At 43.9% G+C, this 71,827-nt stretch overlaps 1 protein-coding gene across 2 annotated transcripts; it reads right to left on the reverse strand.

Moving 5' to 3' along the window:
* Positions 1–12,731: 12,731 nt before the first annotated feature.
* APOB (apolipoprotein B) lies at positions 12,732–50,724 on the reverse strand. 2 transcript variants are annotated; one of them, XM_073897036.1, is made up of 30 exons: positions 50,555–50,724; positions 50,257–50,295; positions 49,127–49,242; positions 47,963–48,108; positions 45,770–45,923; positions 44,778–44,933; positions 43,135–43,259; positions 42,362–42,447; positions 40,756–40,975; positions 39,703–39,930; positions 39,366–39,483; positions 39,113–39,259; positions 38,210–38,421; positions 37,680–37,917; positions 36,935–37,111; positions 35,391–35,582; positions 34,138–34,305; positions 33,461–33,672; positions 30,436–30,618; positions 29,470–29,591; positions 27,865–27,960; positions 27,513–27,723; positions 26,581–26,756; positions 26,270–26,457; positions 25,647–25,792; positions 24,307–24,680; positions 16,610–23,779; positions 15,882–15,996; positions 15,595–15,778; positions 12,732–14,657 (listed from the first exon to the last, which is right to left on the reverse strand). In XM_073897036.1, exons 1-30 carry the CDS (start codon positions 50,622–50,624, stop codon positions 13,026–13,028), a joined length of 13,401 nt encoding a protein of 4,466 aa, XP_073753137.1. In that variant the 5' UTR covers positions 50,625–50,724; the 3' UTR covers positions 12,732–13,025. The 2 variants fall into 2 exon arrangements, with proteins under 2 accessions (XP_073753137.1, XP_025723366.1); XM_025867581.2 differs by lacking the exon at positions 27,865–27,960.
* Between the last annotated feature and the right edge of the window lie 21,103 nt (positions 50,725–71,827).

Genomic DNA, 71,827 nt, shown 5'->3' on the forward strand with positions numbered 1-71,827 from the left:
TGCCTTTAAGTTAGTGGCAGAGGAAGAAACCCAGGCAACACAAGGCCTCCCTGTACCCTGGCTATTAAACATTATAGAAATTTATTGCCACTTTCCAGGGTTGACGAGGGAGGTAGAGGCTGATGGCCCATGAGGTGTTGAGTTGGTTCTCAAGGAAGAGCAAGTTTCTGAAATCAGATTATCAGATAATACAAGTAGCAAGTCCATATATAACACTTCATTGTGTCAGACACTACTCTGAGCCATTGACACATATGAATGTCTACCGTTTTCACCAGAGCTCTGTGAGGTAGGTCCTATTATCATCCCCATTTTACGTATGAGGAATGGAGATACAGTGCCCTCAAAAGGCCAGGAGGGAGCTGGAATGAGATCCAGGTGGCCGGGCCCTGGAGTTTGTTTTCTCCGTGTCGTCTGTTGGAAGATGGGACTGAAGATGGGACAAAGCCTCTTCTTTCCCCTGGGGGAGATCTGGGCTGAATGCTGGGAAACTGTAAGCATGGACATTTCTCTCAGCAAAGTGGGAAGGCCTGAGCTGCGTGGCGTGGTTGGGCCGCTCTGAAAGGCACTTGCTCTGCATTCCACGGTGGCCCCATGCAGTTGCTGGGAGAGCCTCTGGGGAAGATCATTAATCATGGTGTGGCCCCTTGTGGGGACTGGCTGCACCTCGCCCAGCCTCTCCCCTCTCACTTGCTAGGTCCTCACCGAGAAAGGTACCATGGCTTTCCTTTGGTGGGTAGGCTTCTGGCCTTGAAGGTGTGTAGTTGGGACCAATTCTGCCCCAAAGTTGATCTACAGTGTCTTGTCCACCCCTTCCCCTCCCCCACCCACCAAGATCCTGGGCCCCAGCAGTGGGCTACAGAGGGGACCAGGTGTGTGAAACTCAGGCCAAACCACGCAGTCAGGAGAAGAGAGGGTTGATGCCTCAGAGGACAGGTAGGGCCCTACAGGTTGAGGGACTGGGGTCAGAGATGACTTCCCAGAGGAAGGGGATAGACAAGCTGTGGCATGTCCCTGGGAAGGGGGAGGGGAGGGGTGGTGCTGGCAAAGCCCTGGGGGCCACATTTGCTGAGCCCTTTTCCTCATGTGTCAGGAGGTCTGAACCCCACCCCCCGGCACAGGCTTGTGTCATCAGCTCCTGTGCTTGGTTCACCCTGGCCTCTCTGTGTACCCCTTGGGGCAGGGCTCCAAAGCACATGGTAGGCACTTGAAGGAACAAGAAAACTAAAGACAGGTGGCTCCCTACCCTGACCTCAGTGCCCCAGCAGAGCACCTGGAGCAGAAGGCTGGCCAGGCCTGGAGGACTTCAGGTGGCCTTCACTTTGCCTTAGGTATGTACCGCCTTAGCTCGCACAACCTCTGGATTGGTGTCTGGGGGTAAGCTGGCCTGCTCTGGTGATGCTGAATCCTCCAGGACCCCCCACCTGCAGCCTGGGGGCCTGGTCTGAGGCCCTGAGGGGCTCTCAGCCCCCTTCCTTCCCACAGTCTACCACCACCAGGCAGGGTGTGGGAGACGCTGGGAAGTGTCAGTGGGAGGTCTCAGCCCTGAGCTGCACTGACCTCAGAGCAAACACATGGCATTTCCTGGGAGCCAGGCCATGGAAGTAAGAAAGTCTCTCTCTTTTCCCAAAGGAAAGACCAGAGAAAATTCAGGGTGCTATCTGTCCCCTTCCTCTTCGGAACCTGGGAGTCTCTGGGGGAGGGGCGCCATCAGGATTTGCATCTCCTGAGAAATTTTCAGTTTGATTTTCTGTCTGTGGGCTTCTGAGAAAGACTCAGAGGCGTTCCCGTGCCTGTGCGCAAGGGGCTCCTTCCTCCCCGGCCCTGGAGGGAGCAGGCCTGGGTCCAACCTCACCGGCCTGCCCCAGCCAGGCTGGCGGCAGGTGGAGGGAGTGGCTAGGTTCTCAGGGGTCCCCAGGCTTGAATTGTAACCTCTCCTGGGGCTGTTTTATATTCTCACCTCCAGGTTTTTATTTTGTTTAGAACGGCTCACATTATACTTTAGCACTTAATTCAATAGCCATAGAAAATATGCTCTTTTTACTTTTTTCATCTTTTTGACCTAAGATCATGTTGGTGCCAATTTCCTTTAAAATAATTCATTACCTGCAGGCCATTGGCGTGAAATCCCAGCGGTAGCCCCCACCGATCCTCTCTCTGTAATTCCAAGGCCTCCCCTCGCTCACCCTCCCCTCGGGGAGCCTTGGCCTCTATGTTTATACACTAATGTTTTTTCTCACACATTCATTGTGCGGCTTTCCTTAATTTGGTGTCCCACCGGGCGCCGGCAGGAGGCCACTCAAACATTATGTCAGTGATCTCAAAATTGAACCCCAGGGCTTTCTTCTGCCAGTGGCCTGAGCAGATGTGTGGCACACTTTATTAACTCAAGTACCCACGAGTTGAAAATTTCATTAGTTTGAGGGGAGGGCTAAGTCCCATCCAGAGACCTGGTCTGGACAGATTCTTTGTGTCAACCTGACCCCTAGCAAAACGGATTATTGTTCTAAGTGAGACAAGTGACCTAATGTTCTGCCTGTTATGCACACATGGTCTGTAACCTTTTAAAATATGAGTGTGGGAAAACAGCACATTCTGCCACATCCCTGACCGCAAATTCCTGACAGGTGTCAGCCAGGCTCTTAGCAACCCACAAGGAGCCTGGAATGATCCAGGGGCCACGGTGGTTCCCTTAGGCCAGGTATGGGCCAGGTCAGGAGGCTGCCGGCTGGGGGAAAGGAGGCCTCAGAGGCAGAGCCTTGGCCACCAGTGCCACCCTGCGACAGGCCAGGGCACAGCCTTAGCCCAGTGGTGAGCTGGGAAGGGCGTAGAAACAGCCCACCTCCCAGGCCCCCATGGCATGGGTCCTAGGCTTTCCAGCAGCACTGGGGCAGTGAGGGCGGGGTTGGGGGAGGCTTTGCCATGGAATCCTGGAGACTAATGCAGAAATGTTGGTTTGTTTGTTATAAAAAGAGAGTTTGCCAAGGCTCCATGATGAGCGTTGGGTGCAGCCACATCCCTGCTGAGAACACTCTGCACAAATCCACCTGCTCACATGGGCCCCCTCCTCTCCCGCTGTTCTAAGTAACCTCATGTTCTGCCTGTCAGGCACACGTGCTCTGTAGCCTTTCAAAACATGGGTGAAGGAGAACAGCACCTTCTGCCACATCCCTGACCACAAATTCCTGTCCTGTACCAGCTGGGCTCTGTGGAGAGAAGGAAGGACATGCTCAGCTGGGTTCAGTGACCTCCTGTGGCCTCCCCAGCAAGGCCCTAAGCTGGGGCCTGGGGAGGGGAGAGAGGTGCTCTGACTATGGCCTGGGTGTGTGCAACGGTAGGGACGAGAGGGTGGATGAATCACCGGGTTGGCCTGGGAGGGACCATCTCCATGCAGTGTGTGGCTGGAAGAGAAAAGCAGTTATAACCAAGGGACTTGGGTAGGACCCACAGGGAGAAGGACCCGAGTAAGGCTTTAACAGACCAGAAGAATGGGCTGAGGAGGGTCCTGAGTAAGAAGGGGACACGGCGTGGGTCTTGACTGGAGTTTTGAGGGTGCTAAGAGGTGGCTAAGTGGGGCCTGTCACAGAGATGCACCCTTTGAGGATCCCAGCTCCTGTAGCTGCATAGGAATGCCTGGAGACCTAGGGACATGGCCCCCAGGCCTGGCCTCGGCTCTCCCCAAAGTCTCTGTGACCTGGCCTCCCAGGGAGCCGAGGAGAGCGCTGCCCTGGCCCCTACCTTCTGACAGACACAAAGCAGAGCTGGTTGTAAAAACTTAATTAAATGAAATATTTTAACAAGAAATTCCAAGAACAGAGTGCCCTGCTTGTAAGCGAGCCCTCACAGAAATAAAAGCTGACAGGAAGCGTGTGTTCTGTCTGACAAGAGAAAGTTTCTGCAAGAATCAAGATGGTGCAGAGAGCTGGCCTGAGCTGGACCAACAAGTGAGCCAGGCTGGTTCCTGAAGTCAGAGCCCAGAAGGGGAAGGGTCACTGCTCTGGGACAGTATGGACTCCTGATCATCCTTCATCCAGTCAGCGCACGTTCATTGAGCATCTGTCCCATGGCCGGCGGTGGGCGAGCCTGAGCGCAATGCTGTCAGCCTTCGCCAGATGTTTCTGTGCTCCTGTGAGAGGGATATTACAAGATGAAGAACAGGAGTCTCAGGGAGGTGAGGTGACTTCCTAGCCTTAGGTCAGAGCTCGGACTAGAATCTGGTCCTCTTGATTCCCACATCAGGCTTTTCTTGACCCGACTTGCCCTTTCCACCACAATGGAATTGCGGGCTGGCCGGAAGCAAGGCCACCTCTAGGGCTGGGGGGTGATGCCACTCTTGGTGGAGCACAGCCAAATTCTGTCCTCAAAGTGGGATGAGGGGGTGCAGGAAACTTCATCCCCACTCCGAGGAGAGGGCCTGCAGACCAGAGTGACGCAGGCAGGTGCTGCTGAGGTGCCGTAGCATGCCCAGGCTGGGTCAGGCACAGAGCTAACGTCAGGCCTGACAGGGAACGGTGGACTTCCACTGTGAGCAGACAGATGATCAAGGCAAGGGCTGTCTGGTCTTGGAAGACTTCCTGGAGGAAGTGGGACTTGAGAAGACCTCGACTCTTTCCACAGAGGGTCAGGGAGGGTGTTCTAGGCACAGGGAAGGGAGTGAAAAAAGCCTGGAGGTGGGTGGCAAGGCATGCTGTGTAGCCAAGGGGGCAGGAGGAAACCTTGCTCTCATGTATGTGTCAGGGATGATGAGGTCACAGGAAGCATCTCCTGTTCCTCTGTCAGTCTAGGGCCTCTGTAAGGACAATGCACAAGTAACTTGCTTGATTTTTCTTGACTGATTATTCCCTGGACTAGAAGAATTTCTGTAACAATAGAACAAAATCCTTCTTTCTACGAAGGTGGGTTTACTGCATACAGTCTTCCAGTGGCCTCAGTAGGACATGGCTTGGTACCAAGCTGACTGAAGCATACTCCATAAAAAACCTGAAGTCTGCAACGAAGATTCATTTTAGGTAGAATGGTTCACAGGATAAGAGGAAACTGCTTTATAAGAATATTCCCCACCAGGTTCTCGTACATTGTAAATTTCAAATATTCTTTGATTTATCAAAGGGAATACCCAAATTTTATTAAACCTAGTAAGTGTGTATGGAAGCTGAGACAGAGCTGTGATTGGCTCAGCAATCAGCTTACAACCTCAGTGACTCTTAGATAGAAAATTGCCTGCATAACTGAACATAATAATAATAATAATAATAATAATAATAATAAAAAGAAATTCTGCAAATACTCCAAATTCTCCAAATTCTATCCCCTACCCTCTCTCATCTATCTCCTTCCTTTAGGCCCAGAAAGGGCACAGGCAAAGAATGTGCTATCAGAAACTTGAATCCATAGGACCTGTCTCTTAGAACAAAACCATAGACTTTACTAATTTCCCCTGAGCAAGGTTCCCATCTCAACCTCTTAGGAGAAGGCAAGTGCATGTGGGCCTCTCTTTACCAATCTACCGTGTCCCAGGAAAACTGTATGCAGAGTTTTAGATCAATAGATTCTTTTAAAAACATGGTAGGATGAGTCATTGCCCTGTTTTATTTTGTGAAAGATGAAAAAAAGTGTTTTAAAGCTGGCTGCATGCAGCTGGAGCCTGGGTCCTGAAAGGAAGGCAAAATGTTTCCTAGTAAGAAGACTGCTTGCTTTTTCTTAAAGGAAAATAGGTCAATGGGCCTGTTGGTTATAAAACATGAGATCCCACCCCCTCCCTAGATATAACCATGGAAGAGTCAAATTGCTCTTCACTCTGTGGTGACAAGAGTCTTCCTCTGTTCGGTGGAGCAGACAGGGTTTGGGGACCTGGGGAAAGTTAAATGGGGGACGCACAGGGAGACAGACCTAGACAGACAGGAGCAGACAGCTCACAGGACAGTCATGTGTTAGGGAGCCTCAGGAAAGCCACATCCTCCTTGGAGGACCTGGATAGTCTCCCTTTGAAGGACCAAAGTCAGCCTCATGGATCCTCAGCTTCTTCCTCCTACCGTCCAAATGCTTTTGTGAGAGGAAAGCCTTGAAGTACCACTTCGATGAAATGGTTAGTCAGTTAACAAACAGCACATGCCAGTGTTGAGTGAGTTGTTTGACAGGACTTCATAGAAGGGAATGATTGTTTCAGCAAACTCAGTGAACCCCCAAGAAGGGATGGGTCCCTCATCTCCCCAGCCATAAGGTAAAACTTAGAAGAAAACTGACAAGGCCCTAGCTGAAGCCCGTTGCACATGGCCTGGTTGACTTCAGGGTTTGGTCTGGGGCAGCAACATGAATCAGCAAGGTATAAGAGACCAATGCAAGCACATGGCCTGGGTGTGCTCCGGAGATGATCGGAGAAGACTTGGAAGACTAAGAGACATTGTTTGCTGGGCCTTGAAGGATTTCCCTAGTGAGGATAGAAGAGCCGGTTGTGGAGATAAGAAAGTACAGATATTGCAGGAGTACCCAGGCTAATTCAGTGCATCTGGAGTGCATTACTGTGGAGTTCTCATTTTGCAGATGAAGAAAATGATGGTCAGAGAGGTAAAGTGACTGTCCCAGGCCCCTCTAGCTAGTCTCACTTTCTCCCTGCCTGTCCCCATGGTCACCCCAGGGTCCCAGGGTCCCTGTTAGTCCTCTTCATTTGGGTCCCTCCCACACTGAGGGCCTCCCCTAGCTTCCCCCAGCAGTGCCCCGAATGCCTAGGAGAGTACCTGGCCCAGAGAAGGGGCTTAATAAACAGCTACTGAAGATATGAGATGATTTTCTCTCTCTTTTTTTTTTTGGTTTTGATTTGATTTGATTATTTATTTATTTATTTATATTTTTAAGATGTTTAACATGGAGTTCTTTGAGATGATTTTCTCTTGAAAAGAGGGTTTGTCCATCCAAAAATCCTAGGTTGATACCCTGAAGGGGAAAGGGAAACACAAGATAAATTAAGTGCTTAATATGTGCCAGGCACTTAAAGGTTTGTCTTTTCTGTCTTTTGTTTTACATAAATAATCAACAACATAGTTAAAGTACTTCATAACATAATAAACACCCAAAAACTTATGAGCCAGCACAAGAATAAGAACATGGCATAATTCATAATGTCCTCTCCCATTGGGATGGCTAATTGTAGGTGTCACCTTGACGGGGCCAAGGGATGCCCAGATATCTGGTTAAGCATTGTTTCGGGTTGTGTCTGTGAGGGTGTTTCCAGAAGGGATTAGCATTGGAAGCAGCAGACTGAGTAAAGTTGATGGTTCTCTCCAGTAAGAATTGGCACCATCCAATCTGTTGAGGTCTGAATAAAACAAGGAAGGGTGAATTGGCTCCCTTTGCTTGAGCTGGGACCTCTGTATTCTCCTTCCTGCCCCCTTGGACATCAGTGCCCCTGGTTCTCAGGCCTTTGGACTCAGACCAGGACTTACACCAACAACCCCTGGGTTCTCAGGCCTTCCGACTTGGACATCATCAGCTGAACAAAACCAGCTTTCCTGGTTTTCCAGCTTGCAGAGGGCAGATTCTGCACCTTCTTATCCTCCATTTCTTAACCAATTCCTGTAATAAATCTCTCATATTTTACTGGTTCCATTTTCCTGGAATACTCTAATATACCAATCCTTTCCCCTGCCTGTCTCCACCAGATATAACCTGTCCTGAGTCTTGAGTTTATCATTCCCTGTCTTTAAAACTATAATTCTAGAAAACAAATTGTTTGGTTTTAGTTGATTTTAACTTTATCAGAAGGGTGTTGTGCTGCGTTTAATCTTACCTTTTCACTCAATATTATATTTGTGAGGTCCCTTTACATAGTTGTGTATAATTGTAACTATTATCATTCATTTTTACTTCTGTCAATATGACACTATTAATTTATCCACTGTTCATGTGCCAGGCAGTTGATATACATTCCCTCATTTAACTTAATTATTTAATTTATTTACGAGAGACCGAGCATGGGGAGGAGGGGCAGAGGTAGAGGGAGAAGCAGACTCCCCACTGAGCAGGGAGCCTAATGTGGGGCTTGATCCCAGGACCCTGAGATCACGACCTGAATATTCATAACCGAATGAGCCACCCAGGCACCTCTACATTCTCCCATTTAATCTTCATTACAACCCTATCTAAGTATAAAAGGAAACCACTTTCTACTACTGCTCAGAGCGGCTCAACCTATTCTTTCATGATTTCCATTTTAAAGATGAAACTAGAAAAACCATGTAACTTTCCTGAGGTTACAAAACCACCCACAGTGAAGCTTGAATTTGGCCCCAATGCTTAGGCGTTCTTGTGAAAAGAGACGAGTACAGGCTGCACCAGGATTCCCTCCTTCAGCGAAGTGGAGCTACAGACAGCACCCAGTCCTATTCCTACTGTGAGTTGTTTTCTTACTGTGAGTGAGTTTCTATGATCTTCTAGTACCTCCTGCAATTCCAGAAGTGCTCTAATGACCACAGGTCCCATCAAGCTAGCCCAGGCCTGCTATAAGGCTCCTGGAGCTGTCCTGGCACCCGCCCTGCACTATAGGGACCAACATGCCAGCTGAGAGGGGGTGTTGTGCACTTGGGGAACCAGGGGGAGTTGGTGGAGCTGGGTTGTTCACCGATTACCCTTCCCTCAGGCTACTCTCTAGAGTCTCAACTCTCAACTCCTCCGCTCGGTGTAGCTTAGAGCTCATGCAGCACAGCCACGGTCCTACCCATAGCTTAAAAACAAGGGTGGGGACACAGATCTACCGCTCATGGACCAGACCACCTCCCGGGCCTGAGTTATCCCTCTCACCTGAAACTGGGCCTCAGTGGTGCCAGTCGACGGTGTAAAATTGACACAGAGGTCAGAGCTTAGCGCCTGGTGTCCCAGGCGTCACTGACCTGCAGCACCGCTCAGACTTGAAGAGGGCATGAGCCAGTTTGTGTAGGAGGAGAAGGCAGGGCCCTTTCCTCACAGAAACATGTGCACCTACCCCACTAACTTTTATGAGGAACTGGAATGTTATTTGTTGGTGACCACCCAAATAACTCGGAAGAGAGTTGTAGCTGACCTCTTAATGTGAAACAGCAAGACAAAGAGATGAGCTAAGAGGTAGTGGTCTGTTTCTGCACATTTATCTCTGGTTATTAGACACTTTTAGAGGGAACATCTGTTTCGCCACTCCAGCTCCCATACTGCAGGCCCTATTCGAGGGCTTAGGTTGGCCCCTTTTCTGACTGAATGGGGACTAAGTCATAAATTAGAGCCAGAAGGGGGACCTAGAATAAGAAGTTGGGCCAGGGGGCTTTGTTCATCTCACCAGTAAAGGGCCATTGGGCTCCTCAACTAACCAGACTTCAAGTGAAAAGCAAAGAAAATGGAGTTTGTTCTAAATGCACCTGGTGGTGCCCACTCCCAGTGAACTCATTTATTGCAAGGTTTATTCTGGGGACAGCACCCCTACTCCAGGCAGGAACTGGAAGTAAAACTAAAGCACACAGCCTGATCATGCTTCCAAAGTTCCAGGGACCTGGGCTGGGCTCCATTATTTCACTTCTCCTTTGGTTTGAAACATTGGCCATTTGTTTTACAGAAAGAATATCTGTGTTTATAGTAGGATTTTCCATGTCACCTCATAGTATGTTTTTAAAAGATGTATTTGTTGACTCACTCTCAAGATAATACCTAATTAATTGTACAAGAAAAAAAACCCTCTTTGTTTTCTTGTTAAGTTTCTAAAGATATTTAAAAGTTCATAAAATTAATGCAGTGTTAAAATTCTCCTTTGTCAGCACTGGGTGTTATGCACAAACAATGAATCATGGAACACTACATCAAGAACTAATGATGTAATGTATGGTGATTAACATAACAATAAAAAATAAAATAAAATAAATTCTCCTTTGTCTCTGTTCCTTTGAATATTGTCTCTCTAGCCCCTCTGTCCAGCTTAATAGCCTGCTAGTAATTTCTGCCTAGACACACTACTTCAACTTGAAACTTACCATAGTCCCTTTCCAGCTGTGATTGTCTATGAGTCCATGCCTTACACTAATAATCTGCCCCCAACACATTCCTCCTGTTTCTATGGATGCCCCATAGCTCTTCAGGTTATGCAGATTCAAAATTTTGTAACTCTCAAGTCTGCTTCATTCATTCTTCTTCCTTGCTCTTCTGGTGTCTCCTGTACCCTCTTCAATTCTTGATTCCAGTGATTTACTAAGGCAGCTCTCTTTCTGATAGCTTTTGCCCCTATCACTTCTGTTCTAAGCAATCAGCTTCTTGGTTCTGTCAAATATGCCCTCATGATGCTCTTCCTCACCATTCCTAGCAACTATGGCTTGGCTAAGGCACTTAGCATCTTTTATTTGGATGCTGGCACAGCTTTGTATCCATACTTATCCCATTACAATTTATCCTACATGAGTTGCCATAGCAGTTTTCTTAAGTTACAACTTCTATCACTCCTCCTGTTCCAAAACTTTCTCCAGCAAAGAAGGTACCACCTTTCACTCTGGTTTTTGAGATCTCTGCAGTCCTGCCAAACCCACCTTTCCAATCCTGTCTCCCTTTACTTTTCCTATGTTCTGGCTACTAGATGATCCAGTGTCTCTCTCTCACACACAGCCATCTTCCTTTCCACATGTTTTTCTTCATCTAGAATGCCCTATCTCCCTTATCACTTATCAATGCATCTTCAAGATTCACTCCAATTTCTCCATTCTTTCCTGTTATAAGCCCTCATAGTACTTAATACCCATCACAAGACAACACATTCCACCTTTGATGGACAAATGGACAGGTACCTATGAACTTCATCTTACTGACCTTGGTTTCCTCTATAGAGTCTTTGTGCTTAGCATACAGAAGCATTTAATGACTGTTCATTGAACTGGATAGGTCTCCCTGCTTCTATTTCCTCTCCTTGCCATAAACTCATTTAAATTATCATCTGAAAATCATGGCACTTTTTTTTTTTTAATACAACATTAAAGGTTGCAAAGCTCTTTCACATGTATTACTTCAACTGATTTTTTTTTTTTTTTTGTGAACAACCCTTCAAAGGCAGGCAGGATAGATATTAGCCTCACTTCATAGTTAAGAAAACAGGCTCACTGAGGGGAAATAAGTAGTCCAAAGCTACAAGCAAGTAAGGAATGTAGCCAGTAATTGAACCCAGGGAAGTATCTTGATTTATGGCAGAAGACCAAAGAAGAAATCAAGCAAAATTGAAGGCCTCCCAAGTATCCCTTATTCCAACTCTATCGAGCATAATGAAGGTATTCTAGGCCATCCAGGAGCACCTCGTAAAGGGATACCAGTGAGGGAACTGGACAGGTGGGCACTGTGTGATTACGTGAGCATTTCAAATTTGTGTCTATTTTTCTTCCTCTTATGCCCTAGAGGCAGATATCATTATATGAACACCAGAAACCTTGGACTCCTCCTTTCCCTCCAAATTAAGCCACAATTCCAGGCCTCCTTTCAGTTTGAGCACTTAGTACATTCTTGCTACTCAGAGCTCATCAGGGAAACTCTTCTAGGGCTGTGCCTAGAACCGCTCATGTGATGCCCTGGGACCTGGGCCTAATTTTCCTCCTATCACATTTGGAATTGACCCTTCATTTACCCACTCATTCACTCAACTATCTGTCCATTCATCCATCCATCTATCCATCCGTCTGTCCATCCATCTATTGATTCATTATCCAACAGACTTTCCTTCAGTACCAGATCCATATACTACCAAGTATTCCACTTCCCTAGGACTATTTCTGGCTCCTCAGTTCCAAAGAATCCAAGGGAATATGAAGGCTTTAGGAAATAATGAAGGTTGAAGGTATTTTTGGATAAAAAGAGTCATTTCCAAACAGACCTCATATAGGACTCAGAGGGGGTGCTAATCTCCAATTTCCTATTCCCCAGAGGTATAACTTTTTTTTGTTGTTCAATGCCACTGAAAGGAAACGTAGAGCTCACCTTCTAAGCCCCAAGATATTAGTGATGGTTGTGCTGCACAGGTTCTTTGCAGGCTTCCCTTACTAGAGCTCAGCTTGGATGCTCTGACCGGAGGTTGCCAAGGTTTAAAAGTAAGAGTTTGAGGTGAGCGGATGTGGCAGGAGGCATCCTTAGGTTTTGATTATACTTGGACTTGTTAGATATTAAATTTGGAGGAATAAGGGAACTCAAGAACATAAATGTACACTTGGTCTCAGAAATGTTAGGAATATATGTCCCCATGTTCCCTTTTCCACCCTTACTTTCTGTGCCTTGAATGGATCTTGGCCAAGCTGCAGGGAGACATCTGAGGTCCCTATTATCATGAAGCCCTCAGGGCCAGGACTTCCTAGCCATCCTTTCTCCATTCCTGGCAGGCTGAGTGAAATCTCAGAATTAGATTATCTCAGAACCCCATACAGCACCTTGCCGGGAGAGGGCAGACTGGTGGATGAGGAAGACTGTGTGGCACATGAAGATGAATAAGTTGCTCCTTGGGATCAAATTACATGAAGGCCTTTGCAAATAGTTCTTCCTTTTCACTTGGCAAATACAATCCCTGATATCAGTTACCCTTTTTAACTTTTAGGTGGCAAAATATTTCCCTCCTCAAATTCTCCCTTTCCTCTTTTATTCTATTACTCTAAACTCCATGTGTATTCTTCTAGAAGTTTTGAAATGCCAGACATTTGAATCAATACCCTCATTTTGCTATTTTTCAATACGAATGAGTCAAATTGAGTGCTACAATATGCAATAAAGAATTCATTTATTTGTTCTCTCTCCCTCAAGTTTAGTAAAATAACTCAGATCCTGATTTTCTTTAACTTGCAAAAAAAATGTTATTTCCCAGAGTTGAGAGACCGTCAGAGATCTGATGCCAGCTTCAGTACAGATCCAGGTCATATGTGCTTCTGCCTAGAGTCAGCTGCTTGCCATAAGGCTGGCTCAGTGTGTGGTTATATCAGCACGTACAGTTTGAATTTTCCCCTACTATATGAAAGTTTAATTGGAACAGAATAATGAATGAGAATTGCTATAAACAATTAGAAAGTGATAGTAAATTCTCCCGGAGAAACCTTGATGTAGGGGATCATGTTATTGACTGTGGCCGATTGTAGCTCTTTCAGCAATTCAGTGATATACCTCAGAAACATGTGGTATTTTTGAATGGACAGGTCAATCAATCTTTTGGACTCAGTAATGAATTTTTCATAGTAATCAGAAAGTTGGTCTGAAAAATCCTGTAGTTTATATCTGAACTGCTGGCGGTAATCAGAAATGATTTCCTTCATTGCAATGGCCCAGCTTTTAATTATTTCCTGAGCACTGGTAGAAAGCTCTGCAATCTTCTCCTTCCCTTTTCCATCTGCATCGGTAAGGATGCTAAGGTATTCCTGGATATCTTTCTGCACAAACTGCTCAACTTGACTTGAGACCTTTGAAACAAACATAGTAGTACCGACAGTGTAATTGGAGTGCAAGTCCTTAAGGACATCCACTAGGTTCTTGAGCAAGCTGATGATCTTTTCTTCAAGTTCATAAAACCTTGCTGTCCAGCTGACCACACTTGTATCAACATAGTCTTTGTGAAGATCCTTTATGATTTGATGGTACTGCTGTAACTGTTGAGAAGCTTCCTGAAGTTGGCTTTCAACAAGTTCACTAAACTTGCCAATGTTAAGGTACAGGTATTGAAAAACATATGGAATATATTTGTTGAAGATTCTGTTGATCTTGTATTGAATATGATCAATGAGATAAGGAAATTTTATCTCCTTTAAGTATTGAATATCTTCTTCTAGCTCTTGGAAACTTCTTTGTAAATAGCTCTGAAGATCACTTAGCATTTCTGTAGTCTTGAGAGACTGAAGGTTGTTAAATATATCCTGTAGCTTTTGTGATAAAGGTATCAACAGTCTCCCAAACTCCGAGGTTAGATCTATTAGTTTAAAGGTCTGTGAATCAAAAGGAATTTTAATCTCTAGGTCCTTGATTAATTCAGATTTCTCTATCAGGTCTTGGAAATAGGAAAACATTATTTCTAACCCACTATGTATTTTTGAATATACCTGGGACAGCACCTGCCCTACTTCCCTCATGACCACAGTGCAGACTTCATCTTTAGTGTATGTCCTGGCTTTTCCTGGGACCTGGAATCTGGTTAACTTCAGGAAATCAGTCAACGAGTCAATCTGATGACTGACTATGACTTTGTATTCCTGAGTAACTCCTATTAATCTGTCAAACATCTCATTCTGGTGTCCCTGGAAATCAGCTTGGTCTCCCTTAGCCAATAACAGTTCCTGGTACAGACCCTGGGCCTTGTCCTTCCACTGCTGGTAGGTTTTAGTGGTGCTTCTGGCTACCTTCTGGAGCCCTATGTCTGCCTCATCAATCTGCCTCATGGCGCCTTGATAGGCCCACTCAGCGCTGTTCTGCAGACTTCTTCTCAGTTTTAAAGAAGCATCTCTCAGATCGAGTCCTGTGTGCTCCTGGTGGTACTTGTTAGCATAGTCATAAAGAGCCCTCGTGGCCTTGGGCACATTGTATTTGAGAGAGCTTAGTAGTTCAGATGCTGCCTCCTCTTCCCAGCTGACTTTGATCTGACGTTTCTCACCAGATTCCTGGTACCTCCACTCAGTTTTGAATATGTTGAGTTTTTTATCTAGAGAGGACTAAAACCAAAAAAAAAAAAAAAGGATGAAAAGAACATGTTTTCAATTATCCTGATTACATAATATACTACATTAAAACTTCATTAGCAGTTAAAAGTAAAGATCAGAGGATCTTTCATATTCTGAAGGGGATTTATCTTTCATATGTCAGTTCATGTGTTTGTCTTATGGTTAAACAAGTTCACTGTTGTTAATTCCTCTTTATCATATGTCCCAGGAAGTATAAAATTATGCATGGCATTTACACAGTAACACTTAACATTAAGGCCTTCTAAGGACTGAAGATTGGGAAAGGGAGAGGGAGAGGGGGAGGGAGAGGGGGAGGAGAAAGTGGAGAAAGAGACAGGAGAAGACTACTTCAGAGAAAGGAGAAGTAGCAAAAAGGCAAAAGTCCAGAGTCCATCTAGCAGAGACTTAGAATCCCAGTACCGGGAGCCATTCATTCTCTAAACCTGTGACAAACTTTAGCAGTAGAATTTGATTGCTTCTTCTTCTCTACTAATGGCATCTTTGATTTGGCCCTGGCAGAGCTTACAAAGTACATGAGAGAAATTTGGCATATCTCAGCTAACGCTTCTTTGTGGGGAAAAATTTTGAAGCCTCAGATACTCTGGAAACCCTTATCTGAAAAATGTACTCAGGGGAGTTTCCTCATGATTTAGGTGATGAGGCATAACCTCATCGTTCTAAATTTGCCACAAGGTAATAGAATAACAGTGGAAATAGGATGTCATGTGTGACTGTAATAATTAAAATCAATAAAATCATTGTAGTACATTCTGGAGAGTAGTTTCTCAGAGAAAAAGTTCAACCTGCTCATTTCTTGGTTTCCTCTACTTTGGGAAAGCCTTAAGAGAATACTTGGCATTAGATTGAATAGATTTTCCCAAATTCTCTACCCATTTTTGGGGTATGTAACCCATTAGATGGGACTCACCTGAGGGCGATAGTACAGGTTCCATTTTAAGGTACTGTTATTGTCTTCCAAGTCCAAGGCTACAGTGCCTATGGCTGGGGAGGCCACAGAGGAGGAGAGGCTATTCTTACTTAGTTGGTGGTGCAAATGGACATCAGTGAATGTTGGGCTGGTGATGTCAAGGCGAATCTCTTTTTTCCAGTCCCTGAAAGCAGAAAAGCAGACGAGCCATCATGAAGGGTATGGAGATGGAAAAAAAAAATCACAATGATTTGAAAAGAGATGAGATTTCCATAAAAGTTCCATACTGAAGTCCTTGATATTTGCTATCTTCTTTATATTCTGCACTGATGTCATGGTGTGCAAATGTTCCCTTCGTCCTACAGGCTAACATGCCATCTTCAATTTTGTGTGTTCCCACAACTGTAGAGGAGAAATGTTATATATTTCATTAGATTAATAACTGCAGGATGTAAATATTTTCATTGTGAAAACCAGGAGAATTCTATCTTAACTACATGCTTTACATGTTTGAAATGTGCAGTCCATGTTTAACAAAAATAAAGTTAGAAGGAGACATTATTAGTCCTAAGATCATCACACAAAAATAAATACTTTCTTTGAATCTATTCCTCTTGAATGTTGTAGCTTTCTTTTTTTTCTTTAAAGATTTTATTTATTTATTTGACAGAGAAAGACACAGTAAGAGCAGGATCACAAGCAGGGGGAGAGGGAGAGGGAGAAACAGGCTTCCCGCGGAGCAGGGAGCCCGACGTGGGGCTTGATCCCAGGACCCTGGGATCATGACCTGAGCTGAAGCAGACACTTAATGACTGAGCCACCCAGGTGCCCCTGTTATAGGTTTTCTACAGGGTGGTTTTTACATGTGGGGTATATATCCTTCTCTTTCTCTCTTTTTAAATTTTGCTACGGAGAGTAATTTTACTTCCCATCTTACAAAAATATGCAATTATTTATTCACAACTCTCATTGCAAATATAGAGCATATAGAAGAGGAGTCAGGACATTTTCTTACCATTTAGATCATATTCCAGGAATTGAATGGTTGAATTGCACGTGGATTTCAGGAATGTTTCAACGTATTCTACTTTGTTTTTCAAACCAGCACTCCAAGTAGCATTATACAGGGGAGAGGCCACCCCAAAATGTGCAGTCAGTCCTCCAAAGGATGGAATAAAAATTCCAGCAGGTACAGAGAACTTAAGGGAAGGAATCTCAATAGTCTGCTCAGGTATGGTAATGGCTGGCAACTCAAAGTCTGCAATCTTGCTGGCCACCTCATTTAGATACCCAGTAGCAATGCCAGCTGAAATACTTTTTGGAAGGGTGAATTGGGACACAGTTAACTGAGATGCAGGCACAGTTATCTCAAAAAAGGGAACCGAGGAGTCTTCTGGTTCAGAATATTTTGTTAACACATCAACTTCGGGGAATTTCACTTTGGGTAGTGTTGGTATATTGAGGGCAAATGGCAAAGTGCTTAGCTTCTTGTAGATTTTTATTTCACTGAAATCAAATGTGTAGGATGGAACCTGAAGATCTGTAAATGGGACTTGGAATGTAGGTATGACAAAACTTGAATTTAAATCACTTAGTTTCAGTCTGGGAATAATGAATTTATCAGCCAATTCTCGCACAGGGACAGAGAAATGATAGCCATTGGGGTTTTTGGTGTATACAAGGGCAGTTGAAGCATGAAGATGCTGTTTCCTATCAATGCTGGTGGTGACATCCAGCTTTAGGAGGTCCCATAAGCTCTTGTCATAAACTGGAAGGACAATATCTTTGAGGAACCATAGGGACAGTTTTAAGGAACTTGTAATGTCGAGGCGTGCCTCTTCTTGGTCATTGGAAAGCTGTATGTTGTTCTGGAAGAACTCAGAATGAACCTGGACCTCACTTTTCCAGCTGACCTTCTGGTTCTCAGTGTTAGCATTCAGGGACAACTCCTGGCCAAGGTAATTGATCTCAAGGAGGGAACTGGGCTGACTTGCATGGACCTGAACAAGGGCTGACATTTTCCATGGGGAGAGTTCCAGAGTGGCTTTGCTTGTATGCTCTCCAGATGATAAAAAGAAGCCCTCTAGCTGTAAATTGTTTTTTGTGTTGTGTTCCCAGATGGTATAGATGTGTTGCAGAGTGGCTTCTCCAGCAATATTTTCTCTTACTTCAAGGTTCCAGATACCATCAACTTTGGAAGCCCCTTGCAGCTTCACTGAAGACCGAGTACTCTTGGAATTCAAGTAAGTGCTAGCCTCACTGGCAATAGTTCCTGAATATTCCCTTGAAAGTACTGAACCCTTGATATCCCCTTTGGTAGATGACTCAATGGAAAAGTAAGAGGTGAGGCTCTCTAAGTTGAGTTTGTGTTTGACTGTCCCTGTGGCAGTAGAGTACAGTTCAGGGGAATTGAGATCATACGTTAATTCAATGGATGAAGAGACAGTAGGCTTCGACTTGGTATTTCCATTAAGTTCTTGCTTGAAATTCATTCTCAAAATGGGAATTTGGACTTTTGCAGATGTTGTCACTGATGCCTCCATGTTTTTCTTGGTCAAACTAATAGTATTGTCATGATTGCCTTCCACGAATTTATTAGTCAGAGACAAAGCTGTGGCTAGCTTCAAGCCTCTTTTCCTTGTCAGACTTGAGGTGCCCTCTAATTTGTACTGCAGTGCATCAGTAACAGAAGAAGAGGAACTTAGGAAATGAGCAACAATATCTGACTGGTTATACAGTCCAACATTGGTATTCAGCGTGATGACGCCTGATTTAAAAGAAAAGTCATAGGTAACATTGCCCATGGCTGGAATGAAAATATCATTTGGGGTACTCAATACCTGGAAATCTTTTGCATAAAAAGGAATTGGGATGATATGTTTGTCTTTATTTTTCTTATACTGGGCCTTTACACTTAAATCAAATGATTGCTTTGTTGTCTTCAAGAAATCCTTCAAGCCTGTTTTTTCCCACAAGGAGAAATCTTTCACCTGGGGAGTTGTGAGCATTGTGTAAGGTAGAGTCATTTCAGGAATTGTCAAAGGAATGTTGAGGAAATCCAGGTTGGCTTCTCCATTTATTCCTATGTGGGCCTCAGTGCTATTCTCATTGTTTCCAGCAGAGAAACTCTGATGGTACTTATACTGATTGAACCTGGCACTTGCTTGCCAACTTGCTTGCTGGGCACTAGGACTCAAAAACAATGCATAATTATTCAGGAAGTCTACCTTCCCTATCAATTTTAATGGAAAACTAACTTTCAAATTCCCTTCATTGTTCGTGGATACGGTAATCTCAAATGGCTGTGCTGTAAAGAAAAGAGAATTTTTCAAAGTTCCAATAACTTTTCCATTTAAATGAGCATCATGGTTGCCAGTTATCTCTGCCTTCCTTTCTCCAAGCAGTGTTGTGCCTTTAGCGGCTAGAACACTGCGCCCCACATGTTGGGATTCAACCTGTGACTGGATTTCAAATTTAGAAAAGTCGAGGAATCCAGATTCATAAATGAAGTTTTGGCTTAATCTTAGGTGTTTGCTGTTGATCTTATTAGACAATCCAAAGGAAGCGATGGGTCCTTCTATAGCAAAGCTAGCTTGTGATTCATGTGCTCCTTCATCTGAGAATGTGTGGCAGGCCCATTTCCATGACCCTATTCCAGAAGAATTCCATGCTATGCGTCCAGCTTCCAACAGGGTCTTGATTTCATTACGCAGCTCAGCCTGGCTGGAAAAGTCCAGTTTGGGGATGTTCAGTTTGTGGAAGTACTTTGTGTTGCTGTCCAAGGTAAGCTGATTGTTTATCCTGACGAGCACACCATGACTAAGCTCTAGTGTATTTTTTTCTGTGTGTAAACCTGCCACTGTGTTTGATTTTCCCTCAATAGTATTTCCAAAAAATAGCACTTCACTCTCGTGCTCTGTTTTCAGGTACTTGCTGGAGAACCTCATGGATTGTTTCATAACCAGTGGATTAATCTCAGGGACTGAAAGCTGCGCGTTGGCTTGAAAATCAAAATTGAGAACTTCTAATTTGGACTCTCCTTTGGCGGTGACGGAAGCTGCGATCTCTGCCCTGTTCCCTGAAGTAGTTACGTTCTGAATGTCAGTATTTGCATCTAATGTGAAAAGGGGAGACTGGATTTTCAAAATGCTATGAAGCTTGCCAAAAGTAGGGACTTCAACTGTGGGTGACATGCAGGGAAGCTGGAATTCTGGTATGTGAAGGTCAGGAACTTGATAATCTTTAAAATTGAGATTTGGGAGTATGAATTCTGGAATTGTGATTTCTGGCAAATGGAAGTCCGGCAGAGTGAGGCTAGCAAGAATGCTGTCTACCTCCATCAGGTTCCTCAGGTCCACTTCCAGAACTGGCCACTGCAGCTCACTGTGCAGCATTTGGTCAATGGTTCTGATGATCTTTGCTTTTATTTCTACCAAGTCAATTGTAAAGGAAGGCACGTGGAAGGTATTAAGGACAGTAAATTCTGGTGTGGCAAACTTGGATGGCATCTCTATATCTTTCAACCTTTTGAAATTGATCTGAACTGACGGAACCTTCAGATCTGTCAGGGGGACTATGAAGTCTGGAGTCTGAAATGTAGCTTCCTGAAGAGCACGGAGACTGACTTCAAACGCAGGCATGGTTCCAAAGGTGGTCTGGATTTCAGGAACAACGAACCCTTGTTCTACCAAGACTTTCAGGTTCTCAGCCCAGTCTTGGATAGAATGCTGTTCTGCAAAGTCAGTGAGGTTCTTAGCGGTGAGACTCCACCAGTCAGAAATATAAGTGACAAGCGTGCTGTAAACCTGACCGACCAGGGACAGGTACCGTTGAACTTCCCACTGAATGTCCATTTGATACACCCGGTCTCGTATATCTTCTAGGGTCTCTTGGAATTTTTCTCTCATGTAGATTAAAGGTGTTGAATTTAAAGCCTCCTGCAACCAATCGAAGAATAGGTTTATTTGCGTGCCCTTTAAGTGTTCCAGATGGATTAAGACCGTGGCCTTGATGTCCTCTACAAACAGTGTCAGCGCTTTAGCTTTCTGTGAAAGTTCCAGGGCCTGGATTTCACCATTGAGTCTCTGGGTCACCTCACGGACTTTGTTATTGATTTCATCTACAAACTGGTGGTAATCAAATGACCTTAATCTCTTTACCAACATGTCAAGGAATCTGTTTACTTGTCCAATGATTTTTTTAAAAGACAATGCTTTAAGTTGCTTGATAGCATTATCAATAAATGTAACCAATTTCTCAAAGTAATCTTTTATCTGAACTTGTTGTAGGACATTGCTTAGCTTTTGAACAGTCTCCTTCAACTTATATTGGTGGGCCAACTGTACTGATTTATCCATTAAAACCTGGATGTGTTGGTCTATTTCATACATCTTAATTAACTGATGGGACATGGCTCCAAGTGCATTGATTTTCTCATCTACTTCAAAATCTTCCATAAGATTTATAATATAGTATTTGACATGCTCAATTGTAATTCTCAACCAATGTAAAAGAACTCTGACATCCGTAGCCTCGACCTGTTGTTTTAACTGTTCAGCTAGGTGCTGGATGTCTATGTTCTGAATCTGTGTCTTGAGCTGTTGCAATTTCTCTTGTATCTGGATTTTGATTTTATACTTAGTGTCCACATTTTGAATCCAAAATGCAGTACTACTTCCAATTCTGTTAAAATCAGTCTTTTCAATAAACAAACACACATCATGGATTGTTTTTACTAAATTTACATGGATATGATAATGTTCATCAAGAATTTTCAGTTTTTCAATGATTTGATCAATAATTTTAGCAATAGCTGTTTTAAAATCATGTAAATCATAATTATCATTAATATACTGATCAAATTGTATCACATATGTTTTTAGTTGAGACAGTTTGTCATTAAGGGTGATTTTGGTATTGTCCAATGCGATTTGTAGATCATTTTCTGTAATTCTATAATTCTCTGTGAGAGCAGTTAGTTTCTCCTTGGCACTCAAAACTTGTCTCTCCCAATTGAGTGCATTCAGATAACCATCGACTTGCTGTGGGAGCTTGTCCAAGGCTGTTCTGTATTTCTTCACAAACTGATCAACATTGATGAGTTTCAGTTCTCTCTGTATGGTTTCCAGTGCTGTTATAATCACCATTCGTTTCTCCTCAAAATATTCTGGCAGGATTTCAAAGAATGGGAGGTTGATGGTGTGGACATTTTGATTCTTATCATATTTTACAGAAGCAACAACACTGAATTCTTGGGGCTGGGCAATAGCATCCCTCATCCCTAAAGTGTCAATTATGTTGGTGTGTTCACGGAGTAAAAATGGCACTTGAATCGAGAAGTCTAGCATGTTGAGGTCAGCCAGGGCTTGTCCTCTAAGCTCTACACCAACTTTGTCTTTATTATTGTAAGCATCGAAGTCCTGGCTGTATTCATTTTTGTTCAGCTGGGTCTTGAGTTTCCAGGTGCCTGTCTGTTCAGCCGGAGTAAGCAGGGCACTGACTTTGTGATCAAGAGCAGTACTGATACTGCTCTTCAATGGGAGATGGTGGCTTGTGGATCCTTTGTAATCATGAGAGAAGGTAAGGGCCAGAGGTTCTGCTTTCAACAGGAATTTGCTATACACCTGCCCAGTATGCTCTCCCCAGAGACTCAGTTTCCCATTGCCATTTGTATGTGCATCGATGGTCATTGTAAATGGGGCCATGGCCGAGTGAACAACGTTGCTGAAATGGAGTGAGTCTGAGTTGTAGTTTGTACTGATGTCAATGGCTGAAGCCAGACCCGCGATGTTTGTGTTAAGCCGATGGCTGAACTCTGTATCCTGAACTTTAGCTACAGTGTCTGCTTTATAACTTGCTGATAAGTCAGCGTAAGAAATGGTGTAGATGTGTTTTATTTCATTATTTTGGTAGACTCCTTTTATGTTCCCACCCACATTCAGCTTCAGGGGTTCTAGCCGTAATTTCCCACTGTTGGTCAGATCCAGAGCGTTGAATTTCAGGTCATTGTTTATAGTAGTTACAAGAGAATAGGGCTGTAGCTGTATATTAACATTTTGCTTATAAAACTTGTCAGAGCTGTAAATGTTGTCAAGTTTTGAAGAGAAGTCCAGTGATAACCCTGCAATATTCAGGTTGTTCGTGTAGTCAAGCTTCATCTCAGCATAAGATCCCATCATGTCATTTGAAAGCTTCAGGCCCTCCCGACTGATTTTGAAGTTGAAAACATTTTTGCTGTCGATGCCCAAAATCATGGCCTGATAAGCACTTCCCAATGATACTTCTGTGAGGGCAGCTTTTCCATCCAGACTGAATTTTGCATGGTGTTCCCTGAAGCGGCCATTCGCTGTTAATCTCAGAGATGCTCCCGAGAGGCCCAGCGCCACATTCAGCTCATTCTCCAGCACCAGAGGGCTATACTTCAAGTTGGTAGTTGCACTGGTAGACATTCCATCTTGGCCAATCCTTAGTGTTGCTTTGTGAGCACCGCTATTAATTTTGTCAGTGCCCAAAATATCAGCATTTAATTCAAGGCCATGGGAATTTAGTGATCCAGAAAGCAGGGTGAAGAATCTCAATGACTTGTAATCAGCCTGATACTCAGAACGCAGCAATGCATTTTGCTTAGAGAAGGTCATATCCAGTTTGTTAGAAGTGGCAAAATCCTCATGCTTCCCACTGGTGTCTGATTTCAGGGTCAGCTCATAGTTCTCATATCTCAGGAAAGCAGTATTTTTAATGATGCCATCTTGTAGATCCGAGGTGGAGGTTAAGGAGACAGTTCCATCCTCATATCTTCCTGTTATGTGATTGGTGCCCTGGAGGTAGGAGGAGTTAAACCTCAGGTTGGACTCTCCACTTAACTGGTCAGTGGTAGAATCCCTCTGGTAAGACAGGCCATATGTGCCTTTAGCATAGAATGAAGAGACTCTAAACTGCCCATCAATCTTGGCTTCCTTGACATACAAATGATGTTTCTTTTTTGAGTCCAAATGTACTGAAGCAGATATCTGAGGTCCCCAGGCACTAGAAGCATCAAATGTTAGCAAACTTTTTGAGGCTGGATTATTTCTAATTTTTTCCACATGACTGAATTTCATATTTGAATCCAGTAATTTGTGGCGTAGATACCCATCACATGATAATGTGAACGTATTCCTGTGGTCATAGGTTGTTTCTCCAGATCCTGACATAAAAATTAAAACACATTAGTTAAATAATAAATTCCCAAAGCAATTTCTATGTTGAAAGTCTTTCAGTAATAAAGTACCCCCCCAAATAAATAAAGTCCCCCTGATCTGGGTTAGTTGTGCAAGAGGAACTTCCTCCATCCATGACACAAGTATAAAATCTGTCAGCAAAAGGCTTCCCTGACCACCACAGATTTTGTGGGGTTTCCTTATCAGGTGCTTCTCTGTGCCTTATGCTTTTCCATTATACCCTATCATAGCACCTCCTATGCTGAATTTTCATTACCAGTTTAGCTGTCTGCTTTCTCTGTTGTTGCCCAAGTAGAATGCTTGGTACATATTATATGTTTAGTAAATATTTCTATTAGTTGAATGAATGAATGAATGAATGAATGAATAGGCTTCTAAATAGCAAGGAAAATATCTGTAAGAAAGCCCAAGTCTTTTCCTTCCCAGAGGAGGCTATCCCATCAGAGCCTGCAATGAATTAGCCCTGTGTACCCTCTGCCCGACCATGGCTCACCTTGTACACTGTAGGACAGCAAGTCAACCACAGAGTCAGCCTTCATGTGGTACCGAGCCTGAAGCCTTAAGTGGTTGGTACTGATGTTGCCGCCAGTGTAGGAGGCGGACCAGTTGTACAAATTGCTGTAGATATTTGTAGAGAGGTCTAGAACACCCAAGAGAGGCACTCGCAGTTGATACAACTTGGGAATGGTAAAGGTGGGGATTTGGAATTCCCGAGGCGGCAGGTGGAATCTCATGGACTTGAAGTTGAGGTCTGGTGTCCGAATAGTCTCTAACATCATTAGATCTTTGGAGGATTTTCCACCAAAAGGCAAAGGAATCTCAATTTTCACAATGTTCTTGTTCAACGTGTATTTGACCCGGCCATCACTAAAATGAAGAGCAAAGACAACATCCCCATAATCAGAAATCAGGAACCCAAAGTTCCCTGCTCTCTGACCTTCCAAACAGTGGGGCATGTCCCCCATTCCCAAACCCACACTCTACGCTTTTCCTCAGGCTGCCCCCTGTGTCCAGAATGGTGCTTTTTACCTCCATCCATCAGACACTCAAATCCATTCAAAACCCTTCCAAGAGCCAGTCCTTGTGTCTATCTCAAAGAACACGCTGCAATTCTGCTTACATAATTAGCTGGTTCACTTGTCAGTGCCTACATGCTCTTCCTGGGAGGAAGGATGACACCTTATCTGGTTTTTATATTCTCACTGCACCTAGTGCGGCATTTTATGCACATGTGACACTTGATACTTCCTATTTGCTAAGCTGAAATGAGACAACTGGGTATGTGAAAAGAGTGTGGTGTGGGGAGCAGTAATCTTGGGCTGTAGTTTTAGTTTCCACTGAGTGGTGATGCTCTGTGTCTATGCCTCTCTGAGTCTCAGTGATGTTATCTGTATAGTGAGGATAATGGTACCCTTTCTGCTGATCTTACAGAGCTGCCTCGGATACCTAAAAGCCCTTTGTAAATCTTTTCAATACTATGCACATACAGCGGACTATTGTGATAGTTCACTTATGATGGAGGAAAACTAGGTGGCTTTCAAATTCAGGTTGCAGTGCGTAAAACCTCTTTGTGTGAACGTACCAGAATCCTCCAATTACTTTCTCAGGTTCTTTCTGACTCGATTGCTGTTCACGTTCGACCCCATGTCCAATAATGCAAAAATGGCATTGCGTTTATGTGAGAGTTACCAATCTCCTTAAGATGCTTCAATTATTTCCCTTAAAAAGGTACATTTAAAAAGAGTCTAAATTATGCTAAGTAAAACTTGCCATTTACTTTTCATGGTTCAAGAAATTTTTCTGCATTTGTGTGTGTGTGTGTGTGTGTTTTACCTTTTCAAGAAGAGGTTTTGTGGCATGTGAAAGTCTGGCAATCCCATTTTCTGGAGGTACAATTCTTTTAGGCCACTGAGGTGATCTTGCAAATTCTGGGCAAAAGGAAGACTCTTAGATGCCTTCTGAAGCCATGTATTTGTTGCCTACAAAATAAAAAAAGCTTTTAGAACAATGGGTATGGAGGGGCCTCAAAGTACAATTAACATCAGGTGATAATCTATATTTGACAGATCAATCATTAAGTAGAATGATGCACTGAAAGTTAAAAAGAAATCACAGAAAATTATGAATTTTGGGTGCTAGTCATTGATTTCTTCCTGTGTTTTATAAAAAGAATACATAACATAGTCAAACTCCTAGCCAGGGTCTTGAAGCTTCCTTTGATATTATAGGCACAGTAAACTTTTCTGCTTAGTAGTATTTATTAGGTATTTATCACATAGGGCCTTGTGTAACTGGGTAACTAATCATGCATGAATGTTTATTTGCTCCCCAGGAATTCCCTGAGGTCGGAAGCATACCTTATCCATCTTTGGATACTCTCCTTCACCTAACTCAGGGTTGAGTATGTAATTAGTCCTTATAACCATGTATTTATTGACTGACTGATTTATACTTACAACTATTAATTTGGAACCCATGTGTCGGAAAGTCATGTCTGTTTGAGGAACTCTGTGATCCAAGAGACTATTGGCATACATATGCAAGCTTTTAGGATAATCAGAGAAGTCCACAGGGAAATTAGAAGCCGCTTTTTTGGTATCCACGTTGGTGCCTGTGTTCCATTCAAATTCAATCTTCTCTTCATCTGAAAGTGCACACGTGAAATAGTCATCCATAGTACCAGGTCAGCCCTTAACCCATGGCTCTCAACAATACACTCATGTCCAGAGTGCTTTTGGAAGCACTCATGGGGAGAGGAGGTACATACCATAAAGCCATACTAGCTTCTTGGAAACTGTTGAGCCATAAGCTGTAGCGGATGAGTCCATTAGGAGGAGTAGTTTTGTGGGAAACCTCTGGGTGAGGATTTCACTTCTGACTTCTGCTTGCAAACGGGGTATGGAAATAACACCTTTGATTTTGCCTTCTTCCCTTCCGTCATAGCTATTGAGAAGAAAGTCATTTGACCTCAATGACTATCCATTCCAAGGAGATACGTAGGATTAAACAGAAGTGTCATTGGTGGCGACAAAAATGAGATACATGAACAGTTCTGAAAATGAGCTCATTAACTTCTGAAGCCGACTTTGGCACAAATTCAGGACTTTCCAGGGTGATATGGGAGAAACAAATGATTTTCAAAAACTGTTTGAATCCCGCTGTACCATTTACTAGCTCTACTGCTTTGGCCAAGTTATTTAACCCCTCTGAGCTACGATTTTCTTATCTACAAAATAGGGAAACTCGTATCTATGTTGCAGTTTATTATGAGAACTGAGATAATTCCTTTAGAGCGCCCAGCACAGTACCTGATGAACATTAAGTGTCCAGAGAATGGTAGGAAGATCCAACTGGACATGTGCAGAGGGTCAGAATATTGAGGGCTCTATCTGCCTCTTGGACCATAGACTGGGGATGCCCCTGGTTTGCTCAGCTTTGTTCTCCCCCAATTTTTAAAAAAGACTTATTTATTTATTTGAGAGAGAGAGAGAGCATAAGCAGGGGGAGCGGCGGGCAGAGGTAGAGGGAGAAGCAGGCCTCCCCGCTGAGCAGGGAGCCAGATGTGAGGCTCGGTCCCAGGACCCTGAGATCATGATCTGAGCCAAAGGCAGATGCTTAACTGACCGAGCCACCCAGGCACCTTGGTTTGGTCAGTTTTGGGCCTGCAGTTCAGGTCAGATCACCCCAAGGCTTCCATACCTTATGTGGCCAGTGAGAGTGACCTCAGTGATTTTCTTGTTCTGAACGTCCAAGGTGAGCTTGTAAGACTTTTTTTCCATAGTAGATTCATCACTAACTCTGAGGATTGTCCCAACGTCAACGTCCAAATCTGGAATTTGGATTTCACTGGACAAAGTCCTACTCTGGTGGTTATATTTGAACATGATAGTAGCCTCAGTGTGCTTCGTACCTAAAAAGGCGTGTACAAGAGAATCAAGGAACAGAAGCTATGTTTAGGAAGGAAGCAGAGGAAAAGGCAGAGAAATCCTCAGCATTCAATGTGCTCAAATGAGGACACAGGTTAGGATTTTACCTTAAATTTCTAACTTACACATTTGTTCACTCTGCAAATATTTATTGATTGCCTGTCGCGTGTTTGGCACTGCTCTTGGCACTGGGGAGTCCTTGCCCTCGTGGAGCTTACATTCTAGTGGGGGAGTGTACAGACAATAAACAGGCACATTACTCATGTCAGATGATACTGGATTTCATGAAGAAAAGTAAAACTGAAGAAGACAATAAAGAGAGGGATAGAGAGGTGCTATTTCCTGCGTGGTGGTCAGAGTTCTCTCTGATAAGGCAGTGTGTGGGCAGAGACCGGAATGAAGAGAGGGTCTGAGCCATGCCATGTTCTGGGGGGAGAGCATTCCAGGCACTGGGACCTGGAATGCAAAGATCTGACATGGGAAACACTTGGCGTATTCAGGGAACAACAAAGTCTCGAGGTCCTTCTGTGCCAGGCAGACATGACATCTCTATGTGACTCTCTACCTGGGATACCCTTCCTGGTTCCTAGCCACCCCAGCCCTGGCTTCCCCTCTTCCAGACTTCTCTTTCCTTTGTCACGAGATTCCTAGGCTTTCTCCAATCCACAGGTGTGCCCATTTTACACCTTTGGAAAGTTGTTATGTAACCTTTCTTTTCAGCATGCACCCCCTTTCCTGTGGGTTTTGTTTTTTTTTCATTTAATTTTGTGACATACTATTCCTACATTAAAAGATCTTCCAAAGTGAATGTCTAAGTTTGCCCCATCCCCTAAAACCTGCTTCTCCACCAGCATTTTGTAACTGGGTAAATGGCAACTCCACTCTTCAGTTGCTCAGGCCAAAAAACTTAGAGCCATCCTGATTCCATTTTCTCTCTTACATTCAATACCCACCTTATCAGCAAATCCCAAGAAGCCTAAACTTCAAAATATGTCCAGAATCCAACTACTTCTTAGATCTCTTTTGCCACTGCTCTAATCCAAAGCGCCCATATCTTTGGTCTGGATCACTGTAATAGCCCATATACTAGTTTCTTTGTCCCTGTCCCCCTAAAGTCTTCAGCTCAGATCATGGAAACTCTCCAGTGACTTCCTAGTTCACTCACAGTAAAAGCCAATGTCTTTGCCACGGCCTACAAGCCCATCCTTCCCCTACTTCCCCTACCTCTGTGACCTCATCTTCTACCATATTCCTCCCTGATCTCTCCTCTTCAGTCATACCAGCTTCCTTCCTTTTCTTCCAACCTGGCAGCCATATACCTGCCTCAGGGCCTTTGTACCTACGAGCCCCTCAGCCTGTAACACTCTTCCTATATGGCTTTTGCCCTTATCTCCTTCAAGTCTCTTTTTAATGTTCTTTTACCAGTGACATTTTCCCTTATCATGTCAAATGGCACTGTCTTCCTCCACCCTTTCTCCTTTATGCTCTATTTTTCTCCGCAGCACCAATTTGGCATTCTGAATATTTACTTGTTTGGCTGTTGGCTGTAAACAGTATGTGGGCAGAGTTTATCACCACTGTTTATTGTTCTAGCCTCAGTTCTTAGAAGTGGCCTGACACCTTTCAGGCATTCAATAAATTTGTTAAATACGTTAAATTAATCAGTCCTCCTTGTGAGTCCTGGACCTGAGACTGAGGCAGAGATGGAGGAGCCCTTTCTAGATACTTGCCTTCTGTCTGAGTTACAAAGGTTAGTATGTCCACCGGGTCTCCAGCCTCTCTCTGCAGTTCGTGGGTTATACTGGCAGAATACTGGTCTACTTCTCCTGTGGGCTTCAGTTCCAGTTCAAATCTAAAGATATCACAGTGTAATGTGGTGCACAATGTTAGAGCTTTCAGTGATGATGTTAACCGCCCCCAAAACAACTCAGCCTCCATGGCAACCAAAATACAGTCCTTATTTTAATATCGTCTCTTGTCCCTAACTAAGGAGGACCTTTCTGATCCCTTTCAGTCCCTCCAAGAGCCCAAGGCCAGGGGAGACCCCAGGGTGTTTGGACAAACTGGGCGGGAGTTGGCTGATTGTATCAGCAAAGCTGAGAACAAACAGTGGAAGCGGAGAGAGTTGTGGACAAAGAGCCCCCAAGCATGGCCGATGCTTCAAAAACATCAGGGGGCTCCAGGAAAAGTCCAGCTAATGTGTCTGGAGGCTCAGAAACCTGGACACTGAATTAGGAGCAAATTGGAATCTGTGCTGTGATTCCACCTTTAATGCATACGGGAGAAAAGAGGGACACCATCTATAAAGAGATACTTTCAAAGGAATATTTCTCATGGGCAATGGCTTTAGTTCCCTGGAGGGAGTGTGCTAGAATCACCTTGGTTGTTTATTTTTTGAGCTAAGACCTCCTTTAGGAGTCATGATTTACCTTCCAGCCACACTGCCGCACCCACCCCTTCCCGCCCCGCCGCCTCACCTATGGAGAAACTCAGTCCTACTCAAAGTTTAGGTAGGAATGTTAAGAATCTTCAGGTGCACTGGACAGAGGTAATTTTAAATAATCAAAGGATGGTGCAAACGCCGAAGGCTGGTGGCACAGGCCTCTTAGAACACACAGCAGATTTCCCTTTGCCCTGCCAAGCGGCCATAATGTAGAAGGTGAGCAGATGCGGGTGGGACACTAAGCAACTCTGACCTGGTGTCCCTGGTCAGCGGATAGTAGGAGGCAGATTCTGGGGAGACGGTGGTGGAGTAAGCGCCCGACGTACAGTAGTCCAGGCCAGTAAAGAGAGGCTTGCAAGCCGACCAGGACTGCCTGTTCTCGTTGATAGGTGGAGCCACTTCGGTCTTGGTGGTGGAGAGGAAATGCAATGTGTTACTGGTGAAGAAAGAAAAAACCTGAGTTACCTTCAAGTTACCAGTTGACTTGAACATCACTGGTAGTCGCATGTCGCAGTGTCAACATTTGCCCCCTTAACCTGCTCTCTGTCTCCCTTCTGTCCACACCCACCTCAGATTATCTGATTTACTCAGAAACCGTGAACAGTACAAACATCAACAAGGTGAACAAACACTGTGACTCTTCTGTTTCAGACATTGCACTGAGTTGTTTACTTTTGTTCGCTGTGAACCCCACAACAGCAGGCATTAGGAGGCTCCTTGTTTTACAGAGGAAACAGAGATTCAGATGTTAAATAAGAATCACTGGGCCCTGAACTCTGGTGTGCCCCTTCCCTCCCATGAAGGGAAGCCTAGGGATAACTCTGACTTTACTGGCTTCTTTCCACTTCTTTCCCACATTGAATAAGTCCAAGTCACCTCTCCCCTTGCAAGCCTCTCCCTTTGCATGCCTCCCCCATCACACACCTCCCCCATCTCACACCTCTCCCAACACACACCTCCCCATCGCAAGCCTTTCCCTTTGCACACCTCTCCCTCTGCACGCCTCTCCCACTGCACACCCCTCCCATTGCACGCCTCCCCCGTCACACACCCCTCCCATTGCACGCCTCCCCCATCGCACGCCTCTCCCATCGTGCATACCTCTCCATTGCACACCTCTCCCATTGCATGTGTGCACACGTGCATGCGTGCACTCACACACACACACACCCTTTTCTTTCCCTGCTTGCCCCTCTTGTCTCCCTCACAATCAAGAAACTTGTCGGCCTCATGGTCTCCACTCTTTCAACAAGCTTCTCATGAACTGTGATCTGATGCCATTCCATCGTGCTTCTGGGACTGCCGCCATCAGCATCTCCAATCACCTTCTTGCTCCTAACTCCAAAGGACCTTCTTAGGCCTAATCTTCCTTGATCTCCCAGAAGCATTAGGGAGAACTGCTCACTTATGGCCAGATTAAGACTTTAGAGTCCCTAACCTCTGAAAGGATTTTAGAGTCCTCCTCCCAAGTATGTACTTAAAAAAATTAGTTAAGTGCAACAAAGTTCAACAATGTCCTGATTTCATCCAAGGATTTTTTTTTTTAAAATATCACGTTCTTTTCTCTATATTATTTCCGTCGTTTTAGGGGTGCCCTAAATGCTAGCTTTGCTGGTGGGCTGGAACCCTAAGTGCCAGGTTTAGCTACCCATGGGGCAATCCACCCTGGTGGCCTCTCCTGGGCTTCTGTGAGCCTTTACAGCCAGGGCTCTTCGTCCGCCTCTCTGACCACTCCTCCTCACTCTTTGCTGCTTCTCCTCCTCCGCCTCACACATTCACATTTCCCCCATTTCTGTCCTAGTCTATCACGTCTTACCCTACACCAACTGCTGCTTGACTTCAACCACCTCTATCTGCAGATGACGCCCAAACCCGTAGTTGTCGCTCCAGCCTGTTTACTGAGCTCAGACCCATTGGTCCTGCTGCCAGCTCTTCGAACGGGTGGTCTCACAGGACTTCAAAGGTGGTATATCCCAAACCGAGTTTGTCAGCTTCCTCCAAACCAGCCACTTTCCCTGTTTCAGTGAGAGACACCCCCACTGCTCTTCTTCTTCTTCCTCCCCTCGTATCTGGTCAATCACCAAGTGCTCTTGTTTCCACCTCCTAAGAATTTCTGGAGTAGGCTCGCTCCTCCCCGCACCCTCCCTGGCCCTCACCTGTTCCAGGCTGCGAGCATCTCTCACCCACAGGTGGGTGTGACAGACTCCAACCAGTCACCCTGTCTCCAGTCACGCTCCTTGTCCATCCATGTCCCACTCTGGAGTCAGAGCATGTCCTCTACAACACCGGGCTTGCTTTATTTATGCTCCCACCTTAAACTCCTCTGCCTTTCAGAAGAGTACAACATCCTTCAGATGGTTCAGAAGGCCAGCCTCTGTCACCTCCCTCCATGACCCCTGTGCACTTCACCACACTGAGTTTTGACTTTCTTGCAGCTCCTGAACTATTCTTTTTCCTTCAAGCCATTCTCTTCTCTTAGCCTGGGAACACTCATTCCTTTCTCCTTGGTCTGCATAACTCTGACAGCCTTCAGGTATCAGCTCAAGCATCACTTTCTTCAGAAAACTTTCCCCGAGTGCCACAGGCTACATCTTACAGAACTTCATGTCCTCCAGTGTTTCCTCTCCGCCTGCACTTGATACTTAATGGCTTGCTTCATTGTACGTCCTTCCTGTGAACTAAGCGCTAGAAGGTCAGGTGTATCTCATTCCACGTGCTTCATATATATTAGGCACTTAAATACTATTTATACTCTTTTTGAATCAACAAATTAGTGTGTCCAAGATATAGAAACTAAGATAAATCAGTGTTTAAGGATATCATTGAAAATGGAGCTCTCCATATATGCTGCATCCCATAATCTTGAGATTAGGACCTTTATGCTCTATCCACTGAGCTAGCTACCACAGATTAGTATGTCCTCTGGTATTTTTCCTGTGGAAAATATGTTCATTTCCCAAGGATGATTTCTCTAGAGTTCGTGTTTCTTCATTCTCAAAACAAACAAACAAACAAACAAACAAACAAACAAACATAACCTAATAACAAGTGACTAATCAGTAAGTCCTAAATGTCAATTTGGTAAAACCTGGACAGTCGAGGAAATTGTAATTGTTTGGTGAGTCTAAGCTAGGTTAAAAGTAGGTAATTCACTACCTTCTCTCCCCCCACACCCCCAGGCTCATAGGGTCCTGAATTATCTCAGGCAGTCAAGTCCTACGGATCCAGTTTCAACTCTCCCTCTCACACTGGTAGTCAGATCTGGCAGATGGAATTACCTGCCACTGAGCAGCTTGACTGGTCTCGTTGGAGAAGGAATGATGAACTTCAGCTGCTTAGTTTTCAAGGCAACTTTCATCTCCAGGCCTGTCTCATGGAAGAAATTGGTGTTCATTTGGATCCCAGTCCTTGAAAAGTCTGGGATGATGATGCCCATGTTTGTCACAAACTCCACGGACACAGAGGGCTTTGTCACCAGCTCTGTCTGCAACTGTAAGTCAGAAAATGACCTGTTCAGCTTCATTAAATATCTCAGTCCCTGTGCAGGCAGATCAGCTGCGCTTCCCCATGCCTGGGCAAACATCTCTGATCACTCACACCTCAGGAAACATTATTGTGATTTCTTTGGAGGAAGAAAAGCCATGTTCTCAGTTCCCCAGAGCCAGATTACACTGATACCCAGCACTAGGAAGTGCCCGAGTTAACTGCTTAAAGTTAACATAACAGGATGAAAAGAGGACAGGAATCCTCATTTATTGAGAATAGCTGTCTCCTTACTGCTCAGAGCTAGCAAGGTGGAGCCTCCTAGTGGAATCCTAAAGTTTTTCATAAAAATGAATAAGGCAATGACAATGATGATATACTTCATCTTGAACTACACACATTTTAAAATCGTACAAGAAACCAATCGTGGAGGAGACGAACCTAAGGAATGAAAAAGTGAAGAGGGTCTTACATTGGCTATTGCAAGCTTCATTCCGGCCTTGATTCCAGGAGTGATGACTCCAGAGGAGGAGACTTGCAGTTGTAGCCCAAGTCCAGTGGGGAGTTCAAAGGCGTTGTCCATGAAGATGTAGTGAAGAAACAAGTCATTCATTGAGCCTTTCCTGATGGCCTCTCCAATCTGTAGATCCAACAGGGGACAGTAACTACAAGTAAGCCTCATCGAAGTGGGATTTGTGAAATGCAACCTCCCACATATCAGACAATAACTGTTCTTCTTTATCCAGAAAGAAACAGACTAGTATATTTTGATTAGCTATTTGATAAAATGCATGATTATTGCTTTCAACAGATTGGGATATAAGAAATTGCCCTAGACAGATACCATGTCATTTTGATCTAGTGGTTCAGTCACTTAAGAATACTGCTGTGCCTCAGAGCTTTATGAGCTTTAAGTAGCCTTGGATGGCATAGATTAATTCTGGTTATTTGGAGTCTAAATGGAAATGAGGGTTTACTTAAGTATAATCTATTATGATAAAACCACTTTTTTAAAAGATTGATTTATTTATTTAGAGCAGAGGTAGAGGGACAAGCAGACTCACTGCTGAGTGCAGAGCCTGACTCAGGGCCTGATCCTAGGACCCTGAGATCATGACCCGGGCTGAAACCCAGAGTCAGCCGCTTAAGTGACTGAGCCACCCCGGCACCCCAAAACCACTTTTTTAAGCTAAAGAGATATTGAGTTGATGGACATATTAGTATGCATTGTTTTTTTTTAAATAACATTTTTAGAAAATAACTTGGAATCTGGTTTCTTAAAGCCAACATTATTATTTATCAAATACCGGGGAATAATATTTGGATATTTTCTCCCTTATTAATAAATTAATAATGATGGAAACTATAGCTCATATTTAGATAGTGGATTACAGTTTGTCAAATGCATCCTTTCATAATCATTGTAGCATAGACATAGGGAACTTGTAGCATAGATAATGGGAGATACACTTAATATTGTTTTCCAGATGAACAAATGGATGCCCTTGAAAGATACACCTAATATTACCAAAGGCCTAATTTCTAAATGTTACCAATTCTTTGCAACCCAAGAATCTTCCTCTCTGAAATTCAAGGCAAACCTGCTTCTTTGAAGGAAGTACAAGTACTTTCTCTGGTTTGTGGGACAGGATCTTAAGGAGTCTGGGGGATCTAAAAAGGGCATGGGCTAATCTCATTGCCCGTGATGGTGCCTGGCCCACTTACCATCTGGGGGATACCAGGAAGAGTGTGAACACCATTCAGCAGCAGCCTTCCCAGGAGCTGGAGGTCATGGAGCCTGACAAGGCCAAGCTCCTCTCCCAGGATGCGGAGGTAGGCTCTGGCTTCTGGGAATTCTCTGGATTTTAAATCTTTGATCAGCTTCTCAACATTGAGCATAATTCCATGGACCATGTCCTGGGATTTTAACGACAAAATGTCTAATGAGATGTCAGCATCGTCAAACACCTTTAGATTCCTGATGTGGGGCCCATATGCTGCAGCCATGATGCGCTAAATGTAAGTACACAGGTGGGGATATAGGGAAGCCACTGAAATCACTCCTGCCTTTTACAGAAAGATAGATAGCTCCTCCAAATTGAGATGAAAAGAGAAACTGAGGTCTTATCAGGGATAGTGGGTGCTTCCATGCTGTTCTTAACTTGAATGTAGGCATAGTAAGAGGGACCTTTGTTCTCCGGGATGCCAGGATTCCTAGGCTCACCAAGAGCAGAAGATTGTCTGTCCCTCACGTCTCTCCTGATTATCCCTTTCTCCTTTGACGAGGGATGAATACTAGGGGTTTCTTGAGAAAATGTAGCTGCTATATAAATTGGCCAAAAGCTTGAAAAACACCCTATCCTAGACAAGTTCTTTTTAGAGATTAGAAGAACTCCATAGACTGATGCTTAAACATGTGAAAGAAAAGAGTGATTGACAGACCCAGAGCAAAGACCCTCAGCCTCAGGTGGAGGTGAGTAAATTAGAAGGTGGAGGTGGGGCCATCTGTGAGCATCTAGGAGTAAATTATTGCCCTGCTTTTCAAACTGAAATGTACATACAGGTCACCTAGGGAATGTCATTAAGATGCAGATTCTGATGCAGTAGATCCCAGTGGGGCCTCAGAATCTGCATTTCTAACAAACTCTCATGTGAGCCAATGACTGAATCACACTTGGAGTAGCAAAAAATTAAAGAACAAGAAGTCCAGATTATATAATCTATTTTCCACTCCTTAAGTGGGGGCTTATGCTAGCTTCAAAGTAGATTTTGCTCCCACTATATGACTAAGAGCCAAAGAAAGCAGTTAACAATGAAAATATGAACTCAAAAATTAAAATAATGTCTGCTATTGAACAATCAGTACCAGTCATGTACTCTGATTAGCATTTTACATACTTTATTTCATTTAGTCTCTAAATAACCCAGTGAGTTATGGACTATCAGCACTCTGGGGATGTAGAAGCAGAGTATCAAGCAGCTTTCCCAGGTGTGCACATTTTGAAGACAGTAAGGTCAGAATTCAAACCCATGCCCCAGAGTCTACACTGTTAATCAGTATGGGAGAATGCCTCTAATAAGTCTGGCTCCTGGGCACACTGAATCTCCAGGAGGCTTATAACTGCAGAGGACCCTAGTCTTTACCCCCACAGGACTGGTAAATAATAGACATAATTATCATTTCAGCTAGATAGCTCCTTGATGACTTCTAGGCTTGGAGAAAAATATTTTTGCACTGAGATCCAAAGCTTTTCTTAATAGAAACATACCTGCTCACGTTTATCATCTTTGGTGTAGCCGAAGTGGTCCACCAAGATCTTGGAGACATGATCAGGAGCTTGGTCATCAACCCAGTACAAAGCCTTGTTGACACTGTCTGGGAAAAATCCTTGCTTTCCAAAAAGAGCTTCCAATGTTGGCTCAAAACCTTTCCCTTCCAAACCAATCTGAGAAAGAAAATCAGGCAAGAAAATGCCGTCAGTTTGCTTTGTTGCATGTCAGCCTCCAATTCCTCTCCTCATGTCCATTTAATTAAACAAGTATTTAATGAATACTATGGGGTAAGAGCTGAGCTCAGCCACCACAGGAGTTGTTTTATTTAAATCTTACTGGAATCTTGAAAGGCAGAACTTATTACTTGTCCTTTTCCAGAAGACACTAAGGTCAGAGAGGATAAACAATTAAACGAGAGATTCAGATTGGTAATGAATTTGGGGTTTGAACCAGATCAGTCTGATTGCATAGCCCATGTGTTTTGTTGGATTTGGTTCTAAGGGCTTCCCTGAGACATCTACATTTCCCTTAATACTACAGAGTCATGCTTCAGGTGACCTTTAGCTAGAAGGCAGGAGGGCAAGGGAGGAGGGAAAGAAGAAGCCCTCAAACTGATGGTAGGAACGAGCTGCCTGATTATAGCTCCTCCCCAGGCTGGCTCATGACTCCCTTGACTTTCTATTTATGGTGTTGTACAGAACAGGAGAGAGGACGGGAGCCTCTTCTTAGTCTCACACATACCTCAAAGAGGTCTGCTGGAGCAAATCCAAAGACAGTGAGGGTTGTTTTCAGCATGCTTTCTTTAGGAAGGTAATTATTTGGATCAAATATAAGATTTCCCTCGATTTTGACTGAAACAGGGTCAAACGATGGAAGGGAAACAGATTTGGAAAACTGATAGTTCCGGGAAAATTTTGAGAAGTCCATGATGGTTGGGAGTTGAGATCCTTTCAGAGCTTCTTCCACTAACTTTTTCAAGCTAGATGGAAAGAAGGAGCATAGTTTTAGCTTACACATCATGTTAAGAGTCCATTGTCTCTCTCACCCCAAGGAAATATGGATTGCTGAACGCTACCAAACTATCTGGACTTCATTTGCCCAAGAGCTTGGCTCAGGTCTGCTTCTGCTGCATTTTTGTGTGCAGGTTGCCCAGAAGAAAGAACACCCCATAAAGGGCAGGCAATGGCCTTTAGGAATGGGCGGGGGTTGGGTGGGGTGGTGGATTACTCTTTGCCCTTTGTGGCAGATGGGGGAAAATTACTCTTACTTACTTTTTGATATACAGTTCTTCTGAGTTTAAGATGTTGGCGATGTGGGAAGCCACAAAGTTCTTTACTTGCTCATTCTGTTCCCATGGAAGAAGCTGGATGATTTCGTTAATATCTGACTGGGAAGGGTCCCTCATCAGCATGAGATAGGCAGCCAGTCGCTTATCCCCTGAAGAGGTATCATTGAGGAAAACCTGAAGAAGAACTTCCCGGACCTGTAGCCAAAAAAGGAGACTGTTACCACTGTCATTTGGTCAGAACATAGAACATGCCTGGCAAACACTGGTGTGGTCTACTGGTGGTTTACTACATGCAAGTCAAATTTCTTTCTGATAATTTTTCAAATGCTGGTATGGTATCTTCTCACTAGTGTCTCTCAGAACAACCAGCTCAAGGAAGGGTCTCAGAAGACTATTAAATGCATGTTACATTCAACTGCATTAACATACTCAAGTTGTGACTTGAGGAAGATCTGCTACTATAAGTGAAAATAAACTTGTTTTAACATAAATTATTTTAATGCGGGAATGAAGGTGGGAAGGGATAGTGAGAATTTGGGGTGAATAAATAAGGCATTTTCCAAAGTTCTGGAGTCATTTGCACCCAAGACAGGGCCAGGTTGACTATCCCAGTTTGGGAAAATGGGGGAAATCAGTCATGTTTTCCTAAGATGAGAGTGACGGTTGATCTGGTAGGGGGACAGCATGTAGCTAAAATCTCATATTCGAGGCTAGAGTGGTAGCACGGTCTAATATTTCTTTCTTCTCCACATACTGCTAGGCAGTCAATAGGCTTGTTAAAATTGGCAATTAGAAAGCAGTAGAATGATGAAATTTAGAATCTCATTCCAAGTCCTTGTTAATCTGAATAAAGTTTTTACATTCAGACTTCCTCTGTGAACTTCACCTCATCTTTAATTTCCATTTTCCTCAGTGCCTGGATGGCGGCCTTCTGAATCATCAGGGATGGCTCTGTACTTTTGATACATTTCAGGATTGAAGACGTAAATCTTGGGGTTACTGTCTCCATGGTTCTTCCAATATTTCCAATGACCTGCATTGAAAAGAAACAAGGGCAAATCAGGTGCAGAAGGAAAACTAGGGGGTGTCCAGGAAAATGCTTCTGAAATAATGCATATCATACAAAAGACTGAAAGTACCCTCAGAATCAAGTAGGTGTGATCTTTGTTCCCAGTGCAGTCATCGCGAATCTGTTCCAACAGGTAATCAGCAATATCCAGCAGGTCCTGGGTCACCACAGGGTTTGCCTTATGATAGCTACAGAGTAAGAGTTAGGACTTAGCAAGCATAGCTAAGTTTACTTTAAAATACAAGCTTGTGTGGGAAGATTTCTTATTGCAAGTCTTTGCTCTCAAAATGGCTAGTGGAGAAAACAAGAGTATGCAAGAGTCTGAAAGTGGAGGGTGGGGTATAATCTTAGTACAGGGATGTGGGGTCTTCCTCAGCTCCAAGGAGGAGAACCAGTGCGAAACTCACTTGTTGACCACGTGACTCAGAGCGTATAAGGTGGCCCAGCTCTGCTGCTCCTTTGCTGTGCTGAAGATTTCCTGCAGCCTCTCGGCTGAGGGCTCTGGCATCAGGGCCACCAGGTAAGTCACAGCATCTATCAGGAGGGGGTTGGCCTTCTCACTTCTCAGCCACTGGAGGATGTGAGTGTAACACTGGGGCTGTCCACACTGAATCAAGGCTTGTAAGGTGATGGGGCTAAGAAGGAAAGAGCAGAGAAGGTTACATAGATCGCCTTCAGGCAGCTCCAATATCCTTGGCCCATGATGCTCCCTCTGACAGGAGTGCCCTGATTTCTTTTCTATTCACTCTCCAAATCCAACCATCTTCCAAAATCCAACTCAGATCCCAGGGAGCCTTCCTTACAAGCACTGTCCACTGGAGAAGCACCATGGAGGAAAGTCTGAAGAAGGACCCCAGATTAATCACCAAAAGAGGACTGTTATCACTGTCCTTCCTTCAGAACATAGACTGTGCCAGGAAAACATTGGCATGGCCTAATTTTGGTCCTTAGTCCCTCCTCCGACCTTCCCAGCACTTAGAGCCAATGCCTTGAAGTATAGAGAAATCACAGTATCTCTTTGTTTGCCTAGTTCTCTCTCCACTAGCCCAGGCTTCCAGAGGACACAGACTTCTTTTTCTTTAAAATTTTCCAGGGTACTCATAATAGAATGAGGAATTAGAAGATACCCATCAAAATGTGAGAAATATTTCTCTTCCCTTTTGACACACAAATACATATCTGCCCTGAATGGAGCGTGTGTGTGTGCGCGGATGTGTGTGTATGTGTGTGTGTGTGTGTGTGTGTGTGTGTGTGTGTGTGTGTGTGTATGTGTGGCCCATGGAACTCTAAGCACGTTAGTTGATATTTCTCTATCCAGCAAACATTAACTGATTGACTAGTGGAATAACTGGATTGATATTTCAGTGGCCTCTGAGATTTTCTGCTTGGCCATGGTTTGAAAGTTCAGCCACTTATCATAGGTCATACAAAAGATATAGCTGCAACCATTCAAGAAATACCTGGACACCTCAGTCAGCTTTGGCAAGAGGGATGTGAATGCCTCATCGTTGAGACTTCTCAGCTCAGTAACCAGTTTGTTGAAGAGGTTAGCTCTCTGGGCATTCTTTTCAGAGACATGCAATGTTTGCAGCTCCTGGATAGTCTTCACAATGGCCTCAGCCTGCTTTGGAGGTAATGTGGATTTGGTGCTCTCAAAGGCAAGACCCACCTCCTCGGCACCTGGAAGGGTGAAAGTGTCAAAGGGATTCTTGCTTACCTCCACATTTCAACCACCTCCTGGTCTACCGAAAACTGGAAATTAGGAGGTATCAGCAAAAAGAAAAGAAAACTATCCTATACTCAATGCCTGTTATGTATCTGGCTCTGTGCTAGGTGTTTGACTTCAATGTTTTTACTGACTCATCACAGTATCCTTATGGGCTTGCTATTATTCCTCAATTTAAAGACAGGGGAACTGAGACCTAGAGATGAGCAACTCACCTTGCCTAAGACCTCTCTGAGTGCAAGAGGCAGAGCTGAAATTGAATCCAGGTTTGTCTGAATTTGATATCAGATAACCTCTTTGCTAGAAGGAACTAGAGGTAGTGCTGCCACTGACACGCTGTGGCTGAGGCAAGACCCATCGATGCTCACCTGTCATTTTTTCCAATGGGATCTATAAGCAGCTTATGGGGGGGGGAAGATGCTTCTGTGTCTCCTCCATCACCCTGAACAGGACGGGGGTTAATGTGGGAAATGTGGGGGAATAATGGGGGAAATGTGGTACAATGGAAAGAGTTCTGACTTAAATTAGACCCAAGGTCTGACCTTGCACTACTTCCAATATTCAGAGACCCTGGATACATCACAAGCCTCTCTAAGTATCATTTCCCCCCTCTGTAGAATGGGTATAAAAGCACACACGGCTACCACCTGACATCATAGGTTGCTGAGAACAATGAGGGAATGCATACGGCAGATTTTTTTTTATAAATGTCTTTTTTTAAAAGATTTTATTTATTTATTTATTTGACACACAGAGAGAGAGAAAGACAGCTAGAGAGGGAATACAAGCAGGGAGAGCGAGAGAGGGAGAAGCAGGCTCCTGGCTGAGCAGGGAGCCTGATGCGGGGCTCGATCCCAGGACCCTGGGATCATGACCTGAGCCGAAGGCAGATGCTTAATGACTGAGCCACCCAGGCGCCCCACGGCAGATTTAAATATAAGACAAATACAGGGTTAGGGTTGGACTAGAGATCATTAAGTTTTTATCCTGCTCTAAAGAATGATTCCTGATCCCAAAGGCCCTCTCCCACTTGCCCCAACTCATCCAGGTCCCAGGCCTATTATAGGGTGTATAAGGTTGTCAGATCTACCAAAGGTAGACTTAGGAGGCCAATTTCCTATTTACAAAAACCCAGGTAGTTTGGGGATACTTCTCCTTTTCCTTTATCCTACTGGCACTTGACATTTTGAAAGGGACGTGCTTTCTCACTGGAGCAGCCCATAGCCAGAATGTCAAAGCCCACTTGACTCATCAATCAGCAGACATTTCTTAGCCATGGTACATGGTGTGTCTTGGGCAGATTTCCCAGCCCTGGCAACTATGTGCATATAAAATCTTACCTTCATTAAAGAAGCGGCTGTTGATCTTAGGCGTGTCTTCAAGTTTCAAAGTCTGTGTAACTTGTGTCATCATCCCATACTTATTCCTGGTAACGAAGGAGGCACATCATGTCATGGATGGCCAGTTCCCTAGAGCGTACTATTCTTTTCATGTTGAATGTTTTCCTCTCTACTTCTACCCAAATCCTGCCTACCTTTCAAACCATTAAATCCAGCCTCCTTGACTTCCTTCCCTGCCAATGAATAGCCTCCACCTCTTCCCGGTCATGCTAGCTGTCCTTGCACAGAGGGACATCTGTACCTTATACCTTTCACCAATCTGGAGTGTCCAGAGGGTAGGGACTAACATCGTGCCTTGAAATTCCTGTGTTAGCTCCCTCAGCACAATGCCAAGAATAGAGCAATTAATCAGTAAACACTAGTTGATGGATCAGGTTTCAAAATGGATTGGGTATACAAGTCTCTGGTACCAATCCCAAATCTTCCATAAAGCCTTTTTAACCATGGCAGCCTGCAAGGATCCCTGGGTTTCCTGATCCATAACCCTTAAAGTCGGGGTCTCAGATATCTTTGGTTGGTCTCAAATTGTTTTGTATTCCTAAGATTTTCCTGCTAAATTGTCTGTTAGCTTGAAATGGAGACAGGGATGGACTCTGCTTTGTACCTCCTCATAGCCTCCTCCAGGCACAGCCTTGCCTAGAACAGGGCATTGAGAAGCATTCATCTCACATCAACTCCATAAATGATGAATCAGGGTGCAGAAGGTGACCTACTTGGAGGAGAAAGGCAGGAACAGGTGTTGCTCCTTGCAGATGGCTTCTGACACATGCTTCTTCTTTGGGTCCAGAGTGTACAGGCAGGACTGATTACTGCTAATCAGAGCTGACAAGGGGCGGAACTGTAAATGAGATTGGAAAAAAAATATTTTGATCAGTTCCTAGGGCTTGAACCTGATTCTTCTGCCATGGGCATTTACCTTCAAGGAAGATGGGAGATGGGAGTTCTGCACCACTAGATAAACTCAGTTAAAGAAGGTAACTTGGTACTTGACATTTAAAGAAAGGGATGCAATAACTCAGGATACCCAAAGCTGAGTCAAGCTGTAGACTCTTCTTGTTCCACCCCACTGGATCTCTCATCTTGCACAAAGTGTATACAGCCCGGTATCGTACATATACCCGCCCACCACACATTAACACTTCACACTGCTTCTTAAGTTTTCTTTGCCTAGAAGCCTGTCCTTATGTCTCTCTTCCATTCTCATGTTCTTTGTATCTTTCAGGTTCATGGTCCACATCCTCCATAAATCTTTGAGGCTAGATTGATGGATGCTCACCCACCATTCTGTCTAATCAGATCTACCAACCAGCTTTGCCAAATGAACTACATGAGTAGTGCTTTTCCTCCCTGGTCAGGCCTAGGATTGCTTGTCTGCACTGCTCAGTTTATAACTTTATCAAGTATGCCATTTATTGTCCTTTACTGGCATGTGTAGGAACCTTGTTCCTGGATTAGACTGTAGGTACAAAGGAAGGTCCATGGTTCATCTGCCACTGCCTCTGGCCCTCAGTGCTGCCCAGAGTGGGGCTAAGCACACAGCAAGTGCTCAGAAAAGAGACATAAGCCAGTGCCTTGGCCTCTTCTGATTATGACCCTTGTGGCCGTCAGACGTCATATTTTCAGCCTCAAGGACAATGACCAGGAACATTGCCAAGCATGGCAGTGATTGCTCAAGTCCTTCCTGTTTATTGAGATAAGCTGTGATTCATGTACCAGAAGATTACAAGGCATTGGGCAAGCTCTGGTAATATGGTGCCACATGACCCCTGTTGAGGTGCAGGAGAGAAGGCTAATACCAAGGGGCTGGCCTAGGCAGGAGGCAGAGAGGCCAGGCATCGATCATGGTTGTACATAGGATGAAAGGACACAGGACATTGGAATTGCTCTTGGTAATGTCACTTCATAGGAGTGAGGGAGAGGAGAGCGGAACACAGGTCTTGGGCCTTCCTCAGAGGTTGGATGCCTGGAGCTGGGGACATCCAGCCCTCTTACAGGAAACAGCAATAGATGGCTTTGCTGCCTTCCATTAAGCCCTAGAACCTTTTCAGGGATAGACAGTCATTATTCTCCAGGGATGGTGGAAGGTTTGCTGCCAGTGACAGAAGGACAGCAAGAAGGACAGAGCTGTGGACTGGGGAATCCGGAACCTGATTCTAGTCTTGGCTCAATTAATAACAGGCCATGTGGCCTTGGGCAGTCCTTTCCTGGTCCGGTCTTCAGTTTCCTGCTATAGTCTAGATGAAGATGAGGCTGGGTTGATTCTTCTCTAAAATCTCTACCAGCTCTAACATTCCAGAATTTTAATAACCAAGAGGACAGTGCTCGGTGCAAGGAGCAATGTGGATGTGAAACTTACCATGTCTTTGATCAAAGCAAGTGGGCTGACTCCTGTGCTAATGGGCTTGAAGTGATCACACTTCTCCAGGTTCCTTTCAATGGCTATTCCTGTTGCCACATTTGCCTTCCTTGTTTTAACAGTTAAGTCACTGGAACAGTTTCCATACACAGTATCCTATGGGAGTAGGAGATAGAACAGGTATGTTCAACGTGGGAAAACAGCCGTGGGTGCTTTAGAGGGGCTGGGAAAGGAGCCTGGGAGAAAAGGCAGGAGCAGCTTGGATTGGGAAGGGACTTTCTTCTTCCTAGGCACAGGGTGGGCATTGCTGGCTGGCCAGAGGTGAAGTGAGAAGGCCAGTGAAGGATGGTTCTGGACCCTCCTAGGACCCAGGCGACTCTGACTTTGTATTCTGTGCTCTCAGAAGATTTTCTCTATTGCTCATTTACGGCATGTATTCCAGTCTGCCCTGTGTTCAGTGTGTCTTGGTTCTCTCCCCAGATCCCGAGAACTCCCCGAGGAAAGTTCTGGGCAGGACATGTCTCTGTCTTCTCCAAGGGTAGTGTAGTATCGAACCTAGAACACAGTAAGGGCTCAAAAATGTTCACGGGACTCAAATAAGTTGAATTCTCTCTCAGATCGAAACTTGAAATTCTTGAGAGAGGCTGGCAACAGATTCAATTATTTTCTGTGCTTAAAATACACACCAACTTTACTGTGTTATACCTCGTGGGGACACAAAAAAGCAAACAAAAGAGTAGGGTGGTCAGGACTCCACATATACTGCTTTAAAATTAGGCTAACCTGCTCCACCTGCTCAGGAGGAGCCATCCGTGAGCCCAGGGGACAGGGAGAGCCTTGGGTACGGGTGCTTCATACCAGTACAGGGCCTCTTGTGTGTAGCTAGCCATGTAGCTAAATCAACAATCCACTTTATATACACAGTGGGGCCCGCCTCAAATATGTGAAGATGAGTTCAAAGGGCCACTGTTATCAACCTTCTGAGTTCTCACCAGAAACAACTCTTGTTTATCCGCTTCCGTCTCCAGGGGAACCAGGAGGGCAGAAATGATGCCCCTCTTGATGTTCAGGATATGTTTAGGCTCTTCTTTCTCTGGGTAAAGCAAAACTTGCTTCCCTTCAGGGATGGCCAGCCTGAGCTCGTACCTATTCCAGAGAGAGTGAGGTCACAGAAATGTTCTTTCTCCGCTGAGAGCCTGTTGGACGTAAGCCAGGTAGCTTTGCATTCTCCCTTCTACTCATGGTTTTTTTTTTTTTTTATCTTTTCCTTATAAATGTACATTTTCCAAAAAAATATACAAATATGTGTATGTTTTTGGCATTCTTGTACTTTACTTGTTTTGCTTGTCTCACGCGTCCCCATGCTGTTTTCTACCCACACCAGTCTCTGCTCTCATGCTTCTCACAGAACAACCCACTGGGTTTTCCATTTCTATCCCCACACTCAGGCAATCCCATCTAGAGGTGTGGGGGTGGAAACATTTGCACATAAAGATTTTTTCATTGCTTGTTTTACACAGATGACATTGTATTTTCCACATTTTTTTCTATCTTGCTTTTCTCAATTATACTCCACAGAAATCCTTTGCCTCATTTGGTATAACGCTAACAGATTTTTTTTTTAAAGCTATAGAGCTTTCTCATTTTATGGTTATATGTAATTGATTCAGTGTGTCCCCATTTGATGGGATTCCTATTCCCTATTTGATGGGATTCACTTTCTTTCTGGATTTTTTCCCCCCCACATGAACAGCACTGGAACAAACACCCTTATGCATATTATCTTCATACATTACTGCTTTTCTTTTCATGGGCTAGAGTCCCAGCATTTTGAAATTGCTGTGTCAAAGGCAGTAAGTTTTTGATTATGATATTGACTATTGGCTCTCATTTCCATCAGCAATGCTATAGGTACCCTTTGCCTCAGAGGTCACCAGCAACAGGTGCTTGGCGGTTTTACATTTTTGTAATCTTATGGGCATAATGTGATAAGTATATTGTTGTTACATTAATTACACTTCCTGACTACTAGTGAATTTGAACTTCTTTTCATACATTTGTTGGGTAGTCGCTCTTTAATATGGTTTGAGACCATGTCTAAAGCCCATATCAACTATGGTCTTAGGAACTTCCCTTTGGGGACTTCCTTTTGGAAATTCAGGGCTGTACCTGCTCTAGTTAAGTCAGAAGGAGGAAAAGGAGACCAGGCACATCTCCTACAGATCTACATCCTCGCAGAAAGTTCTAGACACTGCAATGTAGGCTTGGAAAGCCTGTGGTCGTCAAGAGCAGGAGTCCCTTTTGTTTGGAGAAAGGTAAAGCCCAAAAAGTAACTACCAGTCCCTCCTGTCACTGCATCCTTGTCCCTCATACACATTTAGGTCTCGGATAAAATTTCGGCGAGAGACAGAAGCATCAAGGCTGACTGCAGAGAAAGGACTGGCTTTCATGTCTAATGTTTAACAAATCGAAAGACGGGCCGGGAGTTTCTGATGCTCCCGGATCAACAAACCTATTGCTGCCTGTATTTGCACACACTTAGGACACTACTAACTGTGATTTGGACTTGAGGCAGGGGCGATGTTCAAAATACTTACAACAGGTGCAATACAGACACGGATCAGTCAGAAGACAGGCCAGCTGCAAACACCAGGATGGCCTGGTCACTATGCAGGCAGAACGCCGGCCCTGGGGGAGGATGACTTGGCATTCCCTGCACTCCCTGAGGTTGGGCCTTGCCGCCCCCATGGAACAGACCCTGCACCACACCAAGTCCTGCTGGACCCTCCCTGAAGACCATGGGCTACCGGTCTTGTTTAATTCTTTAAACAAGAATTCACTTGTTTAAATAAACCATCTCACCTTTATTGTCTCAAGGAGTTTTAAAGCATGGACATTTTTAGAAGCACATTTAAATGATAATGAGGGGCACTTCACTAGGGAAGGGTAAATAATTCTTCCTTCTTTTTGACTTTTGTGACAACTTAGCAATTCCCTGATCCATGGTGAATACAGAATAAAATACTTATCCTCACACACATGCCTCATATAAACGCATGCATTCCATCCCTCCCTGGATACACACACAGAGACACACACGTGCACACGGACACGTATGTACAACACATCCAGAGCACATCCAGTGAATCCCAGAGCTCAGAAGTTCAGATAGGCCCACGCCTTACTTGGACATGGCAGCAGCAAACTCCTCAGAGTTCTTGGTCTTATGCACTGAGGGCCTGCCCTTGGGGTTGAAGCCATACCCCTCCTTCAGGGTACACTGGCTTGTCCTGAGGATGAAGCTGCAGAGTTGGGGGACCTCCAGCTCAACCTGAGAAGAGAGTAGCAAGCAGTACATGAAGACTCTCCATCAAGAACATGAGACCCTTCACAGCCCAGGGCTTACTCTCTCATCAGGACACCAAGGGAAATACTGTTGGGGACCCACTGTCTAGAGGGAATGCAGTCTAAGAGCTAGAAGAAGGACAACAGGGCAGGAAGAAGGCCATTGTTGGTTTCAACAGCAAATGTTTCCTTAATGTCACCCCAAAAAGCCAAGCAACCCAACTGTTTGTATCTCTTGGGGCCTATTCAGAGCTTTATGTATTGTTGGAGTTTGCAGAGGTCCCTAACAGTCATCTAGCACTGTTCAAGAACTTTCTGCAGTGATTGAAATGTTCTACATCTACTGTGTCTGATAGAGATCTGCTGGCCATGGGCACTTGAAACGTGTCTGGTATGACTAAGAAGTTTTACTCAATTTAAACAGCCACGTGTGGCCAACGGCTACCTTATTTGACAACACAGACTACGGGGCCCTAGAAAGAAGTCAGTTTTCCAGCTTGACTTCTCTTTCCCACATGGCCCCTAATAGCGGCCCTTAGATCTGTTCCATATGAACATTGACATGAATACAGTCATTTCGGCGATAAAGTTTGGAAAACAAACTACATATTTAAATTTTTCTTTTTTTCCCCCTGTTTGTCTTAAGCAAATATTCTGTTTGGCTCAGAGTATAAAAACTGCACTCCAGAAAGCTTTCCTGAGATGCCCACCTGCCTTGGCTTACCCACTGGGCCTCTTTCATCATGTTAAATCTACCGTCCTGCAATGCTGATATTCTAGATCATGTATTCCAGTTACACCTTGGAAGCTAATGGAATAATAAATCCGGTTGGCAATTTTTTTTTTTTTTTTTTTTTTTTGCGGCAGGAAACTCAGCAGAGTGGCTGACTTTCAAACCCAGGGACAGTCCCTCACTTTGTGATTACGGCAGTCCTGGCAGGAGCTGGGTCTGCAAGGATGGGAGCCCTGGGTCCCTCCAGTGGCTCTTCCTGTCCCCTCCATACCTTGCAGTTGATCCTGGTGGCACTCCTTGAATCAGGGGTCTCAGAGATCCCAGTGGAACTCTCAGCCTCATAGCTGTATACATACTTCCTGAGGTGCTTGAATCGAGATGCACCCTCTAAAATAGGGAGAAATAGGTCAGCTACATAGGACATAACTCCCCCAAGGGTAGTCTATTCTGGAAAGCGAGAGGTAGTGGCAAAGATCACACACACACAAAAATGGTAATGAAACTCAAATTATTTTTAATTGACTTTGCATTATAATTTCCCTTTACACATTTAACTTCCCCGCTATGTTTTGTTGAGGATAATGTTTACGTTTGCCAGTATTTTTTGAATGTATCATCTGAGGTGCAAGGAGGGGAGTGTGAAACAATGGGGCTCAGAAGGTCTATAGGAGAGACTGGCAAATTAAGAGCTGGCATCATAAAGCAAATACCTCTGATGCCTTTTCAGCTTGAAAATAACACAATCCCGTGGCTCTTTTTTTGGTTCTCCCAAATCCCCGAGGCAAAGTTCATTAAGTATTATGGCTGTCTGACTGTCTTAAGAAAAACCCAAGAAGGAATTCTGGCGTTTTCCATCGTGCTTGAGAGGAATTTGCCGAACAATGTGAGAAAAAGAGCACAGGTGCAGCGATGCCAGATGGCCACAAGATGGCACTGCTGCCCCATCAGAGGCCAGCCTCCCGCTCTGAGGCGTACACGGGGTACCACCGCGAGGTCAGCTCTTTTGACCCCTGGAGGTCAGGTAAATATGAAGGAGTCGGGGGTGGGGGCGTCTGGATTTCTCCACAAAGGTTAAAGTCAGCATTTCCTCACCCTCATGTGCTTCGAATCAATGATTAGCCACTGATAAACAATGGGATGTCTCTTTAATGTGTCCGTGGGCCGACAGAGTGACAGTCCCTCCCCCCCAGGCCAAGCCCTTGAGACAGAATAGAAATACAGGTAGAAGGAACTGAGAGCCCTTGGAGGTGGGCACAGTCTCAAGGAACTGGCTTCTTGGGGCTCAGAGCAGAGCACATCCATCATAGCGTCCCAGCATCTTAGTGAGCTGAGGTGCAGAAGGAGGGGCTAGGGGCTAGGGGTTGGGGGCGCCCTTCCCCGCCCAGTGGGGAAACGCCTTACTTGGGCAGCTGGGGCTGACATTCTCCAGCACCTCATCTTCTGTAAGAAAAGGAGAGAGACAGCGTTTGCTTTCTCCCGTCTTCCCATGGGGCCCAGGGTCTCCCCGGCAGCGGTACCGCTTGCGCTTTCAGAGGAGAAGCAGGTTCTGGAGAACCCCCTCCCCAGCCTGTGCTGCCCCCCCCTCCCGTGTTGTGCGGCGGGACCAGCCACCGCTGGCCCGGGTTCCCCCCCCCCCCCCCCCCCCCCCCCCCCCCCGGCCCGGGACCCCGCGGCCCGCAGGCCGGCCCGCCCCACTCACGCGCCCAGGCGCCGGCGGCCCCCAGCAGCAGCAGCAGCAGCAGCAGGAGCGCGGGCCTCGGAGGGCCCATGCCGACGGCGCGGGCGGCTCCCTCGCTGCGCCTCGTGTCTCCTGGCCGACGGGCTGCCTGGCTGGCTCCTCAGGGACTGGCACTCGCAGGCGGCCGCCCGGCACCGTTGAGGAGGGAATGCGCGGCCCGTGTCTGCGCCCTATTTATACCAGGCCGCCCGCCCCGGCCGCAGCGCCCGGGCTTAGAGAGCAAGCCCGGCGAATTGCAAAAGGTCCAAAGGGCAGCCGGGCCTGTTTGCTTTTGCACACCTCGCTCCTGTAGCCTCCGAGCTCGAGGCGGGGCTGGCGAGGGGGCTGAGACCAGACCCAGCCAGGGCCTCGGTGGGCCTCTCCTCAGGCCTGTATAGAATGGGGTCCTGGAGTGGGGGGTGGAGGGAGGGGGGCTTGGTACCTGCCCTGACCCAGCGGTGCCTTCAGGAGATGACCAGGCGCCTGGACAAACCCCACCCCTCCTCCCTGCTCTGACTTTGTAGCCATTTCCAGAACCAGTCCTTAACAGTCTCTTGGTTGAGACATTTTCTGTTCTGTTCCGTTTTAGTGGACTTTGGGGTGGCAGGGTCCCCTCATCTTGATCAGTACCTGTGTCTATGGGCCACCTGTCTGGGATTCAGCCCACCAGGAGGGAGCAGAGGGAAAGAGGAAGGAGGCCTGGGTGTCCTGAGGGACCGAGTCCCAGTCCCAGCAGGAGTCCAAGTGTCCAAATCTTCAAGAAACCCCAGTGAGGTGCCCCTCCCCATCTTCTTGGGAAATTAGGGAGAGGAGGCTTTTCCCTGCATGCACCAGCTCCTGGGTTTCCTCCAGGGATGGGGAGGCCAGTGAGAAGCCCAGCAGTGGATGGACACAGCCCAGAGCCTCCTCCACAAATCCTTCCCTTCTCCCCACAGGAGTCATCTGACAAAGGTACACTCCTCTCCCAGCTGTAGGGTATCCCGCACAGCATCGATATTTCAGCTGCACGGACTTTACTGACCCAGCGGCCGACCTCGAGTGTGATAGATGGGGTGGACCGACATCCGACACTGGCCTGTCCACAAGGCACCTCCAGTCTGCTGGGTGACACAGATGCATAGACAGGAAACAGCTGGTGGGCCCTGAAGCTAGGCTGTCAGGAGCATTAAAGTGGGTGCGGTGTAAGGGCTGGAGGAGTGCAGGGCAGGGGTGGGGGCAAGGAGCCCAGAGCTATGACGCAGGGACAGGGGACTACCAGATACACAATTGCCTGTTGCACGGGCCAGTGCGCTTACTTGTCACAAGTCGGTGCTTCTGTATCCAGATGGAATAAACTACCTGTGAAGTGTTTCAGTCTTCTGGTGGTGAAGAAGGATGGTTCCAGAAGGGTTCCTTCCGTGCTCTCAGTGGAGACGCACACTACAACGTTTGCCTTGTTCCTGGCACTCATTTCCACATTTCTCCTCATTCATGTATGGTCGTCTTTAGCCAGGAACTCCTTGGGCAGCTGAACTCCCTGCTGTGATCAGCTGCTTGGCATCCACACTGTATTAATAATGTTGTTACTAGGCTAGCTGTACCTGAGCCACTGAACTGTGGAAAGTCTGAGAAAAGTATCCTCCTCCAAACCCCATTTCTCTGAGCATTTTATTAAAACGATTTTATGACTGACTTTCCGTAGGAGGAGCTGCTGTTCGTATTTTGGGAAACCCATATTCACTTTAAAGAGAATGGTGAAAAATTTAGGTAGGAAGAACCAAACAGAGATGATGAATGAAGTGTCTCTGTACCATTGTCCGTGTCAACAGAGAACATAATTTTTGTGATTGGGGAATCAAAAATGAATCTGATAACTTGGATGTAGGGAAAACTTGTGGGATGTTTGGATGCTTCTGAGCTGTCACCATCCCTAAAGGAGAAAGCCCAAGACTTGGAAACATGCGGGTCAGCTTCTCTGTTTCCCTTATTTCCTCTGGAGAGTCACCCTGTGCTGGGCTCCATTCACTGACAGGGCCCAGACACAAGCACCACAGAGCAAATGTTGAGTCATTGAGTTGACCTGAGTGCGCTCACAGCAATACTGTGAGGATTAATACATAGACTTTTCTTAAATTACAAATCCACTTGGACCTTTTGTCAACAGCTGTTTGAAAACATAGCATTATTTGTGACCACAGGTATCACCCCTCATCCCTTTCCTTTGAGTAAAACAGTCCTCAGTTCCCGCCTCTCAACAAGTTCTAAGTTTCAAAGGATATTAACTAGTTTCCATAGAGACATCAACAGAATTAAGATTCAGGAAATCGTATGATATAAGCTACTCATTCAACGGAAAACATACTGGCCCAGAGAGGTCAGCCGATGTAAAGGAAACCACTGTGAGTATTAGACTGAGGAAGACCAGAGATTGAGTTCTGGCTTTCTTGGGAAGTTTGTAACCTTGAGTGAGTCACTCTACCCTCCTAAGCCTCTGTGTAGTCATCCCTAAAACAGGATTAAAAATATCTACCTTCCTCCTAGCTACTTTTGTGAGAATTAAATGAAACAATTATGTAAATAATTGCACTGATAGCATGATATCTGGCCAAAAAAGAAAAAAAAAAGAAAGAGAAATAACTTACTTATTATGTGTGTATCAGAGCGGAAGTATCTTTGTAACATACCTATTGAACTAGTTAACCCTGCTGTATACAGAAGCAAAGATTAATAGAACACAAATAGGAAATCAGGGCTGAGGAAAAGCAGAAGCATCCAGGAGGGCTATGCATAGCTGTCTGTTTGTCTCTCTTTTTTTTTATTATGTTCAGTTAGCCAACATGTAGTACATCATTAGTTTTTGATGTAGTGTTCAACGATTTGTTAGTTGTATATAACACCCAGTTCTAATCACATCACGTGCCCTCCTTAATACCCATCACCCAGTTACCATATCCCCCCAGCCCCTCCCTTCTGTAACCCTCAGTTTGGTTCCCGGAGTCCAGAGTATCCATTTGTCCCTTGATGATTCCTTGCATTTCTGAGTGTTTGAAATCACTGCCCTTTCTGAGGCAAATGGGGGCCTTCCTACAGCAGGTGGACTAGTGACTCTAGCAGAGATGCATTCTGGTGTCGGGAAGAATAATCCCAGCCAGTGGCTGCGATTCACCAGCTCCTAGATGCAAAGTCTAGGTGAACCACGAGTCTGTTGTAAACGCAGAGCTCTGGGTCCCCATTAGAAAGCCACCTGACCAGTAGAATTTCAAGGAATTAGATAATGTTGAATATTCCAGTTGCAGTCTCCAGAAGCGAAATTCTGCATTGTGTTTATCTGCAGGTGACCAGAAAGGTCCTGGCCAAGTTCAGGGAACTATGGAAGTTATTAAAGGCCCCTCAGAAGCCTGATATTTTGAATTCAGTGCAGTTCACATACTGATATAGATGTTCCATACATAATTTGCTGCATACTAATGGATGAATCTGTGCCATTCATTTATACCCCATTGATTCCAGGATATTTATGTACAGTGACCATGATGCCAAATAAATCTTCTCAGTGACATAAAACAAGGAAATACCATCTGATACAAATTATTCCCAGCTATGCTGTTCAAAAAACTCATCTGGCGAATAGGGACCAGTACTGACAATGACTAATTAGCCTATCTCTTTTCTGCCTATGACTGCATTGTAATTGCAAATGATGCCCAGAAGCTGGAAAGGAAACCTCAAGAATTGTAGATGGAACCATGCAGGCCCAGTGTGGTCGGTACATGTGTGCCTGCACACACATTGCACACACACACCATGCACACACACATACACACACACACCATGCACACACACATACACAAATGAGAAATGTCAGAAAATGTCAAAAAATGGGGCATGCGTTTAGGTGGATGGTATAGGTGGAAGATAGTGGGTAGGACCATTGTCAACCAAATGAAGGCATTATTGTTGGATAATTAAACTCCTGTGAGGAAGCAAAAGAGAAATTTTCTTACTCCCTCATTCTGCTATCCAAGAGATAAGGTCAGAATGTGGAACAGCAGTTCTTACAAGGGGAGGGACCTCAGAAGTCAGCACTGTTCTACGTGCAGTGAGGTTCTATGCGTGGGAAGTACCACTTCTTGGATTATGCACAAGTCATCCATTTACCTTCCAGGGCAAGCTGTGGCCCCACCTACTTTAAGGAACCTTTCTCTGGGTCCAGCCCAGCTGGACCTCAAGACTTCTGACCCTGGTCTCTTCTCAGTTTCGTTTTAGAACAATCGACCATGAAGAGCCTTCATACAAATCTTCTACTATTGCCCTGAATTTATATTTTCTCTGGTAATATGATTTAATTTTTCATGTGTTTACATATTACCTTGCCAGCCAGAGAGATAAGTGAGGAGGGCAGGGATTGTGCCTGGTTTTCACCTTTGTATCCCTTGTCCCTCTTGCTCACCAATACCTCCTGTTAGGCTGGGCAGATAGTAAGTAGCAAGAGTATACTTCCCATGATTATAATGGGAGATGGTACTTGTGAGACAGGTAATTCTTTATACACGTACTTCATTTTTACTCCTGGGTGCCCTCTACATGTGTCTGTATCTTTTAAAAATTTTTTATCATATTTAAATTCAGTTAATTAACATACAGCGTATTGTTAGTTTCAGAGGTAGGGTTCGTTATTCATCCGTTGCATGTAACACCCAGTGCTCATTACGTCACGTGCCCTCCTTAATGCTCATCCCCCAGTTACCCCATCCTCCCACCCCTCTCCCCTTAATTTAAAATGTGTGGCGCGTTTGAATTTGTATGAGAGAGAGTTGCTGCTATGAAGCATGGTCATGGGACAGTCTCCAAAACTCTGAGTGTCCGTCCCTCACCTGTGTAATAAGTGGACAGGACTAGGGGACCTCTAATACCCACCACAGCTCCAACTAATTTGATTCTATGAAGACTTTGCAACTTAAAAAAACAATTTATAAGTCACGCTGGGCTCCAACCTCATGGTGGTTAGGGGCTGGGGCTGAGGATTCAGAATCATTGAGAAGGAAGGGTTTTCTTCCTGGGAGGCCGCCTACCTCCATAAGGACTTTCATTCTTGCATCTAGGAAATAGAACCTTCCACTCATCTTAGACGGGATTTCCAGATAAGGAGAGGGCACGCCTTCCTGGGGGTACTGGGGAACGCTCAGCGAGTTCTTCCTTGTGTCTTTGTCTTTGCCTTGACTTCAGATAAACCTTCTTAGATACACCTGAGTTTTTCTTTGAAAGGCTTTTTGCTGACTTTTGTCAGCTGCTCTTTACTGACTTTTTTTTCCCCCATAAGTTTTCTTTATGTTCTCATAGGACTAAGGACTGGAATATACTACCCTCAAAAGGCTGAGACCAGTGCTGATGGTAAACAGATGGCTGGCTTGCTAACAAGCCTCTCCATTCCCACAGGTCAATTGATTCTCAAGTATTTAGAGAGGTTGTAAGCACTCTGTGCTTGAGAGCTTACAGATGAAGAGAAGGGCATGAGAACACATCACAGCTGATAGCCAGTGTGTATAAAGTGCCCACTGTGGGGTCTGCGCAGACTGCACTGGTCCAGCGTGGGTTTCAGAGGTCCTGACTTGAGCTGCGTCTTGGACGTTGGGGTGGATTTGGGTAACGGTACCGGGTGACATCGCTGAAATAAAAGGTAGCAGGAAGCTGAGACTATGACGTGCTCGAGAGTCCATAACCCAGCCAGCCAGCTGAGTCCATGGAGAAGGCTGGGGAGAAAGGGGGCTGGGGGATTGGGAGGGAGTAGTTTGTTGTGACCCAGGCAAGGACTGAGCTTTCTGGCTAATTCAGTCGTTGATTTAACCGAGAGTTACTGTATGAACTGCACAGTATATATCTGGTATTAAATATAGTGCATATGCCACTGACACCCTAGGTTGTGTAGAAGGCCATGAGAATAGGGCTGAGTTCTTCCATGTGCAGAGCTATAAAGGGGGGATGGAAGAGCAGGGATTTATAGAGGGTTAGATGCAGAGATCTTAAGAGACTGACTCTAGATACATAGAGAAACTGAGGCCTAGACAGCCTGTGGTTGTGGTTGTAGTGTCCAAGACAAGGGCAGAGGCAGGGCAAGAACTTGGGTCTCCTAGATTATAATCTAGATTATTCATTCTACTCTAATTGCACTAAATCTATGTTGACTACATAAAATTGCTTGGAGACTGTTTTATGAAGATGACTCCATGATATCGAGGTGTTTCCTTGTAAGCTACTGCTCATTAAAAGTGAAAAACTTAATTTTTTGTGGATTCATATTCAGAATACATATTGCTACATAACTAAGTATATAGAGACTCAGGGTCTCAAAAGGCCATTAAGGACATTGAATCCTATTTGTCTCCCAATATAGGTGTCTCATCAGTCTGAGAATTCCTGGTCACCCATTAGCACACTGCCTAACTGGTGCAATTTTGTGAAATTAGATAATGCTCCAGTCAGCATAGGAATTGAGAGTCCCTAAAAACAGAGCTTTCTAGCCTGTTCATCTACAGATGGACAGATGGTCCTGTGCATGGATGGCAATGTTTGTGGCCATATCTAAGGTCTCTCTCTTTTTTCTTCTAAAGATTTCATTTATTTATTTTAGAAAGAGTGAGCAAGCGAGAGAGAGAAAGTGGGGGGGGGGAGCAAAGGGAGAGGGAGAAGCAGACTCACGACCCTGAGATCATGACCTGAGCTGAAATCAAGAGTCAGATGTTTAACCGACTGAGGTCCCCAGGGAGCCCATCATGTCTCTTCTGTTTCTGCCCCCTGTCCAGGTCACAGACCAGCCACTTCAGGGAAAGCTGAGAAAGGTGCCAGTCTGGGAGTGGAAGTTTCTCTGACAGGTCTTACCGATATTCTGAAGTCAAAACCAAGTAATTACCAGATTGCCTGATGGTTTCACCTTATCTCCTTCCTCTCTATTAGCACAGGGGGTGGGGTTAGGCCAGCCCCACAACCCAGGTTACTTTGATTTCTTGGTCTCCGAAACAGAAAGTGGGTAGAAACATGTATCTGGGGTCCCTTGTCTTTCTTTCTTTTTTTTTTTTTAATGGTGGCACTCAGCCTTAAATAATGTTACTTTGAAAAATATTGACCACCTTCAGTGTTCGGAGATCTGCCCTCGGAAGAGACTTCTTTAACAGCTTTGTTAATACACACTCATTTAAAGTGTACAGCTCAATCATTTTTACTATATTCACAGAATTGGACAACCTTTACCACAATACATTTTTAGGCATTTTTATCACTTGAAAAAGAAATTCTGCACCAGTTAACCAACACCCCCTAAATTCTGCGTTCCCCCAGCCCTGGGCAGTCACAGATCTATTTCCTGTCCCTATAGCTTTGCCTGTTCTGGACGTTTCATATAAATGGGATCATACAATGTGTGGTCTTTTGTGACTGGTGTCTTCTCACTTGACATAAGGTTTCCAAGGGTCATCCATGTTGTAGCATTTCATTCCTTTTTATTGCCGAATAATATTCTATTGTGTGGATATACCGTGGTTAATTTATCTATTCATCAGTTGATGGACATGTGCTGTTTCCACTTAGTGGCCATTATGAATAATGCTGTTATGAACATTTGTGTATCAGTTTTGCATGACATCTTTTTTTTTTTTAATCTCCCTTGGGTAAGAGTGGAATTGCTGGGTCATATGGTAACTCTATGTTTAATCATTTGGGGAACAGCCAGACTTCAGACTTTTCCAAAGTGGCTGCACCATTTTACATTCCCATCACTGGTGTATGGATGTTCCAACTTCTCTGCATCTTTGGCAACACTTCTTTTTATCTATCTCTTTGATAATAGTCATCCTATTGGGTGTGAAGGGGTATCTCATTGTGGTTTCAACTGGTATTTCCATGACAGCTAATGATGTTGGGCCTTTTTTCATGTTCTTATGGGCAATTTGAGAAATGTCCTTTAGAGGAATGTCTATTCAAATCCTTTGGATTTTGAACTTTTTTTTTAAAGTATTTTTTAAATAATTCTTTTTTTTATTTATTATGTTTAGTTAGCCAATATATAGAACATCATTAGTTTTTGATGTAGTGTTCAACAATGCATTAGTTGCGTGTAACACCCAGTGCTCATCACATCGCGTGTCCTCCTTAATACCCATCACCTGGTTACTCCATCCCCCCCCGACCCACTTCCCCTCTGTAGCCCTCAGTTTGTTTCCCGGAGGCCAGAGTCTCTCACGGTTTGAACTTTTTAATTGAGTTGTTTTGACTTTTTGTTATTAAGTTGCATGGGTTCTTTATATATTCTGGATATGAATCTCTTATCAGATATAGGATTTGCTAATATTTTCTCTCATTCTGCGGATTCTTTTCACTTTTTTGATGGTGTTTTTGAAGTACAAAAGTTTTAAATTCTGCTGAAGTCTAATTTATTTTTTCTTTTGTTGCTTGTCTTTTGGCGTCATACCTAAAAAAATGTTTAAAACTAGGTCAAGAAAATTAACTTTTATATTTTCTCTTAAAAGGTTTATAGCTTTAGATTTTGTATTTGTGTCTATGATCCATTTAGAGCTATTATTGTGTATGGAAGATTCCTTTTGAGCCTTATTTTTAGAAATGTCTAAGTTTTATAAGCCCGTACATGGCCCTGAGTAACCTCTCCTCCCTCCTGCTAATAGGGCGTGACCTGTTCCCCACGAGGTTGACATCAGTCATATTGCTCAAGGAGAAGGATCAGTCCCTTATCAGGGTGCTGCTCCTCCCTGGTGCTTTCCAAGCAGTGACCAGTCACCTGGGACTGAGAGTCACAATCCCTGAGGGGACAGGCCCTGAGCCCTTACCTTTTCAGAAAGCAAAAAAGATGTTTTTGGTCTCTCGAGCTGAATTCCAAAGCTCCTGGTATAGTCCAAAATGCCATAATGCTGTGAGAACCATTCTTCCTTTTTCTCCAGAAAGGATCCAGAGGCTAGAGAATTAGAGAAATGAAGTTTTTGTTGTTGTTGTTTTTTGCACCCAAAACAATTCAACATGTTTAACAAGGAAACATACAAAACTAGTAAAAAATAAATAAAATAAATGAACTGACGTCAAAAACCTTAGAATGGTACTTTGGGGGTGAGGAGGAGAAGAACAGGAATTGAGAGTGGGGGTAGGGAGTTAGAATGGGGAATATACAAACTAAGCCAACAGACCAATGATAACAGTATGCCAGACCCTGAGAAGGGAGAATGCCCATCTCTCTGCCCCCTAGTGGCAACAGAACAATAGTCATATCATTATAAATAATTTAAAACCCTAATATATATATTTTAAAGATTTCATTTGTTTGCGAGAGAGCGAGCGAGAGAGAACACAAGCAGGGAAGAGGGGCAGAGAGAGAAGCAGGCCCCCTGCTGAGCAGGGAGCCCGACATGGGGCTCTATGCCGGGACTCCAGGATCATGACCTAAGCCAAAGGCAGACGCTTAACTGACTGAGCCACCCCGGTGCCCCTAAAACCCTAATATTTATCAAGCACCAAAAATGTACCAATCCTTGTGATAGTTAACTCATAAGTGGTCTCATTTAATATTCAAAAGAAAAAAATCTGCAAAGTGGATACTTTAACCACCAATCTTACAAATAAGGAAGCCAGAATATAAATTCTATATCACTCACCAGATTCTACTGTCTGCATTGTGTTTAAGCACAAATACCTACAAGGGCCAGTTACGAATGTGTCAGAGGATCAAGTAAGCAGCATAAGGTCGTATCTCAGTGACTCTATTCATACACACGTTGCCTTCTATCTGAGGAAGTAAGCTAGTGTCTTACTAGGAAGAAGCGCAATTCCCCATTGCTTTGAGGTTTGTTAAGGGCTTTGGTATTCATTATTTCTTTTAATTCTTCTAATAACCCTGTGTGTTTTATGTTATATATCACAGGTGAGGTATTTGAGGATCCTCAAATCCTTTGGGATTGAGGAAATGGCGTTAAATGACTCTCCAGATTGCCTGGTTTATAACTAGCTGAGCTAAAACTCGAACTCAGGTGCTCTGACTTCATATCCCAAGTAGTTTGTACTCTGTCATCTTGAGTCCAATGAGAAGATGGGGCAATCCTGAACTCTTTATGGCATTTGTTAAGGAGTTAAGGTATGGGGTTTTTAGATCCTGCTGGCTCCCAACGAGGACACTCAGGGAAGCAACATGAAAATATCCTAGCACTGGGGCGCCTGGGTGGCTCAGATGGTTAAGCGTCTGCCTTCTGCTCGGGTCATGATCCCAGGGTCCTGGAATCGAGCCCCACATTGGGCTCCTGGCTTAGCAGGGAGCCTGCTTCTCCCTCTCCCTCTTCCTCTCCCCCTGCTCATGCTCTCTCTCTCTCTCTCTCTGTGTATCTCTGTGTCTCAAATGAATAAATAAAATCTTTAAAAAAAAAAGAAAGAAAGAAAATATCCTAGCACTCACGACTAAAGAAGGAGATGGGGCTGAGTGGCATTTCCTAAGGTAGGCCTTTGATAACATTCAGGTTTCTGATGCAGTGTGCTTGGGGGGATGCACAGGTATGCTGGAACACCGGTGGTCACTGCTCTTCGGATGAGATCTTCATGTAAATGCTGTTGATTGCAGTTTCCCCTTCCATATGCCTTCGTGCATTTTCCCCAAGTAGGTACATAAGAAGCTGGCTCAGATACCTCAGTTCTTTTTCCATACTTGTTCTGCCTTTGCATGGCTCATCCTACTGGATTCACGCTCTAGAATGTGAGACACTGCTTCATACCCAGAAAATACCTCTGAGAATGACTCAGTATGAAATGATATGTAAGTCCTCTGCTTCCAGACCAGGTCTTGGGACTGGAGTCCCTTGAGGCAACACTGCTGATAACACTCTCTATCACTGGCTGACCCATGAGCACAGCTAAAGGTCATCTTTGTAAATTACTTTGGACAAGTCCAATATAAAAAGGTAAATTGAGTCAATTAATTCAAATCAATCTATTCCTCTTGACTCTTACACCTTCTTTTACCTGAACATTTTAGTTGAAAATGGGGATGGTTGTCTGAATTATCCAGATAATTACTTTGTTCTCACTTCATTAATAATAGGGCCGTGTCTGCTTGTTAGAGGGCAGATGAACTATTTACTCCCTTACTGCTCAGAGAAGCTAGAACCTTCCTGAGGGGAGCGGGGTAGACAGACGGCAGAGTCACAAAACTAGAGCAGCTTCTGAGTTCATCCCTCTGATGACTGGACCCCCATCTACTGCTCTCAGCCGGCTCCTGTGCTTCATTCCCTCATGTCCCCCTGCCTTACCATTCTTCTTCCATGAGTGGAGAAGGGGTGCTCCTGCGTGCGACCCCTCCCCCACGCCCTGACCTCACGTGGGTCCCTCTCAGTGCGCTCACTCCCTTGCCCTGGTCACCAAGTCTCAGGCCTTATCACCACTTCATTAAGGTGTCTGTCTTGTTCCTGCTCCTTCACATTTTCTTTATCATACCCACCATTTTGGTACGCCATATCTCTGAAGTAATTACTGTTTCGAGTGACTTTATGGACTGTGATGCTGGCACGTGTGGAATATACCACAATGGCTCCCCCAAGAGTATTAGTTTTCCTAGGACTTCAGTAACAAAGTGCCACAGACTGGGTGGCTTAAGCCACAGAAATTTATTTTCTCATAACTCTGGAGGCTAGAAGTCCAAGGTCAAGGCGTTGGCAGGGTTGGCTTCTTTTGAGGCCTGTCTCCTTGGCTTGTACATGGTTGCCTTCTCTTCCCTGTGTCCTTACATGGTCTTCCCTCTCTCTCTCCTAATCTCCTCTTCTTATAAAGACACCACTCATATTGGATTAGGGCTCACCCTAATGACTTCATTTCCCTTCATTACCTCCTTAAAGGCTCTTTCTCCAATATAGTCATGCTCTGAGGTACTGGACGTTGGGACTTCAACATATGTCTGCGTCTGCTTGGACTCCCATAACAAAATACTGGGTGCTTAAACAACAGAAATTTGTTTCCTTACAGTCTGGAAGCTGGAAATCTGAGATCAGGACACCAGCATGGTTGAGTTCTGGTGAGACCTCTCTGCCTGGCTTGCAGGAAGCCTGTGTCTTCACGTGGCGGGGGGAGTGGGGGGGGGGGGGGGAGAGGAGAGGGAGAGAAAGAGACTGAGAGGAGAGAGAAGTGCTGCGAATATTGTCACATTGGAGGCGAGGGCTTCAACATACGAATTTTGGGGCCACACAGTTCAGTCCACAGCAACATGTGAATTTTGGGGGTGGTGGTGGACACCCTTGATTGAGCCCATATAGTCTGAGCAGGGACCACAAACAGAAGAACATGATCTCCTTATAGTGGGCTGTGATACAGACCCATACTTTCTGTGTCTCCTGAGAAGGGGGTTTTTGTTTTTGTTTTGTTTTGTTTTCCTGAGAAGGGTCCAGGAGATCCTGATAGCTGATTACCTGACTGTGGGCTATGATCCAAAAGGTCTTGTATCTGCCTCACAGACCTATGTATGGCTTCCTTAGTGTCCAAGTGCTTCCCAAGGTGGGTTTTGGCCACGGTGCTTGCTGCAGTGGAAGGCTATTGTTGGAAAGTGCATCTAGGGCATACTGCTGGGCAGCATTGCTACTGCACTCTGGGGCCATACAGCCATGAAATCCTGGGGTATTTATTCCAAGGGTAAGACAAATCCAGAAAGCAACTACCCTGGGACATTAAGACAGCCTGTCAACAATAGCAAAATAACCCAGGAAGAAGGATGATAAAGCTTGTTGACTTTTACTCTCCAGGGGCTAATTTTCTTCTAGCAGAGTAAACTCGTCTCTAGGGGATTAAAGATAGGCTCCCAAAGAGCAATGGACGCCCTTCTACCTCCAGGCCAGCAATTCACTTAGCTCCAGAGACAACGCGGCCGGGCGACCTTGGCCTAATCTGGAAGGGCAGATTAAGGTTTGACACTGTGGAAGCTTTGGGTAGAGAACAGAGAAATAAAGGTGTCTCTGGCAAGAAAAGATTAAGTGCAAAAATTATGAATTAAAAAAGAATCATTTATGTGAGATATCAGGCCTCTTTAAGGAAGTGCTGGAAGAAATATTTTTGGCTATTTAGGAGATTTAAAAAGTGACACTTTTGATATCAAACAGAAGAAAAGTATGGTAATATTTTATTTCATAAAAATGATATCAAAATAAGGCAAAAATAGCATAATGTTGCTTGGCTGAGTAGTTTGACTGAATTCAACCATAGTTTGATTCCATTATGGTCAGAGAATTTATGCTGTGTGATTTCAATTATTTTAAATTTGTTAGGGTTTATTTATGACCCAGAGTATGGTCTATATTGTTGAATATTTCATGATTACTTAAAAAAAAAAACGATTTTACTGAGTTGGCTGTAGTTTTCTATAAATGTCAATTAGATCGTGTTGGTTGATGGTGCTGTTGAGTTTTTTCCACAGCTTTGCTTATTTTGTGTATTGGTTCTATGAATTGCTGATAGTGGGATGTTGAAGTACCTGACTATAAATGAAGCTGGGGCTCAAAAAATAAAAGATTAATAAGGCTTCCTCCTATCAATCAGTCAATCAATTAATCAATTAGCAAAAAGCATTTTGAGATACAGGTCCAGTTTAGATAACTGGATGTTTTCATTATGTATGAAATCAGCCCGTGTAGGCTGATGCTGATATGCTGAAGCATTTGTATCTTCCCTTTCTAAAGATTTTATATGTGTTCGATTAATTCATCTGGTTAGCTAGACTTGGTTCAAGGTAACCTATGGACTAAGGAGGACAAGCTGATCACAGGCAGACCCAGAAACCCACCGTTTTTTTTCAGAGCTGGATACTGGTGCTTCCTTTGCTCACATATCTTTTCTATTTAGGAAGTGGACCAGCAGAGGGGTTAAGGACACACACTCCTGAAGTCAAAGGCCTGGGCTTACACTGCAGCTGTCACTTTTTGGCTTTGTAATAGGGGGCATATTTAGTCTCTTTTCCCTTCTGTTTCTCTATCTGTAAAAAGGGTATCATAACAGATGTTCCTGCCTGATGAGGTTTTGTGATTATTAAATGGGTTAATGCAGATAAAGTACTTGGCTCAACTCTGGCACATGGCAAATAGTCTAAGTCTGTCAATACATCCTTTCAATTTAGCTCCCTTTCTTCTTCCAAATGTCTGGGATCTTCTGATGTGCACACATGTGTCTACCTCAGACATCTCCCCAAGGTGAATCAAAAGGGCTTCTTTTCTGCTAGTTTACACTCTTAGAGAGGAAGCAGTAAGAGCTGTAAGAACAGCCAAACTATAAGACCTACTATAATTGCCTTAGGAGGGATGCAGCAACTGCTGGGGTCACATGAGGTGGGGAAGGGAGGTTAACTGCTATGATGAAAGCCCCAATCCTATGAGGAATTTTGCAAATAGTTCCTTTGGATGCCAGCTGAATGGCCAGTTGACATTTTTTTGTGATACTTGTGTTTTATTAAATATGTCCATGATATTTTCTTTACTAGGTAGATTTTCTTTTTTGAAGTAGAAACTAACTTCTCAGTTTTATAAAAATCTATAGAGCTTCTTATCTGGTATCTTTATGTTTTCAATGGAGTTTCTGCAGAAATCTGGAAACTCTTAAGTTATTTTTCAGGGAAGCTGTCCTTTCTTTTAATATTTATGAAAATTTTTTTTCCTATGCAATTTATAAAATTATAATATGTATCATTATAGAGTTTTCAATGCAATTAAAGTCTTCATGGTTGGGTTGAAAGTTGGGTTGCCTTAGAACCTCCTGGACACCGTGGGTGGGAGTAAATGGGGCTGCCTACGTCTCTAGTCTCCAGTCAGGGGTGGGAAGTGAACCCTCACAGTTAAGTCCTTTGGAGAATATTCTTATGTTAAAGAATTTAGAATTGGAATTCATGGTTTTATTTTTTTTTTGGAAAAAATAATCAATATAGATTTACAGAGGGTGAGAAGAGAGAAAATAAGGAATCATAGAATTTTGGATTATTTAATCATTCCCTAGACTTTGGAATGAGATAAAAAGAACCTTAGAAACTAGGGGACTTACCCAAGGTCTAAAAGTTCTTTTTTTTTTTCTTTTTTAAATGGCTGTATCTGGGAGAATCACAGCTTTAAGTAGCTTTGGAACAACTGACCAAGATTAGGAGAAAACTAGATGCATTTGTCATCAATGATTATTTACTCTTTCATTGAAATTGGGAAAGTATTCCCCTACATAACAATTCACAAAATCATGAATTCAAATTATGAATTATTTAATCTTAGAATACTCTTTAATAGACTTAACTGTGAGTGTTCTAAGGAGGACAGAAATTACTCCAACTTGGAATGGTTTGGCTGATGTTTTACCCTCATATTGTAGTTATAACATAAGACATAGATCACACCTGATAGTCCTTGCACTTCATATGCCTCATCAGGGTCCCTATCTTTGAAATTGTAATGATAATTTGTCTAAGTGACAGTTGTCAACTTCCAGTTTAACATTAAAACATTTACGTATCTTGGGGCACACAGTAATGACTAATACAAAAAATCTATTCTTTCCACACCAACAGAAATATGGCAAAGCATATAAACAGTTCACAGAAAAGGATATCATTCTTAAACATGTAAGAAGATGCTCTTTATTTCTTATAATAAAAAAATATAATCATAATTACACTAAGATTCATGTTTTCACCTGTCAGGCTAGCAAAGATAAAACAACTTTGAAAACACACTGTGCTGTTATTGAAGGGAGAACTGTAAATCCATCCAAGTTCTGTGGAGGACAATATGGCAAGACCAAACAAAATATAAGATGTACATACCTTGAGTCCCATAAATTCTACCTGTAAGCACTTGTTTTAGATAGAATAATGTATCTGTAGATGTATGTAATATACCTCATCTATAAAACGACATGTGTACAAAGATATTCTCACAACATTGTTTGTAATAGCAAAGTTTAGAAACATATTAAATGTCCATCCATAGGAGACTAATTCAATAAATTACTGAACAGGGGCACCTGGTGGCTCAGTTGGTTAAGCATCTGACTCTTGATTTAGGCTCAGGTCATGCTCTCAGCGCCGTGAGATCAAGCCCCATGTTGGGCGCTGTACTCAGCGCGGAGTCTGTTTGTCCCTTTCCCTCTGCTGCTTCACTTCACGCTCTCTCTCTCTCTTTCTCTCACAAACGCACCCACAAATGAGTAAATAGATAAAATCTTAAAAAGAAATTACTAAACAAATATACAATGGGAAACTATGCAGTTCTACATGTGCACCAATATAGAACAGTCTCCAAGATAGACTGTTATGTGAAAAGCAGGTGAAAAGAATGGTTATAGTTTTTTATCTGTGCAAAACTATGTAACATGTACAAGGTAGCTACAACATACAAATGTATGCTTGCATATGCATATGCCCTTTTTAGCAGTCAGAGTTCTTTAGAGAAATTGAACCTATAGGAACCTATATATGTATAGGTATATATACATAGGTATGTTTATGTATATATATATATACAGTATTATATATATTAAATGTATTTTACATCAGGTTTAAGTATTATCTATTAATAAATAAATAAAATATAGTTTTTAAAGAGTGGTGATGGCTAAGATGATGATGGTGTGGCTTGGAAGGTGGAGAGGAGAGTGTAAACCTTATTCAGAATTTACTCTTACGTAGGGAGACAAAGAGTAGACACCAATTGCATCAAGTGAGCCTCATTGTAATCAAGCACCCAGAGGCATATATGTTATAGTGTGTATCTTATATGTATTTTTTGACGCAAGAAGACATGAATGGTAGAAAAAGTTTGTAGACCTATGAGTCACACAAAGTACCTGGGACATAGCAAATGTTCAACAAATTTTTGTTGACTGAGAAAACACAGAGGTGGGCCCCCTGTCTGGTTATAGCCGATAAAGCTCTTTAGAGCTTTGATGAGACAGTAAGGTGAAATAAATAAACTTTCCTGGAGACCTTACGGGCTCTGGGAAATCCCCTTGGCATCTGTGCATTTTGCAACCATCTCAAATATGATGTGTTTGTTCAATGAATGGATAAATGAATGAATTTGTTGAACAAATCTCTTCCTTCTTCTGTATCTTGAGTATGGGAAGAAGCTGTCTTTATATTTGGTGGCCAATATCCAATCACATGTCTTGATTGCTGGAGATTCATAACTTATTATTTCTCATCTATCATTCACAATTTGTCTTCTTTCCAAGTCTCAGTAGCCTATGAGATGTGACAAACAAGACGGTTTTTCCTCCAAGGTAGTTTTCATTGTTCCATGGAAAGATCATCTTTTGAAATAAGCACAATGTTAATAGGAATGCTTCTGGAGACTCAGTTGGATTTGAAAAGGACATTGGACATTTTAAGAAAGTAGGCATGCATTTTAAAAGATCAATACGGAGGGGTGCCTGCTTGCCTCAGTCTCTTAAGCATCTGACTCTTAACTTCAGCTCAGGTCATGATCTCAAGGTGGTGAGATGGAGCCCCTCGTTGGACTCCACACTCAGGGTGGAGTCTGCTTGAGATTCTTTCCTTCCCTCTCCCTCTGCCCCTCTCCTCATCTGTGCTTTCTCTCTCTCTCTCAAATAAATAAATAAATCTTTAAAAAAAAATAAAAGCTCAACAAAGATAATTTCTATTGCAGAATTGTTTGCAGTTCACTTTTTAGAGGTTCTGTTTGCACATACACGCGCACACACACACTTCATTCACAACTCTCAAAAAAATTACTGAATAAAGAAGGAAAAAATCCATAGTACCTTGCTGCAGTAGATGGTTTTTAGTCATTTCTACTATGTGTCTGGTCAGACTTGACATGGAGAATGTTCTTCCTTTGTACTATATGGAATTCCTTCTGGCTATACACTTAATAAAGTATTGTTTTACCTTGAGCAAAAGCACAGAGTCCACATTTTAACTCATTCTTATGATTTCAGTGATGAGATATAATTTTCATTCTAGTAAAATTCTTTGGAATTTGGGAAAAAAGAGTAGTTTAGAATTGGAAATATAAACACCCTAGTACATGGACTGCAGCACACTTCTTTAGCAAAAGAACCTATCAATTCATATCCATGAAACAGAAAGCAGTGAGGGGAGAATATATTTCTCATTTCTCAGCTATCTGAAAAATGTCACTGGGTCAACTTAAATCAGCTTTCCCATTATCATCTAAGTGTATATTTGAGATGCAGCATCATAAACTAAGTGGATATTTTTACATTATCATGTTAGATTTTCACTGGTTATAAAGCTGCCTGATATTATTTTCTATTATTTTAGCAGCCAGCCAGAACTTATTTTATACAACTTTTATCTAGCTCTCCAAAATCAATTTTATATAACTGAAGTGTCATAGTGTAGTTAACTGTTAACTTTTCCTACTCTTTATTATTCTATCAGTAATGACCCAGTTATGGTAGAGATAGTTATTGATTTAGAATATTGGAAAAAATAAATAGAGGACAACTTATGTTTTTTTCAGCCTAAATTTTTCACTTATTGTCAGACCAATGCTTTAAAAAGAGAATGAATTATTTTGCTAGTATTAATTACCTGTAAGAAACTTATTACTCTAAATAATTAGGTATTTTCTTACAAAGAGAAAGAAGCATCCCAATTTAGGTATGGAATTAACCTTCTTTGAACTCCAGAAAGCTACAGCTGTGAAATTAGGCCACAGTTACTCTTCTGATTAAAACACCTGGATTTAGCTTATACAATTTTGTAAAAGTTCTTCAGTAAATTTTTTTTTTGGTTCTTTAGTAATTTAAAGGACATTTCCTACAGGTAAACTTTCCCCTCAGATCCTCAGCAACGAAGAAAAAAAATAAAGGAAAAAATGCCTCTCCCACAACAAGAGCAAAAAGAAATATCCACTTTCAAAGAATAAATTTTAGATTTGCTTAGATTCAAATTTTTAAAAATCAGATTGTATATACACAATGCTGCCAAATAACAGTCAAATGGGACTCTGAATTGGAAGAAGTGAACTCAGAAAGAAACATCATGGCCCGGCTGGATATGACACAGCCCAACTAGTCCTTTGTCTCCATGTTTTCAACAACAGCAATCTTAGTGACAGAGTCCACCATGGGGCAGTCCATACTCTTCACAATGATGACAGAAATAGTGGGATTGGCTACATTGCACAACAAATTGATTGCCTTCAGTTTACTTGTTTTGAACATGCTTGCTCCAGTAGGAGACAGACTGGAATGCTTGCATAAATGTCACAGGGACTAGTGACATATGATATTTTCTACAGAAAATGAGGGTCAGCCCTTAGGTTTGGTCAAAGCACTTCTAATTAATCTTCCACAGGATACATATTTCCATGGAGGCAGTGATACCTTATCACTAGAGTCTGATAACTGACCAACTTAAGTAGATGTTGGAATAGTAAACCAGATAGAAGCCAACTCCTGTTACTCAAAAGCACCCTCCCCTGCTTTTTGTCCTGGGTTACAGGACTACTGCTATTAATATAAGAATATATAACAACTACAGTTGAAAAAACTAATCATTTAAAAAATCTGGGGGGACACAGAGCCCTTTGCTGTTAAGAGCTAGTATCTTCTTACTGTAAAGACCTAGATATGTGCAGCAAATTTTGCACATAACTGAAACCCCTGAAACCCATCCACAGACCCCAACAACTCCTTAGTTAAGATACTTACCATGACAACTAGAGGATCAGGTTCATACTCATCTACTCATCTCTGTACCTTTAAACTTTCTAGTGCAGTGACTGGCCTGGAGTAGATTTTCAGATACTTTGGGAATAAATAACTTACTAGGGGTTGGAGTTGGTGCTCTCACCCACAGGGAGCTCCAGAGCACCAGTAGAAAACCTCCTGGAAACTCAGTGCTCTCCTGTCTGAGGTCTCCTGCTCTCCCACCACTCTCTCTTGTCTGTCTGCTCGGGAGAGGAGGATTCCAAGAAAACTGGGAAGGCTGGTAGCAGTGTGAGTGCCGGTGTGGGTGAAAATCAAATGCAAAGCACCCCCAACCTGACCAACTGGGCAAGTCATGAGTAAGGTCACTGCTATCAGGCTGATCCTATTTTTGGCTCTTTGCCGATGATGTTAGATTATTAGGATATCATTGTCCTCCAATAAATAGTACAGTTAACTGTTCCTGTGTCACCAAGAAATCTCTGAAATGAGTCAGAGAAGCCGTGCACTGAGGCACAGGTCCAGAACCAATCCTCTTGACAGGGAATTTGTGCTGTAGAAAGAATACAGGAAATGGCTTCAAATTTATTCCATGCTCCAGCTTTAGAATCAGGTCATTTTCAGGGTGAGGAGAGGATTATGACTGCTTCGTGTGTGTGTGTGTGTGTGTGTGTGTGAGAGAGAGAGAGAGAGAGAGAGAGAGAGGGGGACAGAGACCCAAAGCTATGGACTCAAACCATACTTTGAGAGATATTTTGAGGCTAGACTTTCCTTTATAAAAGGAAAGGACCTGTGACATGACTTTTTCTGATCCAGAGCCATTAGCATTGTCCTAGAGGCCCACCAATGCCTTGACGGTCCTTAACAGCAGAGCCACACCAAGCCATGAAGGCAGGAGGTGTCACTGATAGCTCATCAGTGCAGAGATCAGGCTTCTATGAGAATGCCCTAGTGGCAAAGGTTCAATCACAGTACATCACCCACACAAATGTGGGAAGTCTGCAACTATAGATTGTTGTACTGCCCGTTCCTTAATCTGTCCTGGCTTATAGTTACTCTGTGTAGTGACTGGCCAGGTTTGGAGCTGAGGGACGATGATCCAAGGGAGATAAGATCCAGGCCATGCTTGTTGAGAGCTGGTAGTTGGGGTCAACCAGGCAAACAAAGACCAAGAGGGGGAGAGTGGCTCTACACGGTAGCTCAGGCAGGCTGTTTAGACAGACTGTGCTCTCCCCGACTTGTCTCAGGCTCTGTCCTCTACTCTTTTGTTGTTCCTTTTCTTTTGTTGTTCTGTGAGCCAAATCTTATTCTTTCTCTAGGGTTTGCTTTCAATGGACCTCTTAGAAATCTCCCCTAATATCTCAGCTCCACTCCTCTTTTGTGACCTCCTGTTACTGAAGAGGAATTGTTACCCATGTGGCATTTAAATATTCTCAATAGTCTCCAGTTGTTTCTGGTCATTCTCCTTCCCTGGTTAGATCCTTGAGCACAGGATGTCTATAGGTACTGCTCCACAGGCCTGAGCAAGTACAGAAATCAAGAATGACTGGATTGAGTGAGTTAGAAATCCAACTATTGGTTATTAGAGAG

The sequence above is a fragment of the Callorhinus ursinus genome, unplaced genomic scaffold (genome assembly GCF_003265705.2).
Source record: "Callorhinus ursinus isolate GAN/ISIS: 27379988/994484 unplaced genomic scaffold, GSC_fseal_2.0 scaffold10, whole genome shotgun sequence".
Taxonomy (NCBI): Eukaryota; Metazoa; Chordata; class Mammalia; order Carnivora; family Otariidae; genus Callorhinus; species Callorhinus ursinus.

Bases quoted from the DNA above. Each gene is read 5' to 3' on its own strand.
- APOB (XM_073897036.1), bottom strand. From the start codon at position 50,624: ATGGGCCCTCCGAGGCCCGCGCTCCTGCTGCTGCTGCTGCTGCTGCTG. The intron at 45,924-47,962 runs GTAAGGCGTGGG...TCTCTGGAATAG, and splicing joins TTTGCTGCTGCCATGTCCAA to GTACGAGCTCAGGCTGGCCA. The intron at 24,681-25,646 runs GTAAAACACACA...TCTTCATTTTAG, and splicing joins CAAAACCTCTTCTTGAAAAG to TGATGGCCGGGTCAAATACA.